General features: G+C 34.9%; 5 protein-coding genes across 8 annotated transcripts; 2 read left to right on the top strand and 3 right to left on the bottom strand.

Moving 5' to 3' along the window:
- The first annotated feature begins 18280 nt into the window (after positions 1 to 18280).
- Positions 18281 to 22157, top strand: LOC100527040 (uncharacterized). 4 transcript variants are annotated; one of them, XM_006577721.4, is made up of 4 exons: positions 18281 to 18384; positions 18478 to 18526; positions 21572 to 21780; positions 21865 to 22119. In XM_006577721.4, exons 3-4 carry the CDS (start codon positions 21592 to 21594, stop codon positions 21958 to 21960), a joined length of 285 nt encoding a protein of 94 aa, XP_006577784.1. In that variant the 5' UTR covers positions 18281 to 18384; positions 18478 to 18526; positions 21572 to 21591; the 3' UTR covers positions 21961 to 22119. The 4 variants fall into 4 exon arrangements, with proteins under 4 accessions (XP_006577784.1, NP_001237728.1, NP_001349740.1 ...); NM_001250799.2 differs by lacking the exon at positions 18478 to 18526 and adding an exon at positions 19661 to 19855 and having other exon boundaries at positions 18325 to 18384; positions 21865 to 22157; NM_001362811.1 differs by having other exon boundaries at positions 18325 to 18384; positions 18478 to 18521; positions 21865 to 22157.
- Positions 22158 to 23312: 1155 nt separating this feature from the next.
- Positions 23313 to 29040, bottom strand: LOC102666862 (protein MAINTENANCE OF MERISTEMS-like). Its single transcript, XM_006579099.1, has 8 exons — positions 29026 to 29040; positions 27334 to 27475; positions 25038 to 25366; positions 24532 to 24924; positions 24293 to 24457; positions 24107 to 24189; positions 23572 to 23971; positions 23313 to 23489 (listed from the first exon to the last, which is right to left on the bottom strand). The coding sequence occupies exons 1-8, from the start codon at positions 29038 to 29040 to the stop codon at positions 23313 to 23315; spliced, it is 1704 nt and encodes a 567-aa protein (XP_006579162.1).
- Positions 29041 to 29490: 450 nt separating this feature from the next.
- LOC100778660 (protein RADIALIS-like 1) lies at positions 29491 to 30971 on the bottom strand. Its single transcript, XM_014775248.3, has 2 exons — positions 30569 to 30971; positions 29491 to 29929 (listed from the first exon to the last, which is right to left on the bottom strand). Exons 1-2 carry the CDS (start codon positions 30820 to 30822, stop codon positions 29905 to 29907), a joined length of 279 nt encoding a protein of 92 aa, XP_014630734.1. The 5' UTR covers positions 30823 to 30971; the 3' UTR covers positions 29491 to 29904.
- A 19073-nt stretch (positions 30972 to 50044) lies between these two features.
- Positions 50045 to 56975, bottom strand: LOC547867 (probable choline kinase 2). The gene is made up of 9 exons (XM_003523895.4): positions 56827 to 56975; positions 54462 to 55730; positions 54105 to 54226; positions 53721 to 53916; positions 52579 to 52696; positions 52441 to 52488; positions 52019 to 52119; positions 51140 to 51272; positions 50045 to 50247 (listed from the first exon to the last, which is right to left on the bottom strand). Exons 2-9 carry the CDS (start codon positions 55650 to 55652, stop codon positions 50147 to 50149), a joined length of 2010 nt encoding a protein of 669 aa, XP_003523943.1. The 5' UTR covers positions 55653 to 55730; positions 56827 to 56975; the 3' UTR covers positions 50045 to 50146.
- Positions 56976 to 66699: 9724 nt separating this feature from the next.
- On the top strand, positions 66700 to 68229 carry LOC102666491 (uncharacterized). The gene is made up of 2 exons (XM_006579098.1): positions 66700 to 67718; positions 68025 to 68229. The coding sequence occupies exons 1-2, from the start codon at positions 66700 to 66702 to the stop codon at positions 68227 to 68229; spliced, it is 1224 nt and encodes a 407-aa protein (XP_006579161.1).
- Positions 68230 to 72089: the final 3860 nt, after the last annotated feature.

Genomic DNA, 72089 nt, shown 5'->3' with positions numbered 1-72089 from the left:
AATAGTTAGACGTTTGCAACTAAACCAACGTATATCTTTGCTTGAATTTATGTTACTTCCCCACCAAAATGAATTCATAATCTTTTGGATTTCATCCTGGAGAGTTGATGGTGGAAGAAGAAAAGCACTCTTGCAGTATGAGGGAATAGCTTGAGCCATTGATTTGATAAGAACCTCCCTGCCAGCTTTTGATAAATGCTTCCCTGACCAATGTTGGATTTTTTTTCCAGATTCTATCCCTCAAGTATCCAAATACTGGTTTTTTTTCTTTCTTCCAATCATGGATGGCATTCCAAGATATTTTCCAGTGCCAAGACATTTTGTAACTCCAAGCTTAGTTGATATTTGACCCTTGAGGTGTGCTTGAGTATTTTTGTTGAAATAAATTTCTGAGTTTTATAAGTTTATTGAAAGCCCCGAAGACTCAAAAGCACCAAGGATATCATGCAAAATGTTTGCTTCTTTTTTTGTTGCCCTGCAAAATAAAAACAATTTTCAGAAAGAAAAAAAAAGTGTGAGGAGAGGAGCTCCCCTATACACTTTGACACCATGAAATCTCTCTTTCTCTTGAATTTCCTAAGTAGTGAAGTAAGGCCCTCCATACATAAAATAAAGAGATAAGGGACACTGGGTCCTCCTGCTTAAGTCTTCTCCCTGGTAAGATAGGTCCAACACCCTCTCCATTAACCAACACATGAAAATCAATCGAATTCACACACATCATCATCCAAGCCACCCATTATAACACCCTGACAAAAATTACAACTCAGGCTGACAGAGAAAAATCTATGTTGTCTTTTGTGCTTGTGTGTATTTAATTGCAATGATTAGATACTTTAATTATTGGTTTTTGTGCTCTATATATATATATATATATATAGTGTAAATAATTTGTTTAGTCTAGCTTGACAATGATATGGAAACTGCCTAAATGAAAATTCCATTTGTAACAAAGTTGTGTTGTACACTAAGTGATAGTGTAATTTAACTCTGTGTGAGAATGATCTATGTGTGAGGTTCATTCTAGTTACACGTAATCCTAAGAAGATTAGCATAGTAATCAAGGCATTTAGGATATAATTTACTAGTTTTGGTATAAAGCGAGAATACTAATTTTTAGCAAAACTCTACTTTAGCCTTTTTAAGTAAATATTTCAAAAGTGAAGCACACCACATTTGGTAGTTGATGTACACGGTTTCCATAGTTGAGCAAGGGTCATGCATGAGTCAAAATTGAGTGGTTAAGATAAGTCAACACCTTAATCCAATGGATCATGCTCTAAGCTTCTTCTACAAGTTCATTTAAACTCCAAAAACTCACAAACTTGGTCATTCTTCCACTTTTTTCATGAGCTGGTCATGAGGGAAGGAGACACCATTTCCATTCTTCTTCCAAGTTTTTCCATGTGTTCTTGAGCTCTTCTTCCATCAAACTTAGGTAAATGACCTTCATTTTCAATTCTAAGCTTGATTTTCACTTTATTTTTTCTTGCTTATTCTCACTTGTAGTTTCAAAATCTTATTTTTGCACTCTTGAAGGTTGGAAAATTGAATCCAAAGTCCCTCATTCTTTCTTCTAAATTTCATGGAGCATCATCAAGGTAGGGGGGTCTCTCCAACTCTTGAATCTTATTCTTGTCTTTAAACTTCCTTGAATATGCTGTCTTGAAAATTTCATATTGCTGCCTTGTTCTGGATCTGTTTGTCGTGCTGTTTTTCTTGAGGTTTTGATGTCAAAAATGAGTTCTCTGGGTGTTAAAACCTAGGGTTAGACTTCAGGTGCATCTAAAAATGAATTTCCTAGAGAAAGTTATGAGAAAAACAAGTTAAGGAGATTTTTAGGAAGCCAAAATTTCAGCACAAAATTGAACAGGTTAGTGCTGTTGTGTGGGCTATTTTTCTTGAATTTTTAACCTCAAAAATGAGTTTTTTTTTAGGGTAACACATAAGGTTTAGGAAAGACCAATTTTTAGAGCACCTAGAAAATCGAATTAAAGTTTAGGAATGAAATTTGGTGAACCTAGACAATAGGGGAATCTTGAATATTAGATGACTTAATACAACCCGCCTTGTCACTGCGATATCACCATTCTAAACCGCGTAAATTTCAATTTTTAAAAGAAAAACTCCATTAATTTGCTTATGAAAAATGAAGGTAAACTTTTTGCGATATACATTCCCTAAACAACACACAATTACTTAAATGAATATATATATATCATTCACAGTATACATCATTCACATAATGAAAACTAAATTAGTTCATACATATAATTAAATTTGTTATTTACATTCTCAATTGAAAAAAAACAAAATTATAGAACCAGCTACGGAGGAGTTGATTAACAAAACACAACTCTCTCCCAAAATAATCTCAACGTCATCGCATCGGCTTGGCAGCTCCAAAAAAGAATCTCACTTCGCGTACCCTACTACTCCCACGAACGAAGGTTCGTGATCATCACATGTACCAACCACACGGTACAAAAATTGCAAGGGTGATTTTATTATAAAAGAAATTAATTCAAAAATCAAATAACCATAATTAGTAAGAAAACATTAACAAATACCATAAGCATACACAAACATCCATTAGTCCAACATACATTCAACAAGTAGTCATCATCCATCCATAATTCCAATCAATCATGCTCAGTATGATGCATGCATGTGACCTCAACTCTCAAATACAATGTAGTACCATTCATCAAGGAAATAGCCTAAGCATGTCCACACGACACTCTCACTTAGGAAAAATAGGCAGTAAGTGTCAAGGTCACCCTGTCGTGCACAGGCAACTCCCCCCCCCCCCAATGGTGATCAGTCTGAGTCTCAAGGGAGTTCCAAACCGAGTGACATGCCCTCAAGTTCAAGTATTTCCCCTCATGAGAAACTACAAGTACTTACTGAAAAAGTTTATATTATTTCCATGCAATATGAAGTATGAAACATAGGCACCATCAATGCACTGACCGTGGATAATTAAAGATTCTAAGTCATCCTCCTCCAGAGATGTTCAAAACTCTTTAACCACTCTATTTCTCCCACCAGGGATATCCAACATGGTCACTACACCCCCCATATACATACACATCACACATCATCACAATGACATTTTCAACAACATCTCATCTCAATGTCATTATCAACATCAACATTATCTCATCTTAATGTCATTCTCAACATCAATATCATCTCATCTTAATGTCATTCACAACATCAACATCATCTCATCTTAATGTCATTCACAACATCAACATCATCTCATCTCAATGACATTATCAACAACGACAACATCATCTCATATCAACATAATTATCAATAACAACATCATTCTATATCAACATTATCATCAACACAAACATCGTCTCATATCAATTAGTATCAATATCATCTTCAATAACAACATCATTCTCTATCAACATTATCATACACATCAACGTCACCTCATATCAATTTATATCATCAATAACAATATCATCAGTAAATCACATTCCGCATATACACACATATATAGTTCATGCTTGAGATTCACACTTCTCAGGTCTTCAGACAACACAGGTCTAATAAAAACAATAATGTCATTTATCAATAATAGACGTATCACATACCATTAGTCAAAAATATTATTTTTCTTGAAAACCAACATGCAACAGGGATAGGAATGCATCCTCATAGTTAGGTTCCCTGACCCTAATTATGGTATCAAAAGTGGTAAATTATAATAAACTCACCTTACCTATCGTGAGTTCTCCATCAATTCCTCTTTGTGTCGCTCAGAGACCTCTCTCGTTCACGTCTGTCAGTCCAAATGCAAGGTTCTATATACCAAATTAAAGAAAATTTAGTATAGATTTCAGAAACAAGGTTAATAACAACATTCAGGGTCAATTACCCCAACATAAAGGGCTAAGGGGGTGTTTCAGATTCTACTAAAAGGAGACATCATTTTGAAATTTCGATCATGCCAATGTGACTGGGGTTCAACGAAGGTCATGAAAATAACATCAATTTTATAAAAGACAACTTTTACAACATCTCATTTTCAAGGGTTTTTCAAAGGAAGTGTAAAAACTCCCTATTACAATACCCAAAATACAAGAGATACTAAGAGGAACTCATACTAACTAAGAGAAAGCTTAGAAGTCAAGATTACCTTAGAGAAGCTACGAAAGAAAGGATTCAGTGGATTCTAAGGATTCTACTCCGATTAAAATATTCCTCTTGGTGTGGTGGTTCGGCGGCAAGCAATGGTAGCTTGTGGTGGCCATCGGTGGTCATGGGTGGTGGAGGAGGAGTTTCTAGGGTGATTTGGACGGAGTTTTGAGAGAGAGAGGCGTGAAATCGTATTTTTCACGCTGAAAAATATATTTATAATCTACAGATCTCGCTTAACGAGCTCTTCTCGCTAAGAGGGAGACCACTTTTGGCGCTAAGCATGACAATTTGCACTGAGCGCAATTCCTCTTGCGCTAAGCGCGACAATTCTCGCCCAGCGCGATTCCTTCTCGGGTTGGAATTGTGCTTAGCACGCTTCTCGCGTTAAGTGAGAGGTCAAAAGTTATGTGAAATCTATGTGTATATATATATATATATATATATATATATATATATATATATATATATATATATATATATATATATATATATATATATATATTGATTACCTTTTCTGTACACGCTCTGGGTTAGGTCTGGGGTGTCCAACCCTTGACAAATTGTTTGTTATATTTTTTGGTTGATTGTATTTTACCGTTATGTTGTCCACGAATAAACGTGTTCTTTTTATTACTTGAGAGATTGAGATTGATTTCTTGAGAGTAGTACGTACGTTTGATCCTCGCCTTTATTTCTTGTTGTGTGAATGTTTGATTATGTTAGTCCTACGCGGCATGAGGCTGCATACACGACATGACAACAAGAGCAAGAGGACTAAAGGAAGAGTAATGAATCGAAGGTTTTATGCCATCTGTGAATGGTGATGTTGCGCTCAGAAAGTGGATGATGGATAGAGATACATTGGTGCATAGTGGGCAGAGAGGTTTACAGGCCCAGGGGAATTAGCGAGTAGTGACTACCCAACATTTGGTGCACTCATTTGGTGCGGTAAGTTCATAGGCCTCACTTTGCTATTCTTGACTGGGTTTGAGACTATACTTTTTTGAGTTGGGAGTTAGGGATTGATGCACATTGTATCTGTATGTGGTGATCTCTCCCGACTATCATCCACATAAAAATGTAAGACCATCATGACCTGGGAGGCTTGGTGGCAGTGGTTGGGCCTTATTGTGAAATATGTGGGATAGTTATGCACTTAGGACACGAGAGTGTTGTTTGCTTAGACAACCTTACACAGTGGTGAAAAGGTTGTATACTATGGTTTTTTTTGTTTTTCGTGGCATTTGAGGAGCGGAGGACTCACCCATACAACCCACAACATTTTAGGAGCAGGTCATGGAGCATCCGCCAAGGATGTTCACGTGGATCAGTAGATACTACTATAGTTATATGGTGGAGGAAGAGGCATGCCTCCGCGCACACTTTGGTTACATCCGACACCAATTTTTGTTGTTAGATGAGCCCCGAATACCACCGATCACCATAGAGGCACACACTATGTGTCACATTCCTTTGGAGCGTACTTCTCGGTGTGGCATTAACCATGTTATCACCTACCACACCTACTTGGGATTTGAGCAACCAAATACCTCACTTTAGTTCGTGCGACACTTCCTTGGGCATGATGCTAGTGGGAGGGCCACTAGATCTCACTTCTATCATAATACAGCCGTTGAAGTCTATGAGGATGTGGGAGATTTTATCGACGATGAGGATCTCATGCCATCCGATATCTCTTTCTATTAGGGCGTCTACGGTGAAGAGATATTCAGAGGAGAGATGGTTTCATCCGATAAGGAATGGGATTCCTCGGGAGATGAGAGTGACCCTTTTAAGGATATGACTTTGCCCTAATTAGTTTGTGGGTTTTGGGTAGTGACAACTTAGAGTGTAGGATTGTTTTCCCTTTTTGATGTATATGTGGGGTGGGAAGATTTCTATACTCAGTGTCATGATATTTTGTTATATTAATCATTTTGGTGATACTGTATAATATTTTCAAGGGTGGCAAACAGTTGTAATTATTTGAATACATCTATGTTTATGTCTTAAGGATCATTAAGGCTCAATATGTATGATTACTTATTTCTTTCAATTTATCATCATTTAATTTGTGCGTGTAAATTCTTTACAAGTTGTACTTTATTGTAGTGTTGTATGAGGGTGAAAGAAAAATGACAATAACTTTTGAAATGGTTTTTAAATAGAGAGCATTTTGACAATACCCTTTATTCATGAGCATTTTAATTATATGTACATGTCTTAATCAAGCGCAATATGCATGTATATACCTAGTTTGGACACAAGTGGGGTTGCATGGAACTCTCACTCCTCCATTTTTCATCTTTTCTTCACTATTTTGGATGCTCCTTTCAACCATGAGTAGTTGAGCTCCCCTTTGTTGGGATTTGATGTAACTAAACCCAAACTTATGTATATCTTTTGAGTTATTATAATAGATGTTTATTATTCACCGTTAAGTGTTTTCTTTTTTGCTTAATGTTTGTTTTAGCTTGATCGTCCATTTGCTTAATTTTATAGTTTAAATGCAATTGAAAAATGTATTTGAACTACGAACAGGAGAAGAACATCAAATGGGGTATTGTTGCAAGGAATAGAGCAAGACCCATTAGTCACCTTTGACTTCTTTTCTTGAAGCAAGTAACTTAACTGGCTAAGCTATGCAAAGGATTAGTAACTTAGTCATGAGACTTTTTTATGAATTGGTGATAACAAATTAATTATAAACATTGATTAATAACTTGTGTATGGTCAAACTCCAACGTTAACAATCATTTTCTAGTAACACCTTTCCGCAATCTAGATCTTTGAGAGTCAAAAAGCCCTTTTAATAGTTTTGTTTCTAAGTTTCCACTTCTATCTTTGTCCTTAATTATTGTTATTTGAAGTTTGCTTTATATTTTGTTTAGCCAGTGAAAAGTGTGAAAATTGTCAATTATTGTACAAGTCCTTTGAAAAATAATACTTGAACTTTTTCATTTTATATTACTTGTATGATTTGGTATACTTGTCAGATTCAGTATACTTGTCAAAGATGTAACAATTGGTAACGTCAATAGTTTATCCTTAATATAATTATTTATTAAGAAATTTAATTATATAAAAATAAGTATTCATGTTAATCTATAAATCAAAATATTAATTAAACATATATTTTATTATATATTTTTAAAATCAAACCATTATTCTCGGAGACAAATTATTTTCTTTTATTTTTTCAATTAAATGTCTTAATAAATTAATATTTTGAAACATATAAACTATATTTTAAACTTATGATAAAAACATTTTATGATACAATATTAATTTTAACTATTCATATTTTAAAAAATACATTGAAATTTAATTAAAAAATAAACAAGAAAATGATAGATTTTATGAGAAAAGAGGTTAAAAGAACCTTTAAAATAATAATTAAAAATCCTAATATTGAACTCATTGAAAAATATTTCTTAAAAAAATTTCATTCAATATAGTTATTTTTTAATTTATCAACAACTATTAATAGAGAAAATTCTCTCTTTTTTAATAAAAAAAATTCTCTTCAATATACACATTTCTCATTTCTAAATTATTTATTAATATATAATTGTTTTATTTTATTCATAAACTTTTCAAATATGATATTAATTACTCACATTTTTTTAAAAAAAAAACTGTTAATACTATTTTTTAACTGTTTTTTTAAATAAGAATCGAGGCACCAAGTGTCTCTTTCTCAAGTAATCTATCTATTTATACAAGCAAGGCCCTGACTACCTTTTCTCTATCCTGTTGACACCTGTCCACTGCCTATTCTCTGTCCTGTTGACACCTGTCCATCTTTATCTATTATACAAGCAAAGCCCATTATGCTTGCTTCTTTGCTCAAAGCAAGACCCTCCGGATCTCTGTCCTGTTGACACCTGTCCAATAAAAAAATAATAAACCCTCCAATTCTTCTTGCTCTCTTCAGTCCACGTTCAAGTCCCTCTTTTATGTTGGATCGAGTGGCCTTAGAATAATTAAGAAGGGGGGGTTGAATTAATTATTCCTAAATCTTTACTAATTAAAAAATTACTCTTCTAAGGATTTTACTAAATTGTTAAGAGAATGAGGAGTAGAAGAGAAACTTAACAGAAAGTAAAAGCGGAAATTAAATGCACAGCGGAAAGTAAAAGAGTAGGGAAGAAGGAAACAAACACACAAGAGTTTTTATACTGGTTCGGCAACAACCCGTGCCTACATCCAGTCCCCAAGTGACCTGCGGTCCTTGAGATTTCTTTCAACCTTGTAAAAATCCTTTTACAAGCAAAGATCCACAAGGGATATACCCTCCCTTGTTCTCTTTGAAATCCTAGTGGATGTACCCTCCACTAGAACTGATCCACAAGAGATGTACCCTCTCTTGTTCTTAGTCAAACCCAAGTAGATGTACCCTCTACTTGTACCACAAAGGATGTACCCTCCAATGTGTTAAGACAAAGATCTCAGGCTGTTAAACCTTTGATACTTTGTGAATGGGGATACAAAATAATTCTCAGGCGGTTAGTCCTTTGAACACTTTTTTATTAGGGAATGGGAAGAATCAAAAGAATTCTCAGACTGTGTCGTTTTGAATTCTTTGACAAGGGAGAAGGGAGACACAAAAGAATTCAGGCAGTTAGTCCTTTGTTCTTTTGGAAAAGGGAGAAGAGAGACACAAAAAAAATTCAGGCGGTTAGTCCTTGGCGAATTCTTTTTGGCAAAGAGAGAAGAGAATGAAAAGATGAATAGCACAAGTTTTCAAGGTTTAGAAAACCAGAAAACTTTTAAAAGCTTTTGGTACAACGAAGAAGAAGAAGTTCAAAGAGATTCAAGGCTTGTAAAGGATTGTATGAATAAGTGTTCAAGATGCTTGAAATGCAAAACAAAGCCTTGCTTTTATAGACTCTTCATGTCTGGTCAAGACAACCATTTAGAAGAGTTATAACTTTTAGGAAAACTTAAAACCAATTTGAAAAAGTCAAAAACCTTTATGAAGAGTTACATCTTTTAATTTATTCAGAAACAGTCACTGGTAATCGATTACCAAATCAGTGTAATCGATTACACAAGGCTTTTATGTGAAAGGATGCGACTCTTCACATTTGAATTTGAATTTCAACGTTCAAAGGGACTGGTAATCGATTACCAAAACATTGTAATCGATTACAACTTTTTGAAATTAATTGGAACGTTGTAAATTCAATTTGAAAACTTTTTCAAAACAATTTTGCTACTAGTAATCGATTACAACAATCTGGTAATCGATTACTAGAGAGTAAAAACTCTTTGGTAAACATGTTTTGAGAAAAATCATGTGCTACTCAATTTTTGAGAAAAACTTTTTATACTTATCTTGATTAAGCCTTCTCTTGATTCTTGAATCTTGAGTCTTGATTCTTGACTCTTAACTTTCTTCTTGAGTCTTGAATTCTTCTTGATTCTTATCTTCAACTCTTGAATTGTTCTTGATTCACTTGAGTTGTTCTTTGATTGATCTTTGAGTCACTTGAGTTGTTCTTTGATTGATCTTTGAGCTTTTTGTCATCACCTTTGTCATCATCTTTTGTTATCATCATTGTTATCATCAAAACACCTTTGAATCACCTTTGATTCACCATGAAGCTTTGCTTCTACATTTTATGCTTGCTTCTTTGCTCAAATAAACCCTCTTTTATGCTTTCAGTCCACGTGTCATGCCCCTTCACTGTCTTCTTTTTTATTATTTTATTTATATTTATTTTGCTCATTTGTGGGAATCCGAATATTGACCAACACGTTGTCACATTATTTTTTAATTGCTCATTTGTACGTGGACAACAACTTCAAGGAATTCATTAAATTATTTTCTTTGACAGCCAAAATTCAGTAAATTATTAAAAGCAAATGTTATCTGATTGCTAAGGAAATTTGTTAAGAAATTAAATGTCACTTTTTTTATTTAAAATATTATTATTATTTTAATTAATATTACTATATTATATGAAATTAAATGTCACTTTTTTATTTAAAATATTATTATTATTATTATTATTAATATTACTATATTATATGATCATTTTTAATATATATATATATATATCTAATATATCTTTTAATAAAAATATATTATTATTTATTATAAAAAGTATAAGGACATTGTATAATATGATATATCCAAAACTAAAAATGAGTCAACACAAACGAAAACTATTAAAAGAAATAAATACATAAAATAATGGAATATGGACAAAAAGAAAAAGAAGAATTTTTATTTTAATACTTTATTTATGTGATGTGATTTTCTAGGAATTGACACCTGTCCATCTTCTCCTTTTTTTCTTCTCCGCTTTTGTTTCTCCTCCTTTATTCTTTTGCATCCATCCCATTTTTGTTTCTCCTCCTTTATTCTTTTGCGTCCGTCCATATTTTGTTTCACGTCAATATTCTATTTTTTTCCCCTTTTTTGTCTAATTTTTTGTGCTTTGATTTTTAGGACAGTCTAACGACGGTGCTGAAGGTTGCGAGGCTTTGCCCATGGAAGAGTTGGGATAGGCTACTAAAGAATAAAGGTATTGAAGAATAAAAGTTCCATTTTTATCTATTTTTTCTCCTTTTTTTGCCTAATTTTTTATGGTTTGATTTTTTGTGGTTTGATTTTTGCAACAGGCTAACGGTGGTGTTGAAGGTTACGGCGCTTTGCCCATGCAAGGGTTGCAACAATAGGACTTGAGGTTACTGTTCTTTTTCGTTTTTTTTAAAGAAAATTATTTCCTGTCATTTTTGCTACAAGAGTTGTTGCTGATTTCTTTTTGTTTCTCTTCTAATTCTTTTTCGTTTTTTAAAATGCAGGTTCGTAGACACAAAAGCTTAAATTTTTTGTGGTGTTCTGCCTTTATTTTGTTTTCTGACTTCTCCCAATACAAAAGTTTAATTTTTTTTGTGTTCTTTTGGCATGTTGTATGCAGAGAAGGTGGAAAAACACATTAAAGTTGCAATTTTTATCTCAAAAACTTCATGGGTTCAGGTTCGTAAACACAAAGGCTTAAATTTTTTTGGGTGTTCTGCCTTTATTTTGTTTTCTACATGAGTACAGGTTCTGTGTTGAACAAAAAATGTGTCATCTTTTTCGTAATTTCCTTTTTTAAAAAAATTTTCTTCTCCCATTTTTGCTACAAGAGTTGTTGTTGATTTCTTTTTGTTTCTCTTCTAATTCTTTTTCGTTTTTTTAAAATGCAGGTTCGTAGACACAAAAGCTTAAATTTTTTGTGGTGTTCTACCTTTATTTTGTTTTCTAACTTCTCCCAATACAAAAGTTTAAATTTTGTTGTGTTCTTTTGGCATGTTGTATGCAGAGAAGGTGGAAAAACACATTAAAGTTGCGATTTTTATCTCAAAAACTTCATGGGTTCAGGTTCGTAAACACAAAAGCTTTAATTTTTTGGGGTGTGCTGCCTTTATTTTGTTTTCTACATGAGTACAGGTTCTATGTTGAAGAACAAATGTGTCATTTTTTTCATAATTTCCTTTTTTCAAAAAATTATCTTCTCCCATTTTTGCTACAAGAGTTGTTGCTGATTTCTTTTTGTTTCTCTTCTAATTCTATTTTGTTTTTTTAAAAAAATTATCTTCTGTCATTTTTGCTACAAAGAGTTGTTGCTGATTTTTTACATCCTCTCCATCTTCCATTTTTGTTCCTCTCCACTCCTCTTCATATTCATATTCCATTTTATTTCTATTTTTGTTTTGATTCCATTTTCGTTTATCTCACTGCCTGTTCATTGTTTTTAATGAATTGCTATTGTATGCAGAGAAGGTGGAAGAAGACACTGAAGCTGCCATTTTTTACTCCAAAAAGCTTCCATTTTTATCTGATTTTTATGTCAAAAGGTTTGTCTCCTTTGTTTCTCTGTCTACATGTTCGTTTTCTTTGTTTCTTTGTTTCTCCATCTTCCTTTTTCGTTCCTCTCCATTCATCTTCCTTCATATTCTGTTTTCTTTGTTTCTTTGTTTCTCCAACTTCCATTTTCGTTCGTCTTCATTCCTCTTCATATTCCGTTTTACTCCTATTTTTGTTTTAGTTCCATTTTTGTTTATCTCACTGCATGTTAATTGTTTTTTATGAATCGTTATTGTATGTAGAGAAGGTGGAAGGAGACACTAAAGCTGCCATTTTTAACTCCAAAAACGTTCGATTTTTATCTGATTTTTATCTCAAACAGGATTCTTTTCTTTGTTTCTCTATCTACAAGTTCATTTTCTTTATTTGTTTTCTTTATATTTCGTTTGACTTTTGTTTTCGTTTTGGTTCCATTTTTGTTTTGGTTCCATTTTTGTTTATCTCATTGCATGTTGATTGTTTTTCATGAATCACTATTGTATGTAGACAAGGTTGAAGAAGACACTATACCTATCATTTTTTACTCCAAATATTACACTAAGTAACATAATATTATCATTATCTTCATATCCTAACGGAATAGTCTCATTAATTTGAAGATCATGACCATTTTCATACTCCAACAAAATATTTAAAATTGATTGGCAAAAATTAATTGGCAAGTACCTATCAATGGAAAGGTTTTTTCCAGATATTACACTAAGTAACATAATATTATCATCATCTTCGTATCCTAATGGAATAGTCTCATTAATTTGAAGATCATGACCATTTTCATACTCCAACAAAATATTTAAAATTGATTGGCAAAAATTAATTGGCAAGTACCTATTAATGGAAAGGGTTTTTTCAATTTTCCTAACGTTTCTGTTTCATTTTTAAATTGGCAGTATCATATTTAAAGCTGATTGCAAGCTCCTTTTACTTCCAAAATCACGAATTTGCTATAAATTAAAATAGAGAAAGGACAAAATGTGATAAACAAAATACTCTTCACTATATGTGTCTTTCCTTCATAAATCGGGTTTATAATAGTGGAATCAATTTTCGTAACTTCGTTATTATCAAAACAAAAAGATCATATCATACTTTTAATGGAAAAAAAATTTCATACGAAAGTGAAATGAATAAAATTACTAATATTAAATAACTCAGTGTAACTAATATAAAAAATTTGTTTTCAATTTACGTTTTCCCCCATACCTTCGCATAGCAAAGAGCCTCTGGGCAATGGGGTACGAAGTTTTTACGTTTTCCAGCAAATTGTAAACAATAAAATGCATTATCTGGAAATCATAATGATTAAATTACAACTTTAAACTGTTAAAACAAAGTAACATAAAAATTTCTCCATCAATCAAAATGGGGTCATCATCACTCTATTTTTATATGCAACTTCTTTTTAGATATTACACTATCAATTTTACCAAATGGACAATATAATATTTAAAGCTGATTGATAAGAAAATCTTGACGGAGGCAAAAGAGATGGAGGAGAGAGAAGAAAGTTCTGGAATTAAGGGGAATTAAATGATGCATTGAAATCCGACAATTAGAAAGCGACACGTGTGGCTTGGTGGTACTGGAAAAAAACATTAGCATGTGAGGAAGGTGTAAGCACTGAGCAAAATAAAAAAATAATAAATAAAATTATACGTGGATTGAAGTGAGAAAAGAAAGATTGGACAGTTTATTATTTTTTATTGGACAAAATTAATTGGCAAAAATTAATTGGCAAGTACCTATTAATGGAAAGGTTTTTTCCAAATACTACACTATCAATTTTACCATATTATTCAAATTAGCTTTAATTTTCTATTTATTTTTGTCGTAATCATTGTCAATTTATTAACATTAACATTTAATTATTAAAGGTTCAATTTTTATCTATTTTTTCCCATTTCTTTTTGTCTAATTTTGATTTTTTTTTTGTTGTCTATATTTTCTTTGTTTCTTTATTTTTTACAGTGCAAAAGCTTAAATGTTTTTAGTTTGCCTCTATTGCATGCACATCTGGTAGAATAACACACTACATGTGCAGTTTTTATCTGGAAACTCCACGAGTGCAGGTTTGATTTTTTGGTTTATGATTAAAATTTTTCATATTCATCAAAAAGTTTTGGCTTTTGTCTTTTTTTGGGTTTTATGATTTTTCCCGCTTCAATCCACGTGTTATGCCAGTGTTTGCTTTTATTTCTTTTCCTCTTCCCATTATTTTTATCTTCCCTCCACGTGTCCTGCCCGGGTTTTTCCATCTCTTCTTTTCCCATTGCCATTCCATCCTCATTCTCACTCCTCATTTTTTCCAAAGAGAGAAAAGGTTGTGACAGACACAAAGAAAGAAGAGAAAGATCAGAAAAAAAAAAAGTGGTAACCTAATTTCATGAGAGAGATAAAGAGGAGACAAGGGAAAATGTAGTTGCAACACTTGGCACCGAGGAGGGATTTTTTTGGGAAATAAATGAATTATTAATTAATTTCAAAAAGGAAATGCTGCTGGAGCTTCTACACCTTGCCTTGCATTTTCTGTTTATATCTGTATCATTGGTTAATTTTTAAAAAATGGTTTTTTACAGCCCAGAATCTTGGGCCTATCTTCTACGCTTTTTAAACATCTAAGGTTGCGATTTTTAAAACCAAATCTATGATTTTTATGTCTGTTTCCACCATTACATTACATTATTATTTATTTGAATTAGTTATTAAAAACCATCTAATTTGGTAAAAAATCTTTGCTTCATACCAAAAAATTAGTCTTCTTGGATTATTTATTTATTTTATTATATATATATAATATATAACATAATTACTTTGTTAACACCTGTCATATTAAATACATGCTGATTATTTTTTGCTCATATATTTGTTTCACTGCATTTTTATAAATATCAATATTGGTTGTGGACATTCAGTAAACAAAAAAAAATAGTCACAATGATTCTGATGACTCTCCACCTCCAATCTTGCCATACTCCATTGACTGCTCCACAATTCTCAAACCTCTCCGTATTTTGCCCCTTACACATTTTCACCAACCATTGTGTCACTTCAACATTTATTCTTCACAGGCCACTTCTTCAACAGATATTCAATGTTCATTCCTTGAACAAAAAATACTAAAACAGCTCAGAGAATGCCTTCAGAGTTATCGACTGACTCAACCAAGACAAGTACCAGTTCTGATTCATCAACAGCTACAAGCAAGGTGCATGTGAAACCAATTACTCGCTTACTTTCTCAAAATATTTTGAACATTGTTCATTCTCTGTTTTCCAGGATTTTTTCCATTTCTGCTCCGTCCACTCTTTCTCTCCTGTGTTTTTTCCATTTCTTATTCTCTTCTATTCCCGTTCTCACTCCATTCACTCTTTCACTCCATTCACATGGATTTTTGTTTTGCTTCCTGTTGGCTTAGCTTTTTGTTTTGTATTTTACTTCCTTTTCATTCTCGGCCCCTTGCATGTAATTGTTTATTTTTTTTTGGTTATTTAAATTTTTTATTTGGTTTTTATGTATATTGCTTTCGACTGAAAGACTGTTCAGCTTGAAAAAATGTGTGCACGGATATATTTTGATCTAGCTATGGAACCAAGCCTTCTTTATTACTTTATGTTTTGAATGCATGCACGGATATATTTTGACTCATTACTATTGTCAATTGTTATAAAGATTGTTTTGTTTATTTTTTACCAGTAGACAACAAATACACAATTTCCTTTGTTATTTGATTGTTAATCTACATTCCAGTCGAAAGATACTTTATTCCAGCATCCTGTTAAGTTTGGCATGAGTATCACCCTAAAAGTTTGATCCAAAAGATTAAAGGCACATTTACAGCAGTAAGAATGCTGCAAAATGAAACCTTTATGTCACAAACAATGTACATACAACTTTTTTTCATTTTAATATGTTGTTGTCATTCTCCACATATTTTAGACGTTCCTATTTCAGTGCCATACTTGATTTTCATTTTTTGCATTTCCTCTCATTGCAGATTCAATATCCAACTCACACTAATCCATTAATCCTACAATTCACTGCAGTATTCCACAATGATATGGTAATGTTACATACTAATTGTTTTTATTCTTCATGTTGTTTCATATTTGCTTTCTTGCTATAATTATTTGCAGGACATTATAGAAGTGCCCACTTTTTACCACCAACAATGGGCACCAGAATACCCTGAGTTTGTCAACTTTAGATATGATGGAACAATATACCAAATCAGGCTAAGGCAGCATCGGGCAAAAGTCTACTTTGCGGAAGGGCTGAAAGAAATCAGAAAAGATTTATCAATTTACGAATCTGTGATCATTAAATTCTTGGCATGCAACAGCAAATCTATGTTTGATCTTTATTTCGTTCCCTCACTGGAATGCCAGACTTGCGGAAGGCCAGAAGTTATGTTAAGACAACATATTTGGACACTTGAAATCTCACAATCAATTCTTGGTGCACCAGGACCACTAGTAACAATGAAAACCTCTTCAATGTTTCTTATTAATTCATGCTTATATATCATGCTATTTTTTTCCCATGCAGAGACTCTCCAATTGTGCCATGACACATGTAAATGCCTGCGGTCAACACATGACCATTCTCAGGAGATTTGGACCTCCATTACAGTGGAATGTTGTGGTGGTTGATGATGGAGTTGGGCGCATATATGTTGTCCAACCATGGTATCAATTCCTTGTAGATAATTATTTCTCCCACGGTGATGAAGTCTCCTTCTATTACAGGACCATTGATAAAATATGGGAAATTGTCATCCACCGGAGAAAGAATTGGGAGTATTAGAGTTAGCTTATGTACTTTGATTTTTCTATCTTTTTGTCTTTTATGAACATTTTGTCAATTACATGGTCTCTTTCTTATTTACTTATTTGACTTTGAACATCAGATATATTATAAATGTTTAATCTTTTTTATTTTGCACATTAGCTTAAATTTTATTTCTCTTTTACACATCAATATTGGTTCATAAAAACATTTTTATTTTGTTTTCTGCCAGAGTTAAACATCCTACGCATGGAGTATATTTTTGATGCAGTTGAGATGTATTCCACATAAATTTTGGCTTTCAAATTTTGTTTTGTCATATGACATTGTTAAGGAATGTATCAGTGAGTTTTGAGTTTTCATGGTTTGAATTTGAATGAAATGAGTCTGTTTTATTTAATCTACTATATTAGTAATTTATAACTGTTGTACTACGAATTTATTGTTTAGTAAACTGAACATTTTTTATGGAGGGATATTGTGTTCTACCCTGCTCATCTTACACATTCCCTGCTATGCTCATCTCATATTTATTTGTTACTTATTCCGGTGCTTATGTTTTACAGACCATGTAATATCCATGCTTTGTTTTTAGATTTACTTGATCAGAAAAAAAACCTTATCCCACCATGCTGTGACCTTTCGATATTTTTGCTTCTAATTATTGAACATTTTAGTTTTTTAAAGTTACTGGGAAAAGTTTTTTGTTTTTTCCTAACCTTTGTGTTTTGCATTTTCGTTTCCCACAAAATTACCCTTCTTCACTAAATAAGAAAGCCAACACTAACATAAGCAATGGATTCTCTCATTCTCATCCTGCATTTGGAAAACAACAGCACAAAGTAAAAAAAAGAAATAAAATATACAAAAAATTAAAGATTAAACAAAAATTGTGGATTTTTAAAGATATAAAAACCAAATATTTATATTTTGCAATAAAGAGATCATAGTTGTGAATTTTAAAAAATAGAATAATCAAATGTTTTAATTATAAAATAAAGAGATCAAATTCTAGATTAAATAAAATTAAAAAAACAAAATTGAATTTAAGTTTAGCAATTTTTAACTATTAAAATGCTATATGTTTAAATTAATTTAAGCTGCATATTTTTTTTACATTCAAATTGTTAGAATAGTTTTTTAACTTTAAATTACAAAGAGCATTAACTTTGTGTCCCGTAATCATATACAAATATTAAAGTTTAATCATAATCTTCTGTAACTCAACAATAAAACTTAAATATTACACTGGAAAACCATTTTGGAATTTTAAAATTTTTTCAACACAATCAACTCTTGATACAAATTATCTTTATATTATATACAAAACAAATAGTATTTATGTCACTTACAATAAAAGTATACAAACAACACCCTGACAAATATTATTTATATCACTTATCGTCAAATGATACAAACAGCACCCTGACAAATAGTATTTATTTCACTAAAATAGGGACCCGTCCATCGCACTGGCACTCCACTAGTATATATAATTTCAATGTCTCCTCCTCTGTGTCTCGCCATCGCAAAGTTTGTGGTTTCAGTCTGAATCAATTTCGAAGTCATCCAACCAGGTACCTTGCGTTTTCTCTCCGTTGTTTATTTCAGCTGCAATTTCGACGCTGCTTACAAATAAATTAATTAATACCCAAAGAAAATTTGTTCAGAGTTGATGAAGAATTGGAAGATGAGAGGAGCATCAATAGAATAGGCATGGTATATATACACTTTGTGTTTTTTATCATTTTTTTGAACTTTGGAATTCTCTTGTTTATTTTCCTATATGAATTTGGTCTGTTATTGAGTTTTTCTATGGAAAACAAAAGCACATGGCTTTTAATCATCGAAATTCCAGGGTTGGGTTTGTTCTTAGCTTCAAATTTCGACCTGTTCTCTGCACAATAGGCATGAGGTTATTCTTCTTGCAGAAAATGTTCGTTTTTAGCATCTATTGAGCTATACAACATGGAACCATGCGCTGTATATTTCTTTGGAAAGTTAACATAGGGATTTTAAGCATGAACATTTTCAGATTTTGGGGTCCTTTGAATTTAATGTCAGTTTTCTTCTGCACTCAAGGTTTGGTTTTGTGTGTGATATGCGTATAAGATTTTTGAGTAATTCAACTGATAGATTGGACTTCTTTATTTCTTCTTTGGGTGCTGTATTGTCTTGGTAGTTCCTCATGCCTTTGACTTTTATGTTTTGTTGTAGGGAAATGTTTAGGACCTCTAATTGAATGAAATTTATTGGAAATCACAAAAATTTGTGGGTCCCACATCCTATTTATTGAATCTCTCTTATGATTTTGTAATTTTCAATTAATTTCATCCAATAAGAGTGTTAAAGTGTGTGTTGTTAACACTCCTCTTTGTCGCATGTAGATTTGATGTTTCGTGACATATTGTTTAAAAATTCCTTTTTTTTTGGAAGAGGCAAATGAAGGATTTAATTGAAGTAAAGACATGAATTTGAACACCATATATGTCCAGACCATGCCAACATATTTACATCAGATGAAACATTAAACACTTCATACCGAATTCTTATGATGTTCTTTGTTGCTTGCTTTATCTTTTATCATTGTTTGTTGCTTGTTTGCTAACTTTGAAACCAAATTCACTTTTCTTGTTTTATTTAATTAAAAATTGAAAAATGCACAAATATTTCAAAGAATTATGTGGCTTTCAATTTCCCATTGCTCCAAATTCCTATGAAAATTTTAATTTTAAATAGCAAAACTTGTAAATTTTTGCAATTTAGTCTTTGTTCTCGACAAAAACTGGCTCCCCAAAGCTTTATTATTAGGTGAAGTTCATGAATAATTTTGTATTTAACATGCCAATATAGCCTAAGAGCTTGAAGGCCCAATCAAAGCATCAGGAAATGAGGTCCTACAATTACAACTCAGTCACGAATGACGGGCCTAAGATTTGGAAGGTACATATTAGAAATGGTACGAAGGCAAATGCTCAATACGAAGAGCAAGCTGCCACAGTATGGCAGGGAAAGGGGTCTGTTGTGTGCAAGACTCCTTATAGGGAGGTAAAGAATAGTGTATGAAGGTTTGGTTTTGCTGTTGGTTATTTTCTTTTGGCTGTAAACTGGGCCGGGGTGGTAGAAAGGATCAAATTCTTGACCACTTGGTCATACATACTTTGATGCCATGTCAAGAATCAATAACTTTTAAATATTCTAATTCATGTTTTATATTTGTTAAAGTATTGTGTATTGTAGCTGTATGTAGAAAGCTGTATTGTGGAGACAATTGTATTGTGTAAGTGTAAACAACTGTCTCCCTCTCTTTGTACCCTATATATATATTTAATAGTAAGCAATGAAAAGTAGATTGGATGTGTGAGAATACACACAAAATTCAAATCTCAAGTATATTTATTCTCTGTTTTGTTTATAAATATTATAATTCAATTTTGTTGATTACTATATTTTTGTTTATTGCTTTTATTAATTGTGTGGCATATCTAATATGTTTTAGTTATGATGATGTGCATAATTGACTTTAGGATAACCATGGTAGGACTTGGGATGAATGTACAAGGGGTTGTAGTATGATTTAGTTTCCACTTTTCCCTTTTCATAAACAGCCTTTTGAAGGCAGACTTTCAAACTGTTAAAGTGTTTTTCATTTTTTTTCTCTCTAACCAAATCACGTTAGAGGGCGAGCCTTGGCGTAGCAGTAATGTTGTGCCTTGTGAGTTGTGACTGGTTGGTCATGGATTTGAATCCGAAAATAGCCTCTTTGTATATGCAAGGGTAAGTGTGCTTACAATGACCCTCCCCATACCATCACAAAGCAACGAGCCTTTTGGCATCAGGGTACATTAGTTTTAACCTATTTATGTTAGTGGTAACTCCTCTAGATATTATTATTAGAATTTAGTTGGTTGCAATGCAAGTTCCCATCTGGGACAATTGTGACAGTATAGATTTTTATTTTAACTCTGAATATGAATAATTTGGGGAGGAAGTATTATTTTATATTGTCGAGATAATTTGAGTAGATGTGTTTTTCATTTTGAAGGCTAGTTTGTGGATTGTTAGCCATGCAGTTTTTCTTTACCTGTTCCCCCTCTAAAAAGATCATTATGTGTTGGTTAGTTAATTTCTATTTGTTTAATACTCCTAAGAAACTTTGAAAGTACTTGGATGCTGTGACATCCTTTTGATTTGAGTACTTCAATTCATTGGGATGAGTTAAAAGATCATTGTCTATAGTGGTTGATCAGATAAGATAAATTTACTTCCTGGGTTGTTGATACATTGGGATGAGTTGGTAGCAGTCTAATTCTAATTGGGTTCGTATGTTTTTCTTTGATGCCGAAGTTCCAAGGTTGATGCTGCTGTGACCTTTTTTTGTTGTTTGGTCTGACTAGTTAGATATTTGTTTCAATTAATTGTTTAAAAAAGTTGTAGTTCATCCGAGTTGAGAGGTTTGGTTTTATTTTGATGTTCCCTTTTCCTGCAGGGCATGACATGTGTAGTTGTTCTTAAATTTTTTAGAGAAAGCTTTCTCTCATATTATGTAGACTATTATTCATTGAATTTCAGATAGTGCACAATTGCCATTTAATTTTTCATTAATTTAAGGTCCTGCTTCACTAGAACAAGTTAAATCAAAATTACTATGGCATTTCAATATTTTGGTTTATGATGATAGCATACTGTGTATGTATGTGATAAATGATAATGATGTTTAACTGAATTTCCTGATAATTGAGTTAGTGGTATAAATTGTTTCAGCCACTGGAGTCTTGGAGAGCATGGACACTCAGAAAAGCCAACCTGAAAAGCAGTCTTCATCCGCTGCAACTGCCCCATCTGTTACTTCATGCCAAAAGAAGAAGAATGAAGAAGCTGCTTTCTTAGACGATTTGAAGGATCACATTGACGAGTTTATTAAGGCTTCTATGGATGAGCACAAAAGTTGTTTCAAGAAAATAATTCAGAAGGTTGGTACCTAAAATTTGTTGAGAAAAATTATTCACATCACCTTCATCATTTGCCGATAAGGCATGGTTTTGGATCAATTTCAGATGTTTGGTATGTCCAAGACTGTTGCAGAAGGTCACTCCAATGCTTCCAAAGAAATTCAAAGTTCTCTGCATCTTCAGACAACTGTACAAGACTAGATTTCTTGCTTTTGAACCACTAAATTTTAACTGAGGCATGTTACCACCCAGATATTTAGTTTTATATTAGGTTGTTTGAAACAAAATTTTGTTTGTGAAAACTCCATTCATGGGTTGTTTTTGCCAGTATGGTTTCTATGCTTAAGTATTGTTGAATTATGGTAGCTTATCCAATTACTAAAGTGAGTCCCAACCACAATATACCCTTTTCCATTCCACCTATGTAGGATGTTGACATTGCATCACAATTTAGGATGTTGACATTGCACCAAAACTTGAAGACATTTATTTTCAAGTCAACATGTCTTGACACTGCACCAAAACTTCAATACAATTTTTCAGTGAGCACATTAGGATGCTCTGCTGCATTGAATAGCACACTAAGAATATTTGTTTACTTGAAACTTTTATTTCACAAATGAAAATGAAGAAACATGCCTCAATGTGTAGGGTGACTCAAACCTCAAAAGGCTTATCTTGCACTAAGCCCTAAGGCCCATAAACACTTTGGATTAAAACCCAAGGTCAAGAGAGAACAAATATGTTAAAGAAAGGAGTGTTGCTAGCTGCACCCAACATTCTAAAAAAATGACAAAATTGCCCTTGCTTGGTTTTCTTCTTATGGATCAAGTTGATCCGTAACTTGATCCAGAAGTGACTTACGGATCAACTTGATCCGTAAGAAGAAAAATAACAATTTATTAACTACATATTTAAAGATATTATTTAAGGTTATTTTATACATATTAATAAAAATCAATAAATACATAAAAGACAATAATAATTTTATTAAATTAATATTATCATCATTAATTTATTTTTTATTTTTATAATTAATCATATCATTATTAATATTATAAAGAATATAAAAAAAATAATTAGTATTATATTAAAAATTAAAATACTAACTACTTTATAATACATTTTTTTACATGATCATTAGTATAAGTGGGAAAATAGTAATTATAAGAGAATTTAAAAATATTAGTATGTTATATAAAATAAGGATCTTAGATAACGAATGATGTCCATTTTTTGTTTAATTTTTTTTTACACCCTTTTCAACTTCTTTATTTCAATTATATTTAAAGTTATATTTTGAATTATTTTTTATTAGTTGGTAAACTAAGTTAAATAGACCATTTATAATAATTTACATATACTATAACCAAGTTAACTAGACCATTTTAATAACATGCGTGTATATAGACACAAATGGAATACACAATCAATGAAAATAAATAAAACTAACATTAGTAATGAAAATAAATAAAACCAACAATACTCATGAAATGAGTTCATGTACAATATTTGTATATACATGGAATATCAATATAAAATATGTACATAAACTACGCCTGATCAGTGCGCCGCCTGCGTCTACACCTAGAGTATACTAGATGGTCCTGTGTCACACTCCTGGCCAATCTGAGGCATTCTTCGATCACCTCATGTGTCGATGAGCTAGGCGTGACCACCCCTAGACTCAGATGGCGCTCCAACCTCTCAACAATGTCATCACAAACTTCCTGTTACATACAAAACAAACTGATTACACAAATTATTATGCAAATATTGAGGTAAATGACGTAAATTATTAGTATTACTTACCACTGCATGTCTAGGCTCCTCCGCAGATGTGGACGATGCTCCTGCCTCTGGCACATGAGGGATATCCGTCTGCGGGGCCCGAGGGACGACTCGGGGTTGCGGGGCGTGACCATGAGGCAGAGGATCTAATGCGTGGCCTGGTGTCATGAAAGGATGAGAGATGCGGAAGAACCAGTCCATGTAGTCACTGGAACACGCCCCTAGCATAACACACACCTCACCTGCTGGTACGATATGATCCTCGTAGTGCATCCACCTGTCGTGTATATCATCATACGAGACCCATGAATCGACAGGAGGAGCAGGAATGGTCTTCGTGTAGCCAAACTGCCGCACGACCCTCTCCGATCGGTAATAAACAGCAATAGGCCCCCAGCGCAAGAGACCGGAATAGCATGATCTGACGTGGAAGTCCCGGACCTCCCGATGCTCCCCATAAGGGATCCAACAGACATCCGAAATCCGGAGTCGGTCCAGGCGCTCCCAGTACGATGGCGTGCGAATTCTCTTCACGGTCTTCTACATCGCAATCCACCTGCACGCACGCGGGGAAGCCTCGTCGTAGTCCTGATCAGCGGTGGACTCCGCGACCGAGGGAAAGTGCTCGTAAATCCAGCACTACAAATGTAACATTAAAATTATAAACATTAATAATGAAAGTGTAACAAAATTTAAAGTTAAACATTGTTGAGCCTGAATGAATGAAAAACATATTTGTTACCTGCAGCAGTGTGATGTAACCGCCAAGTTGTCGACTGTGGCTCAAAGATGCATCGTTCAGCTGGTCATACATATAAACCAGAGCAGCCACTCCCCAAGCGTACCTCTCTGTCATATTGAGATCACGAAGGGCCTCCAAGTAGACAACATGCACATTGGTTGCACTCTTGTTAGCAAACAGAGTGCAACCCAGAAGATGGAGAAGATATGCGCAAGCCGTAGCTCATATATATCACGTACCCATTGTAGGCGTACGTACGGTCCACGACACTGGGCTGTCTCAACCCTGGCAGACTCTGTTGAGACCATCAACAAGTCGACCAACATCTGAACCGCATCGTCCACGTGCAAGGGCTGAAAGGCGTGTAAGTCTCCAATCACGGGCAGATGGAGAAGCAAGGAGACGTCATCCAGCGTGATGGTGAGCTCTCCCACCGGGAGATGGAAACTAGACGTCTCCTGGTGCCACCGCCCCACAAACGCGGACAAAAGTCCCCGATCACCGGTGTCTACCGAACACGCGATCAGAGGACTTAGTCCTGTACCAGCAATAAGTCCCTCAATGGCAGGGACAAGCCTGCCTAAACTGTGGACCTTCCTCCCATGAGAGGATAGCTTCAATTCAGGACGCTCCTAAATTGAAGTATAAAGGAACGCAAAATTCGTTAAAATCATTATTTAAAGGAAAACTAATTTCAATCATAAAGTATAATTTACAAGTAACTAAAAATATATCGTATAAATACCTCTCCCGTCCATACGCTGCAAGCAACATGATCCGCATACAGGGTCAACACGGATGGGTCACTCGGACCACCCAGAAATCCCTGATGCTCATCCTCAGCAGCCTCTGTGCCTGTGTCCGCAGGAATGTCCTCTACAGTAGCTGGTGCCTCCATCGGGTCATCATGAACATCAGGCGCATGGATGATTGGCTCATCGACGTGATCCACAGTCACAGCGACTCGCTGCCTCCGTGCGGATGCAGTAGGCCGTCGACGCTGTGGAGCATCATCAGAATCATCACGATCTCCTCTGCCCACACCTCTGTCAGTGACCTGACCTAAGGCACGACCTAATCCTCAAGTCCTAACCATGATTTGCAAATGAGTACCGCAAAATCCATCACTCATTTCATTTTCTCAAAATTCAAGCATTTGGTTAACTCAATTCAATTACTCTAATGGCCACTTGTTGTTTTATCATATGTTTTACTTATTAGAGAGAAACTTGCTGAGCTTTATGAATCTGACAAACAATGGTCAACATCATCTCAAATGCTTAGTGGTATTGACCTTGATTCAGGAAGGTGTTGTTTTATGGTCAACAACATCTCAAATGTGTGTGGATAAACAAACTAAGCATAAAAAATGGTCAACAACATCTCAAATGTGTGTGGATAAACAAACTAAGCATAAACAATGGTCAACAACATCTCAAATGCTTAGTGGTATTGACCTTGATTCAGGAAGGTGTTGTTTTGTGGTCAAAAGCATCTCAAATGTGTGTAGATAAATAAACTAAGCATAAACAATGGTCAACAACATCTCAAATGCTTAGAGAGAAACTTGTTGAGCTTTATGAATCTGAGAAACAATGATTCATGAAGGAATGATGTGTGTGGATAAACGAAATAGAATCAAACCAGGATTGATGTGTTTGATGTGTGTGGATAAACGAAAATTAGGAATTAATGCTAAGATAGAGTTTGATGTGTGGATAAACGAAATAGAATCAAAATATACCATTTCTCAACACAATATTGTGTTTTGTTCTATTTTTATAATTCACCAAAGCTAGAATAGAACCCATTAGAGGATTGAGTGAAGGAATAAAATAGCTAACTTGAACAAGTGCAGAAGAAGACTTAAATTCTTACTAAAATGTATAAATTTGGATGACTCTAATAGAAGTAACCCACTACTTTAAACTAATTCAATTGCCATAACATGTTCACTTCATTATGATATCAATGTCAATTCCCTCCCTTGTTGGCTACCACAACTAGGACCATACCTTGTTATACTGCTTGTGACAATTCCATCTAAGAACAATATATATTAATATATAGAACAATATTGATGTTCAGTCTGAAATAGAAATAAGAATAGCTAGTAAAAGTTGCAATCATTATAGGATTTGGATTAATTGTTCTCCTAACCCTTATAAAACTTTCTCTCTAAATGTTTTCTATATACACTAATTGATTGTCCTTATAGCATTCTATCTAGAAATAATCCACATTGACCAATATGTTTTTGTTGACCTGTTCTATAAAAAAAGCTAATAATGCTAGTCCTAAATATGTTGTGAACGTTGAAATTGAAGTTAGTAGTGTGACCACCGGATAATGAATGTTTTCTCCTTTTAAGACATGAATAAAATTCATTGTCTTTGTTCAAAGCAAAGGAGGTTGGGTTGCTTTTTGAAGAATGAAATGATTGCAGGCCTTTGAGCTTTAGAGGGAGCAAAAGAAATTCATAGACATTAGGCAGGTGAGTTAGGTGAAGCAATGATTTCCCATTTTCCTTTTTCTCTCAAGGATCAACATTTAATCAAGTTTTAGGGATTTGTCCTAATCATGTTACTTTTGAACTTAATTTGCTGAGGTTGTCTAGGCGTTTTAATCAGTTTTCCGATACCACATTCAGTTCTAAGTGGCAATTACATCAAAGGCAATTACATATTCGCATTAAATCAAATTGAAACAATAGATATTCTCCAAAATGACAATATTTATCAAATATTTAGCATACATTCAGAGGTGATCCTAATAACCAAAATTCCTAATTTCAAAAAAAGCTCACAATGTATTAAATAATTGACAATTTTTCAAATAAAATGAACTGTGAGTATTTTACGGATCAAGTGATCATAAACTACTTAATATGCTTTACGGATCACTTGATCCGTAAGCATCTTCCGGATCAACTTGATTCGGAAAATGCTTATGGATCAAGTGATCCGTAAACAACCCAGCAATTTCCCGACAGCGATTTCCGCCATCACCGGCAAAAACCAAAACGCGAACGACAAACTTACCTCGAAGAAGAAGCAGAAACGCGAAGACCCACACCACAAACGCGAAGACCCACACCTTCCTCCTAAACACGGCAACAATGGCGGCGATGGCGGCGAAGAAGAAGAAAAAGAATGAAGAAGCTGCGTGGGAGGAAGAAGAAAACTGAAGAAGCAGAACCGTTGGAGGAAGAAGAAGAGCATGCGCAGGAGAGAGAGAGGCGAGAGAAGCAAAAAACACTAAGGGACTTAAAGGACTTTTCACAATAATTGCTGGGTGCACCAACAAAACTGCTGGGTGCACCTAGCAGCACTCTAAAGAAAGTGTGATGTTAATATTTTTGGGTTACTATTCTAACTACAAAGTGGACCAAATTTGAATCAAATTAATAATGTTTTGTAGTTGCAATTTTATAGTATGAGAATTATATTGAGTATTTTTATGGCATGGCCCATTCTATCCTTGCTTATTTGTTTTGTGGTTATTAGTTATTTTTTGTCTCCACTTGTGGCTGAACATTTATCCGCGGAAAAAAGAAAAATATTTACCTTAAAAGAGTAAACTTTTTCCTGGGCAATGATAATAAATGGTACAGAGCTCTGTCGCAGAGCTACTACAAGAGACAATAGAAGATAGAGATAATGCTATATTTAGGAGACAATAGAAGATAGAGATAATGCTATATTCAGGAGACAATATAAGATAGAGATAATGCTATAAATTCAGGAGACAAAGAAAAGTCAATTAATAAATTGTACATCAATTTATTCAAAGAAAAGTTAATTAATTTTAATTAATAATATAAAATTTTAAATTTTATTCTAAAAATATCCATAAAAAAATAGTAGTGATAAATATTATATGACACTATGCATTATTCAAAGGGATACAAAAAATCTCACCAAAGTTCCCCCCAAAAAAAAATTCACCAATGAATATGACATGTTAATTGGCCAATAAATACATCCACTTGCATAAAAAATGAGTTCATTTCATTAATAGATTTTACAATAAATTAAGTATATAAAAGAGTTTGTCAATTAATACATCTTAAAGCGTATTTATGTTTTTTTATACTCTTTCCCTTATAAAAAAAATAGAATTTATGCATAAATTAAACAATCTTTTATATAAGAGACAAATGTTTGAGAAGATAAAATGATTTTCATTTCATTTATACAATTTGGATTTATCTTTATTTCATATTTAATATTTTTTTCTTTGTCAACTTTTTGTGAACCACGAGTATTTTTTTATTGGATATAATATTGTTCAACTTATTATTTATGAGTATTTATTTGATATTTGAATTTGAGATAATTGGTTAAGCTATAATAATCCCACACAAGTTATTTACAAATTGTCAATACATACAAATCAATTTCAAGTCGTATTTTCTATATATTTCCTTAATTATTCGACAGAATTTAGGATAGATCTGGTCTTAATATTTACAATCACAAAATTATGAAAATTAAATGCAAGTAATTATAATTAGATGGATAAAAAATCACAAGTAAACTAAAACATACGAATTAAAATGCAATAAAAATTATTTTATCTTGATATGCTACCTCCAACCCTTATTATAAGAAGCAAGTTTTAGTGTAAAAATACATTAAAACTTTTTCTTATAAAAAGGACAAAGAAAGTAATTGTTTGTAGGGTCAAATTTTATTTTTTATTTAAGTAAAATTCACCCACTTATAACTCACATTACTAACAACCATTTGAGTGTATTGAATTAGGATTTTAAAGGATTTTAAATTTTTTAATAATAATGTAACATGTTAAATATTATAATAACTATTATATATAATTATATTATATATAGCAAGAATATTTATTATAATGCTCACCATATTACATACTATATATAATATTATTATGAAAGAATATAAAAGATTTATATATAATATATAATATACGTAAATATATTAATATATTAATTCATACAATATATATAACAATATATATTATAAATTTTTATTCAGCACATTATTTTATATTATAATAATAATATATTGACAGGTAAATTTAAATTATATTATTAATTAAAATCGTTTCTTTCTATATATGTGTGTCAGCAATTGCATTCCTTTATTTTTTTCTATTATTCAATAAAGTTTCCTATGCCTATGTCTATTTCTTTTTCTTGATATCATTTTAGCGATTAAGATTTGATTCCTCTACCTATTTAAATTACTTTTTGTGTAACTGGATAAATTGATACATTATGAGGAAGTCTAGTTCGGTTAAAACTCTGACATTTGAGTTCGATTCCTATTAATGAAAAAAAAAAAAAAAACTGATACACTTTTGTAAATGACAACATAAGCGCATAAAATTGAAACTTTATTAATATGATTGGAACTTAGACAGAGTCGTTGACTCTTTAAGGTTGCTTCAACGACAATACAACATGGAATCATCGGATACGATTCTTATGAATAATATATATTCTAATCCTACTACGTCACTAGCACTACTTATTACGTAGCACTGGCATTATAGAAAAATTGCTAGATGGTGAAAATCAGAAAATTCTTTGTTTGGTGAAAATCAGAAAATTCTTTGTTCTTGATGCCAATTGGTCACTGGAGCTTCATGTTTCTCAGCCTGCAAATTTAAAGCAAGAGACCATAAACAATGTATATATAATTTAACTAATGCAACAGCAACTTCTGCTTTGTGGTTGAAAAATGATTCGTCCAAGAATTTAATGGATGCTTTGTGTAACACATGTAAATATTTAGGGGTCATTTGGAAGAACTCATACAAAGCTTATTTGACTTATGAAAGTGGCTTATGAATTATTACCTTCCCATAAGTTATTTTCAACTTACCTAGGCTTAAGTGTCAAGCTTTTATACACACCTTATTAAGTTGTCCACTCAAAAACATTCTAGGTCTTGTTTTAATAATTTTTTCAATAAACATTTTTATGTGAAGAAAATAAGAAAGTAAAATAAATTGAGTTTCTCTCGTAAATAAAAATCAATTTATGCACTCAACTTTTATAGAAATTTTCTTAACTGGATAATTGAAATGTATAAGTTAATTTTAACTTATGGAAGAAACTAAACTCATTTTATCATAACTTCTTTTTTTATAAATACTCATGGAAAAATTATTCAAATTGGATAAAAAAAAAGATGAAATAGCATTTGTTTAATAGCAGCATGTGGGGGGACATAGTGACATGAATTTTTTAAAGCTAGTTTACTCACAGATAATAAAAGACATAGAATGTCCTACCTTTTCTCTTCTTCAGACCCTCCACTTTGCTTGTATGGGAATGGCACTTTCCCTGATTCAATGTACCTAACATCCCTGAGAAGGAGCTCATAGTGCCTCTTCACTTCCTCTGGAGTCTTCCCTCCTCCAACAGCCTTAGCAACATTGTACCAACGGTCGGGAGTGTCCTTGTCATACACAGCTAGAGCCCTTTCGAAGGCCTTGTTGTCCTTGGTACTCCATGAGCCAGTGGATGACATTGAGCTAGATGCCATTTCTTGAAGACAATGATCAACAAAAAAGTTTAGGTTTGAGGATCACTCAGAGAATGATCTAACTCAAAGGGTGTTAAAAAAAAGCGGAAGAAAGTGAGTCTATTGAATAGGACTCCAAGGAATTGTTGAAGAGTTGATATTGAAGAGAGGAAACAATGTGTGCTCCTTTTATAACAAGAATTGGAGAGTGTGAGGTGGGGAGGAGCCAGTTGGAATGCAAATCTTGCAAAAATGAAGTAGAATTTGAATGATTTGTCTCCTCAGGAACCACATAATAGAACAGGATCAAGAAGTTGAGCAGCATTATGGGAGAATCAGTATCTTCAAACAGTAAAAATAAGTGAGGGAATTGATAGAACTTACCAAATGCACTAGTTTTTTTGTTTTTACTTTTTTTGGCTTCCCCCATTTACTTTTCTTGATATACAAATCTAATCACGTTATTGTACTTTCTTATGTTTCAAGCTTGTGGATATAATTAAGAGCCTTAGAGAAACTCCACACATTGATAATAAACAGTTTTGAGTTGAGAACACTTCCTCAAGTTGATGATATATTAATGTGTTTTGTTTAGCACCTTAGAGATATCACGTGGTTGAGGAAATAGACACGACCAACTAACATGTTAGTATTAAACTGTGAATTTCAGTTGTGGTTCAGATACTAAAAACGTATGTGAGATTGAGAAACCCCCATCAACTAGGTCAGCTAATGGCTAACTTTATTTGATTCTCTTTGCTTGCATGGTCTTTAGTGGGTCCAAGCTCAACCAGGTATCAAAGCATTCAGGAATGCACCACACACCACAATATCTTGTCCAAGCTCCCCCTTTGGTTTTCCATCATTGCAGGTGATCTTAATTGTGAATTTTGTTTGTCCTGAACAATATTCCAACACTCTAGCTGGCCAGTTTCACCCGTACAATGATTATTGTTTGTTCTAAATCAGATGGATAGGTCACGTAGATTACCTACTACACTTTTTTCACCTTTGGGGCCCCTCCCCTCCCCTGACTACTAGGTTTCTGACAGTTTTTTTTAGATAAACTTATCCATTAACACTTATAGAAGAAGAAATGAAGAAGATAAAACGAATTGAACTTCTTCTATAAGTCAAAATTAACTTGTGGACATCAACTTTTGAAGAAGTTCAACAAGAGAACTTTTATAATAGTTAACTTGTGGGAATAACTTCATTTATTTTATATTCTTATTTTCTTCTTTTATTTTGTGTTTGATAACGGTTACTTAGACGGCCCAAAAACAATGTATCGTCTCTTCCATCAATAACAATAATTACATAAGTTTCTGTTTAGTTTATAACCTTGATGATATAACTATAGATGTATGGTTAAGATTGTTTTAAGTACTTCTATATGTATACAGGTGGCTTATTTAGTTACTAGCGAGAGCATGACAGGTGAAAAGAATTAATTTAATTTTTTATCATATAACTACTTATGTACGATTAAAATTGTTTTTTAAGTATAATCTTGACCATCAATTTTAATCTGCCTCTCACTTGGTACACTTCACATATAAATAGTCAAATCCTATATGATTTACTACAGGCTTCAGCGTTTTCCCTCTAATCATTAAATACTAATTATGGTATAGAGGGCGATATCTTTAGCTGCTAAGTTTGGCCATGTTTCATACAAAAAAGGATACTAGTATGGAGTTTGATCCTTTGGCAAAAGTAAACACGTGGGCTGAGTCTAGCTAGCTACTTCATCTGCTTGGCCACATGCAACATTCACAAATTCCATAACAATTAAAGTAATTTAAGTACTATCTGTTTGTTCATGTGCAAGTGACAGAGACTTTCATTAACCCTTTTTCCAAAAGCAGTAATGAATGATTAGACCAGAACTTTGTTCTTGAAAAGGCTTATTGGTATACTGTGATGCAGGACACAATGAACTTTTTTCAGGTCTTTGGACCACTAGTTATAACAAATGACCCTTCTACTGATTGGTATTGAGTCAGAGAAAAGAACCTAAAGATAGGGTTTATGTTTTGGCTCAGAGATGCAGATAATAAAAACTGTTTTTCATATCTAGCAGGTTTCATATCTTGGTTAAGTTGCAACTTGCAAGCAAACCTCATGCCTTCAATTTTTCAACTTTCAACTTAATTGCTGTGTGTGTTTGTTTATTTTTAGAGTTACAAACTAGATTTTCCTAGTTCTTGCGATAGCCTTATGGCAAATGAGTTTGCATGTCTCCTATCTTTCATGTGAGCAACAATAAGATTAGCATTAATTACTTTGTTCCTGTCATAATTGCCGGTCTTCAATTCCATGCCTTCACTTCTTTTTTTGGTTTTGTTTTCAAATTCAATATTCACTTCTATTTTTTTCATTTTGAGAGTTCAACAACGTGATGCTGTCATGTACAAAATATATTATTGCTTCTTATATCTAACTAATTAAATTGTAATATGGTTTGAGAACTCGAACATTCAACATCATTAGCTATTGTGCCATGCATGAAATGGCCTGAGTTATTAGTATGAACATGTTTCTTATGGGTTTAAATTGTTATATTAAATATAAATATACTCCAGTGTATTTCATTAAGAAATTATTATGATTTAATCTAGGGAATGACTAAGTATCTAAATCCATTTTGGAGTACGGCTAAAGCATACCAAAGCATATTTCAAGTCGGTGTAGTGATGCTAGCAACTTGGTTTTAAATTGCCACCACCCTATATGGAACTATTGTTTTTGTATTATCTAGCAAGTAGGCTTCAGTATAGTATATTCTTCCTAAACCGGCCCAAACCAATGCTCAATGATATTTTGGTATTCCCAACTACTAAAAATATTGGTTGTATATATACTTTCATTATTCGCTGTAAATATCATTTGCATGCGGCAAAAATAGCAATCGTTACTCTTTAATTAAAAGAAGAGATTTATGCTACACCCAATAAGGTCCAATACAGTTGGTAAATAATTAGATATCTTAAGCATGCTCATAGGAAAAAAGACATTTACGCTCCGAAGTCTTTTAGATGAAATTTTAAGACGGTCGCAAATATTTCACAAAATAGATATAATGAAAAAGTCAATTTAAGCTAACCCAGTTGATTGCAGCATATGAATTATTGTAAATTTTTTAATATCTAAATTTAATTCGCATGAATTAAAAAAAATATATGATAAAAGACTAAAAATTTACTTAATGTTTTAATGATGTACTTTCTTGGAACAATACAACCAGGTCCAAGCATTCAATTTGAAGTCATGTGCAATCAATATCATTTTTTAATTTGGTAAAAAATAATTCTTAAATTTCAACGGTGTATGTTTGAATCTAAGCACTAGTTACAAGAAATATATAAGACATTTCTGCCGTAAAATAAACAAAGAAATAATTCACTTTTTACACTAATTAATACTACTTTGAAATGAGGTACCGTATGGTTTAGGTATTCATTACATATTTTATAATGGTTCACAAGAAATTGAGTTTAAATTCTTTAAATAAGGTTGAATTTAAGTCTTATAGATGAAAACATGTAATTGAAAGAAAAATCTTATTAAAGATAATTAATTAAATTTTTCAATAAAGATTAATTATTATTGATATATATTTGGCCGTTTACACTCGTACAATGTTAATAAAAAATCATAAGCAAAATCGATAAATATTATGTATGTTAACCAAAAACAATAAAGTGGCAAAGACCTTTATGCTCTCACACCTTACCCTTAGGAATCAAATATCTTCTAACATTATAATGAAAGTCACCACTAACATTATAGGTAAGTTTCCTCTAGCATGCAAGTTTGAAACATTTTTAAGTGAATGCATTGTACACTCTCAAAGTGAAGTTGCACATTGCATCAATCATGGTCAGTGGATCCTGGTCACAATGTGTGGTAATGGGATTAGCTATGATCATTGGTTGAAGATTAACTATACTGGATTCAAGAAATCTGTGAGACAAAAAAAAGAGATGGTCAATGATATGTCTCATCACCAATATATCTACACTAGAATCTTTACCTCACTCAATATATCTCATGTACAATGTTATAACATGTATGTGGATGACTCCATCATATCCAGGAGATTCTTTTCAAAGTGGTCCTTCATTACAAATTGAGAAATTTGGATTCATATTTGCCCTAGAGTCATGGTCGTGGATGATTGGGCCGAATGAGACTAGAGAAGTTTATTGGTTTTGGGTATCAAGATTAATTTGACCTATTAATAATGATACATTAATTGTTATTTTAGATAAAGGAAGAGGAATTTTGACACTAGGAAAAAGGTAGCATATATCTAGTTTGGTCTCAAAAGCCACTACTAGAAAAAAGTTTTCCACTTCGGTTCTTTAACACATTTCATGACGATTCTAAAATCGTCTTTGAAGTCACCATCATGAAAAGTGAACACTTTTCACGACGATTTTAAAATTGTCTTCACGAAGATGTCTATTAATTTATTAAACATAAAGAATGTTAAAAATTTGATATTTCTAAGACGGTTGTTCCAAAAAAACTGTCTTAGAAAGTCCATTTTTTAAGATGGTTGCCAGAAAAACCGTCTTTAGCAATCGTCTTAGAAAACATGTTTTTTTATTGTCATGATATATAGAAACAGAATGATTTATTCAATAATATACAATTATTACATATGACTTTAAAATTTAGATAAGGAAAGTGGGGTAAAAAGAAACCATGTAGACACTTAATTGCCATAATAATTAATAACCCATAATATGACAAATACCAATAGTTATTATGTAAAGCATTTACATAATCAAATGGATACAGATTTATCCTTCAAAGATAATGTAAAGTTTATTCACAAGGTTCTTTAAAGTCATCCACCTAGTCATCTACTCTCACGGACATAAGGTTTGAGATCATCACAAGATCTAAACACAAACATGTAGAGAATGAGTTATCACATTTCTAAATAAAATATGGATAAACAAATACATAAGCAAGATACATTATAAAAATATTTATCAAATAGCTCAACTTAATACAATCCATGTCACTCAACCACTTTATCATTTAAAAATTAATTTTTAATGACCAATCACATTACACATGAATCATGTTGGATCAGTGGCCTCAATAACTTAAGAGAGATAGACTTAGAATGCAGAAGAAGAAGCAGCAACCAATTTAATAATGTTCTTTAAACATGCAAGAAAAAATTGATTGCAATTAAATAAATGAGATAAGGGAAGAGAGAAATACAAACTCGATTTATACTGGTTCGACCACTTTCCGTGCCTACGTTCAGTCCTCAAGCAATCCACTTGAGATTTTCCACTCTCTTTATAAAACTCCTTTTACAAAGTCTGAACCACACAGGGACAACCCATCCCTTGTGTTCAGGAATCCTTACAACTTAAGAGACCATCGGTCCCTTAATCAATCTCTTTGAATAAGAAGAAGAAGAAGAAGAAGAAGAAGAATTCTCTCTTTAAGATAAGGATATTACAATTGAAGATCCTGGATTAACTCTTAATAGATTTGCAAGTGTTTGTCCAAGAGTTGTTGAGAGAGCATTTGACAATGAAGTTCTGTTGGAATATCTCTCTCTTGCTTTTTGAAGTCAGACACTGATCGAGGCCGTACCCGAATCAAATAAACATTAAAAATACAGTATCTAGGAAGTGATCCTAGGTCGTCTCCCAACGAGCAATGGTCAACCAAATGTTCATAACAGATAGTAATAAAACAGTAACGAATTGGGGGGGGGGGGGGTTGCTTGTTTTTGTAATTTAAACAGCGAGCAAATTTTAATTAGAAAATAGCATAATTAAAACATGTTGTTCCCCTTGATTCACAAGCAAGTCTCTTATCCTAGGTTACGAAAATTTATCCTTAATCAGTTCAGCCACTTAATCCAACCTTAAATTAAATTATTAAGCAAAAATTAACATAAGGCTGTCATTATGTGATTAAGCAACACATTCACCAATTAATCATGAACGAAACTGATTATTAAGCATGAACGTAAATTAAGCATAGAGATAATTAATTAAGCACTAAGCATGCATGGATTAATAGCAACAAATACAGAGTAATTGGTGAAGAGGAAAAATTGAGCATAATTCAATAGTAATAATAAAACCTCAAAGAGAGTTGTGCTTGATCCTCAAGAGAAAACAACGCTGGAGACTTAGCTTTCCATTAATCAGTAGAAAACAAAATTGTAGATTGAAGCAGAAATCGAAATTTTATTGCTACGTGAATAGTAAAAACTGGAATTGCAAAACCTAAAATTATTCTTTCTCCCCCAAACGAAAGGACCCTTAAAACTAGAACCTTGGTGCTGTTATATAGGTTCTTAGCCCCAAAGCTTACAAATCTGTTTTAAGTCCAAGCCCATAAATAAATAAAATAAAATCTTGACAAGATAAGATAAGATTTGATAAAATAAAATCTAGTTGAAATAAAATCTAGATAAGATAAGATAAGATAAAATCTCGATGAAATAATATCTAGATGAGATAAAATCTGGATAAGATAAGATTTGATAAAATAAAATTGTCTGCTCTCTTCAAGTCCAAGCCCAATTCCATATTCAGGCCCAATTGTTTATAATTTTCCTGAAATTAAATTAAAAACACAAAATTAGTCTAGTATGCCCAAATAATAAAACTGCATAATTAATTTGACAATTAAGGCTAATCCGTAATTAAAATGGTGACAAAAAGGGTTAAGAAATAGGAGAAAATGATGACACATCAGACACACATATATATAGGCCCTTCGTGCCTTTTCAAAATGGTTTGAAGAGATGTGTCTTTTCAAAAAACTTTTTCTGAATTTTTTCACTGGTAATCGATTACAGGTTTCTGGTAATCGATTACACAATTATATTTTGAAGAGTCATGACTTTTGAATTTGAATTTCAAGAGTTTCGTTGCTGGTAATCGATTACAAACATTTGGTAATTGATTATAGGTTTAAAATTCAAATTCAAAACCCTTTTTAACAACTATTTTTCATAATTGTCTTTTGATAATCGATACACTGCATAGTAATCGATTACCATTGCCTTGGATGTCTTGGAAACACTTTGTTTTGAGGTAAGGCTTGATCTTGAGTTAATCTTGAAGCAATGCTTTGTTTGTTGAAGCAACCTTGTATTAATCTTGAAGCAATGCTTATCCTTTGAAGTAACCTTGTTTGATTCTTCTTTGGCATCATCAAAATCATGTATTCATACTTTCACAAATCACACACTCGATTCAAGACGTAACAATACTCGCCAATTTCATAATAAACAATTCACAAGCGTTATGCAACAATTATACTTAGACTCAAGCCTACATGCAATGTGGTATCATGTCAATGAAAAACAACACCAGGGTGCTTAAGGGTACATAACAAGACATGTCACACAATGGGTATGTCAAGTCACTCTTACTAAGTAAAATCATAAGGTGACCAGTTATGATCACTCTATTTTACGAGAATGCTCCAACTATATGGGATCAACACAGACTTAAAGGAGCACTCAAACCGAGTGTATTCTTTGGCATCATCAAAATCATGTATTCATACTTTCACAAATCACACACTCGATTCAAGACGTAACAATACTCGCCAATTTCATAATAAACAATTCACAAGCGTTATGCAACAATTATACTTAGACTCAAGCCTACATGCAATGCGGTATCATGTCAATGAAAACAACACCAGGGCGCTTAAGGGTATATAACAAGACATGTCACACAATGGGTATGTCAAGTCACTCTTACTAAGTAAAATCATAAGGTGACCAGTTATGATCACTCTATTTTACGAGAATGCTCCAACTATATGGGATCAACACAGACTTAAAGGAGCACTCAAACCGAGTGTATTTACCCTCAAGGCCTAGACTCCAAAGAATCTATTAGGGCCTCACCTTCCTGATTCAGGTCCAACCTCTAAAAAAGCTTTTGCACGCAGACACTGTTCATGAATTATACAATACCCACGACCTGACACTTGTTTTCAAACATGTTTAACACATTGCACTACAATTTAACACTTCAGATTCCTAACTTGGAACCCTACACTTTCCTTTTAACACCTCGTACATTGTGTTATAATTTAACACCTCAGGTTCTTAACTTGGAATCCTACACTTTCCTTTTAACACCTCACGCATAAACACTTTTCTCAAGGTAAACATTAGTCGTGTTATTGTATAATTCACAACTCACAACACAAGTAATTGTCACATCAAGTGTTAACCACACACTTATTCACAACCATATCTCATGTCCACAATTTAACATCTCACAATGTCACAAACCATCATTACATATTCACATGTATCCCATAGATTAATACATGCTCAATTTATCTCTTACATACAATTTCAATCACAATTTCATGATCTCAATATAACAATTATCACACAAGTCTAGTAAATCTTGTCCAAAAAATAAACAAATTATACAAAAATGCTTCTCACAACATGGGGAGTAAAACCCCTCAAGCAATTTCATATGATCATATCAAAATCAAAGGAATCAAAATGATATATTCAAAAACACGAAAACATCAAGAACACTCAATTTTATCAACCAATTTGCATTGGGGCATTAATTGGTCTGTCAAACAGAAAAATCTCATGATTATAATCGTAAAGGCAGAATTACAATACAATAAACATCCCAAAATAAAATCCTAATTTGATCCTCTAAGAATCCTTACACATGTTCATTCTAACCTCAATTGAGATAAACTCATCCCTTACCTCTAAGCGGGCTCACGTGTGTAGTTCGGTAGTGATAGCGACATCTCTATGATTCCCTAAGATTCCTTAAGTTTTTCTTCTGGTTACTCTGCTAGGGTTTCCAAGCATTAGAGAGAATGAGAAGGGATTGAAGCCTCCATTTCACTGTCTCCATTCAAGGGACATTTCTCTTGCCATAGACATTATTTCACAAATCCCAACGGCGAAGATGTGCGAAAATGAGTTTCAAACATGGTGTTCACATTTCACGATGATCCAACAACGGTTAACAAATCTGAGATCATAGTTTTACAGGGACTAGTTTGAGTATATGCAGAAAAAAGAGAGAATTTTGAGAGAGGGAGTAGGGAAAACGAATTTGAGAGAAATATAGAGCTTAGCGACATATCGTAAATGTAAAAACTGACCTAATATGTGTCTATTTATAGTTAGGATACTCTCAACCTATTATTTACTCTATTTTTTTAGTATTTTATAAAAAAAACTCTATTTTACTCTATCAAATAAATAAATAAAATATTTTTTTCTAAGAACATATATTTATTTCATTTATCTTAAAACCATTATTTTAATTAATAAAACTATTTATTCTTATTTATTTAATTACAAAAACCTCATTATTTTCCTAAAACTTTATTTATTTTTAAAAAAAGCTTTTTAAATTTATTTTTCGAAAAATAGGATATTACAATAAACACTAGCACCAGCACCATCCGTATGTCGCCATCTTAAAAGCCAAAAATGGTGTACACCATCCTCTCTAATTATCATGGACCATTCTTTATAAATATTAATTATAAATTATCACCATATTTTTCTATGAGGAAGCACAACAAGCTTTGTAATTCCATCCTTTTTAATCTACACGATATATTTTAAAGGAAAAATTAATTAAAACCAGACTGAAAAATATAATATATCAGACAAACAAAGGACAAGTGAAGTTCTATTAATTAGACAAATATTAGTTCACCTTGTTGCCTATATCCTATCCCCAAAATGAATAAATCTAGTTTTCAGTAGTTTATTTCTCAAATGACTTCTATACATAGTAGATTGTTTGACTATATAATCTGTTAGACTGCATATCTTTGATTATATAACATAGCAACCTTCAATTGTCCCAAAGAATACAAAAGTTATGCATTAAGAATGACAATAATGTCTTATTTCATTTGAATGTTGTTTAAATAAATATACTAACAAAATTAATTGACATTTTTGACCGATTATATAATCCATTTTCTCGCAGCAACTTTAGCATTTTTTTGAATGTTCCACTAATTACCTCTGTTCACCAATTCAAATATTTCTACATATTCCTTTGTCATTTACTAATTTGCTTTACATGTCATATTATAGATGAGATACGCCCATTCATGTGGATGCTACTAGTGGTGGCTTTATTAATCCTTTCCTTTACCCAGAGCTAGAATGGGATTTCAGACTCCCATTGGTGAAGAGCATAAATGTAAGGGGCCACAAAAGTAGGCTTGTTTATGTTGGCATTGACTGCTATGGCCAATTGAAACCCAATATCCAGGAAGCTGGGCAATTGTCTGCTCTCCTCCCAAAGGAGCAAATTGACCTAAATGCTTGTACCTTGGGGAGCAATCAACAATGTGCTAAGAAGTAAAAGCATTGGCAAATGGATCACCTATCAATCGTATAAATGTAAAACATAATTGGGCAAAAGGTGGGAGCTATTTAGTTACCTAAAGGGTTTAAACCGATGTTGACCTTCTCCCTTGAACCTGAGAGGACCCTCTGGATTTTTTTCACACTCTTCCATTCGATTAAAACACTTGGCCAGGTAAGTGCCTCGCTGAGATGCAACCTGTTATGAATTTTCAGAAATTCAATGTCACATCACTAGGAAGCATGCATCTTATAAATACAGTTGTGAATGCCACAAGCAAATTATGGAATGAACCTAGGTTGTAGCAGGAAGAAATTTCATTTGAGAATCCACTTTAGAAAGTGTAGTTTTTGAGTTCTTCAATATTTAGTTCAGTTGATTCTTTTTTATCATCTCCCTTGGCTTCCTTCAATAAATCAACAATGTTGTGCATCTGTTTATTCTTCAGATATAGCTTAACCTGAGGGTATCTTTCACAGATATCTTTCATGACCTCTTGAAATTGTTTGACTGTAAGTATTCCAGAATTGTCTGTCATCCTTCTTAAAGATCGCTACAATATCTTCCTAAAATGGCCAAAATTAATTCACAATTAACAGAGAGAAAGATAACATTTGAATAGAAATGAGTAATTGTCAATTAATACAACCCTCTAGATTGTCCATTAAGAAAATGTGTAATTTGTTTCAATTTCATAGAAGTTAAATATGTCTCTAACGAAAAATAAAACAAAGAAACTGTAAAGGCCAGACTAAAAATTGCATTACTGATTAGTCTATGGATACGAATGTCACCTACTTACACGTGTATGTAGACGCTAGGAAGCAAGATAATTAGATATTATATAATAGAAATATTGTATAAATTACCATGACTTTTCGCTGGTTTATTGTGGCACAGTCACCGAGCGCATAGACATTGTTGCACCCTTAAACTCTCAACCATTCGTCTGTAGCTAGAGCATGCCTGCTAGCCTGTTCAGAAGAGAAAAAGCAGAGTGAATGACAAATGACTGTGATTAGCAGAATGATATATAAAAACCACCATAGAAACATGATATGGAATTTATGAATTAGCACAGATACAATTCTAATTTCTCAATAACACACCTGACCAATTTGTGCCATAAAATCTTTAATAAATGGACGAGTGCCAATACCAGTTGAGTTTGAATTGAATTGATAATGTTAGATAATACCTTGCACAAGCTATGAGTTGGATGACAGATCCAAATAGAAGAAATGTGTAGTTGGAGGCCAAGCCCATGTTTCTCCAGTGCTTCTTGAGGAGCCCATCAAGAATCTCGATCCACTGCTATAGTTAAGTTGTACGTGTTAAAAATAGATACATACATACATTGAGATTGAAGTATATATGAAAAGTTGCAGAGAGACAAAGTAAGAAGCAATATAATATTTAGAATTTGAGAATGGGAGAGTGGAACCTGGATGACATGGTTCCTGAAATTTAATTCCTCTCTCTCTTTTCTGGTTCTGTATTCAACGTATAGTGTGCTAATGAGGTAAGCAGTCCAGCCACCTAGCAAGTCGTAGAAGACTTCTCCAAGAGTGCCAGAAAGTATTCCCAGTTGGGAAAAATGAGTATGGCAACATAAGCAGAACTTGAGCCACCTGACATGTATATATATGAAAATAATTAAACATTAACTAGAAAAGCATGTAAAGATTGAATCAATGCATTAATTGGAGGACACTAGCTACATGAAATGTAGCATAAGCTATTCTAATCACTTCAGAAACCAACCTCGTTGGAAGCACAGTTAAACCAAGCATCATAAATAGAATCACCATTCCGCATAAAAAGGTTTGTCGGCGTGATTAGGGTTTCCTCCCATCAAGACACAAAACTGGATAACCCTCCCTTGCTGCCCTGTGGATCGCCATCGCCCCCTCAAAGTCCACCGCATCCATGTCCAACTCCTAGCCGTCGTTGTCGTAGCGCTCCAATAGAAACTCCATCGTGTCGAATCGGTCCATCATCGCGACCTTGTGAAGAACAGATTTGTCAATTTTGGCTTTCAGAAGCTTCAACGTGTGGAGGCTCCCAACCCTAATTACGAGCGGTATGGCATGAGGGATTCCGTTGTTGCGGTCGGGTCCATGCCAGCTTGGAGCAAATCCGCGACGATGTTGACATTGACACTGTGCAACAATTGGGAATAGAATTACTCAATTGAACCCTCACTCACTCTCTATTCTCAAAGAATAAGAGGAACACTTCTGAACTTTATTCATGAATGAATGAGAATGTACATAAGGGCGTTTATTTATACCCTCTTAATCTGGATTTTCCTAATGACAACTAACTTGCTAATCAAGCCTCTAATTTCACTTATTACAACTTTCCCCCTCTTCAAACATAGGACTTATCCTCAAGGCCTGTTAGCTCTCCAATCAAAATCTGGAAATTAGGGTTGCATACTGTGTAATTCCTTCCAAACTGCATCTTCTGGCTTGGTATGTTGCCATTGAATCAATACCTCTATGACAGCTCTGTTGCCCTTTTTCTTCATTCTTCTATCCAGAACCACTAGTGGTTGTGGTACAAATTCACCCTCCTCATTGTATAGTGGTAGTTCTTGTGATGCTATGTGAGGACCATGATGTTCTTTTAGCAGCGAAACATGAAATACATCATGTATTCTTGTTCCAGCAGGTAACTCAAGTTTGTATGCTACTTTGCCCACTCTTTCTACTACTTTGAAAGGTCCATAGTACCTTGCAGCCAACTTGTGGAATGCTGAATTTGCCAAACTTAGTTGCTTGTATGGTTGTATTTTCAAGTAAACGAAGTCTCCACAGTTGAATTCTTTGTCTACCCTTTTGAGATTAGCATACTTCTTCATCCTCTCCTGAGCCTTTGTTAAATTATCCTGTAGAAGCTTTGTTATTTGTTGTCTGGTTTTTACCGTATAAGCTACTGCTTCTACTAATGATTCTCCTTGTACTGTAATATTTGGCATAGGAGGAGGGTATCCATATAGTGCTTCAAATGGTGTCATCTTAATAGCTATATGAAACTTAGTGTTATACCACAATTCTGCCAAGGCTATATATTTTGTCCATTTCTTAGGTAATTCACCGGTAACACACCTCAAGTATCCTTCTATAGTCTTGTTTAATGCCTCTGTTTGTCCATCAGTTTGAGGGTGGAAGGCTGTGGATTTAAGCAATTTAACTTCATGTTGTTGCATCAACTCAGACCAAAAGGCACTCATAAAGATGTTATCCCTATCAGAAATGATCTCGGATGGCCAACCATGTAATCTTACAATGGTGTCCATAAATACTTCTCTTATTTTAGCTGCTCCAAAAGGGTGAGCTAATGGTATAAAATGAGCATACTTTGTGTATCTATCACAAACCACAAAGATAATTGTCATTCCATTAGATTTAGGGAGCCTCACAATAAAATCCATTGAAATGGACTTCCAGGCTCTATCTAGGACAAATAATGGCTGAAGCAATCCAGTAGGCATTTGTAACAATGGTTTGTTTTTCTGGCAGATATGGCATTCCAGCACCCACTTCCTGACCTCCCTCTGCAATCCCTTCCAATAAAATTGTTCTTTAATCCTCCTATATGTTAGATCGTCCCCTGAATGTCCTCCAGTTACAGTGTTGTGGTAGTGATGCAAGATCCTTTCTTTCATTTGCAGATCTGCTCCAATTACCACTTTTCCTTTTCTTCAAAGAAATGTGCCATCAAATGTGTATTGCTTGTAAGAACCCTGATTTATCCTGATTTGGTCCACTATCTTCTGTAATTTTGTATTAGTTTTCCATGAATCCTTGGCCTCCCTCAGTAACTAAGATGTGACTTGGAAGATTGTTGTTATGCTTCCTTGTTTCTGCCTTGACAGTACATCAGCTACCACGTTTTCTTTTCCATTTTTATACTCAATACTGAAATCCAATCCCATGAGTTTCTCTAATCCCCAATTCTACATCAAGGTTGTTGGAGGTTGCTCAAGAAGGTGCTTTAATGCTTTTTTATCAGTCTTGATTATGAAGTGTTGTCCAAGGAAGTAGTGTTGCCATTTCTTCACAGCAAATAATATAGCATAGAATTCTTTCTCATAGGCTGATAGTAATTGATACTTTGGGCCCATGGCTTTGCTAATGTAGGATATTGGGTGGCCTTTTTAAAGAAGTACAACACCAATACCTACTCTTGAAGCATCTCTTTCAACTGTGAAAGGTTGACCAAATTCTGGTGAAGCTAATATCGGAGCAGATGTCAAGGCCTGTTTCAATTTAGCAAATGTTGATTCAGTGTCTTCTGTCCATCTGAATTCAATGTCCTTCTGCAGTAGTTGTGTAAGTGGATTAGCAAGCTTCCCATAGTTCTGAATAAATATTCTATAGTAGCCTGAGAAACCTAAAAATCCTCTTAATTCTTTTACTGTCTCAGGTCTTGGCCACTGTTGGATTGCCTTAATTTTATCAGGATCTAGATGCACCCCTTTGGCAGAAATCAAATGCCCCAAGTAATTGATTTTGGTCATGCCAAAGCTGCATTTTTTGTAGTTGAGTGCCAAGCTATGTTCTTGTAGTATTTGTAGTGTAGTGTGCAGGCATTGAATGTGTTTTGACCATGTCTTGGTATAGACCAAGATGTCATCAAAGAAAACCAAAATGAACTTCCTATGGTGCTCCCTGAAAATATCATTCATCAGATTTTGAAATGTGGGTGGTCCATTGTTGAGTCCAAAAGGTAACACAACCCACTCATAGTGCCCACTATGGGTTCTAAAGGTAGTTTTATGAATGTCTTCCTCTACCATTTTGACTTGGTTGTATCCACTTCGTGAGTCCATTTTAGAAAAGTAACTCGCACCATTTAATTCATCCAATAGATCTTCTATTAAAGGCATAGGGAACCTGTTCTTTATTGTCAAAGCATTTAATTTTCTGAAATCAGTGCAACATCTCCATGAGCCATCTTTCTTTTTAACCAAAACTAATGGCGACACATAGCAGCTTCCACTTTCTCTGATAACCCAAGTGTTGAGTAAAGCCTTAACTTGTCTTTCTATTTCCTCCTTTTGAGCATGTGGATACCTGTATGGTTTCAAACAGAATGGTTTATCAGTAACCAAGGAGATTTTGTGATCATACCGTCTTTTGGGAGGCAACATTGTGGGCTCATTGAATAGTTGTTGGTATGTCTCTAACAACTAATGCATTTTAGATTCCTGTTCTTGAGTCAACTTGTGATCCTCCAACGATATCTCATTATAGCAAACTGGTCCTGGCAGTGCTACTAACATGGCCTAGCAATGAGCTAGTTTTAATTTACCTTCCAATTCCATGATGTTCTCTGAAATCTGCTCACCTTGTAAGTAGACCAGTTTTCCTTGATGTTGAAACTGCATTGTCAGCTGAGCATAATTCCAATTGATGTCACTTAGTGTCTTGAACCACTGCATACCCAGAATCACCCCAAAAATACTGCTAGGAAACACTAAAAAATCAGCTTGAAAAATATGATCACCAAACTGCCATTTTACCTGAGTACAACTTCTAGTAATAACCATTTGTTTATCAGATGCAATCATAATTGGAAATTTTTTTATGCTTTGAGACTTAAGTCCGAGTGATTTTACCCACTTGGCACTAATGAAGTTGTGTGTACTTCCAGTGTCCATTAAAAAAGGCACTAGTTGTTTCTTAATTAAGCCTGTCATTTGCAGGATGTTCCCCCCAGCTACAACTTGTAATGCATTAAGGGATATATGAACATCTGCATCCCTAATTAAATCCAGACTTTGTTCTACTAATTCAGTTTCCTGCTCCCGTTCATCTTCAGATGTAAATTCAGCAGTCATATTATCTTGTGCACCGAAAATAGCAGTTAGTTTACACTATACTTTACATCGTTGCTTATGATCCCTATCCCATTTTTCACCACAAAATCTACATAGTCCTTTTGCAATTCATTCACTAATTTGCTTCCTAGAGCTGAGATTTGTGGATGATACCTTAGAATTTGTTGGCAGTGTTGAAAATGTAGGATTCTGAGATTGACTTTGTTGTAAGGTGGTGATTGGATAACTTTTAGTTTGGGGAGATGTAGAAGACCAAGATCTTGTATATCTGACTTGAGATTCAGAACTTACGGATTTTGCTGGTGAGAATTTCTTTGCCATTTCTTGAAGGACCCCCTCTTGTAATCTTGCAATTCGTATAGCTTCTTGAATTGTCTTTGGCCTATGAACCCTTACTGATTTCTCAAGCTCAGGGTTTAACCCAGAAAGAAAGAAACTTAATGCTAAATCTTCTGTAATTAATACTCAAGCTAACAATGTGTCAATGTTTTATCGATCAAGGGGCCATCTTGCTTCAATCTTGCAATTTTTGCTATTGGATCATCGAATGCACCCGTGTTGAATCTGCTTCCCGCATCGTGAATGATTTGTTGCCAAGAATTCCCTTTGTTATTGTTGTTCTGCACGCAAAGGCTTTACCACCCATCAATAGTAATAACAAACAACTTCTTTGTTCTTCAGGGGTAGGCGTTTCACTGTGATGATCTTTGTCGTTCGTGATTTTCTTGCCGGCATTCATCGCTGTGATTTCTACTATGAGGCTTTCAATCGATACCTGCACTGTTTCCAATGTTTTATGCATTGATTCTTGACGATCAGAGAGATTCTTTTCATAGAATTCCATGCGAGTCTCGAGTTCCTTCGTGGTCACCATCGTCACCAAGCTAATCTGATACCAATGTAACAATTGGGAATAGAATTATCGAATTGAACCCTCACTCACTCTCTATTCTCAAAGAATAAGAGGAACAATTCAGAACTTTATTCATGAATGAATGAGAATGTACATAAGGGTGTTTATTTATACCCTCTTAATCTGCATTTTTCTAATGACAACTAACTTGCTAATCAAGCCTCTAATTTCACTTATTACACATTGCCTCATTCAACAACAGGTTTGAGAAGCCTCGTGAGCTTCGGTTTCGTGCATGTGGATATGGATTTGGCGAATAGGTTGTGTGATTGGGGAATTTGGGAGACAAGAAACTCAGTGATGTGGGGTCAGGTTTGGAGAAGAGGTGGCAGAGATGTTAGACCATTAGGTTAATATTAAGAATAAGAAGAGAAAGAAGAATAAAGGTTTGGTTAGGTTACAAATAGGTCGGAAAGTGGAGGAAGAAGGTGTGGTGGTACCACTGTTGCTGGTGGCTTGCTGGCATTGGCAAATGGTGAGGATGTTGGAGGAAGGTGCTTACCTTCGTAGAGAGGGAACTTTAAACTTTGATGGTGGTGGCATCGGAGTGAGAGCGCAAGAGTGAGGTATGTGAGCACGAGAAGAAAGGAACGGGCGCGAAGAGGAATGAAAACGACCGAAGTGAAATTGAAAAAATAAAGTCCATTTAAGATAGTTCCTTTGTAAAACTAACATCGAATATCTTATTCAAACATCAATTTTTATTAAAATCATTTTTGAATAGACGTTTCAACATTGATTCCTTTGTAAAAGTTGAAATTATTTATAAAATGATCATTGTAATTTTTAAGACATCAATTTTGTTAGAAGCGTCTTTGATTCTATGTAGAAAAGCATAGAAAGCTTTAAAATCTTAAGGAACAATATGTGGTAAATGTCTAAATGACGTGAACATATATAAACCAAAGTAGTTGTTAGTTATATACAGGAACGTGTGTAGGGTAAAATTTGTTGCTTGAAAGTCTCAAGCCCATTCAGGCACGGGATTACAGGTTTTTTTCTAACAAAAAAAAGTTGTGACATTTCATTTGTAAGTAAAACATGGATACAGGTGAGAATATAATCAAATAATAGTTGTGAGCATAAAATTGTGAAGCTCTTGTTACTTTAGTAGCTTATGAGTTACACGGTTAACTAGTTTCTTATAAAATTCATCTAGAGTTAGAAATATTAGAAAAAATAGTCCTACATTCCGGATAAAATAAGTATTTTTTTTATTGATAGTGGTGTATAATATTTTTAGATTTTAATTTTTTTCACATCAATCGTAACAATTTAATGATATTAGCAATGGTAAAATTGGTACATAATAACAATTATGTAGTTAAATTTAAAATAATTCACAATATTTTATTTTAATTAATAATTAAAGATAAAATTAAGAAATAAATTATTATGTGTATATAATATGTGTATAATATGCGTACATACGTTTATTATATAGGTTTAATAATTTTAATTTAATAATATATATTTTAAAAACAATAATATTATAAAAAGCTAGACGTATATATCTATAACAGTAAAATTAAATTCGTATCAATAATTATGCTCAAATTTTCAAAAAATAGTTACTTTAAATTTATTTTATGAATAGCAATAATAAACGTAATAAATCTATAAATATGCCATTAAATTTAAATAATTCATATTTATTTAATTAATAATTTAAGGTAAAAATTGAAATAAATAAAATTGTGATAAATAATTAAAAATTAAAAACTGGATTGGCAATACAAAGTAGCATTAAGGTTCATATTTAAGTTCCATAAAATATTAGACGGTGGACCCATGTAATGCACGGAAAATTTGAGGTGTAAATATATATATGAAAATAAGTTGGCAACTTCTTTAAAATTACTATATAAAATAAATTGTTTATAACAAATCATAATGTGATAAATTTTATTTTGTAGTATAATATTTTAAATTATATTTTATATTTTAATAAACCTGTATACAACACTATACATTACACCCAGTACTGCCTACTGAGATAAAGAGTTAACAAAGTAAAAAGCAAGAAATTCAAAAAAATGAATAAAATATAATACCAAAACTTAATGCTTGTTTAGTACATTATTTATGTGTAACTATTCTTAACTTTTCTCATTTTGATATTCTTAGTCAAAGAGAAAGCAAAAAATAAGAAAAAAACAAAAAAGAGCTGGCAGAGTTGTTGTCCTAGCTCTTAGACCTGAACAAGCCGAGACCCAAAACTCTCTTCATCTTCCTAAAGATACCAGAGTTCTTCGATTTAGTGGGCACTGCTGAAGCTAGCTCTCCTGCCAATAATTAATGATTCAGACTAATTGCCAATAACAATGACCATCAATCAATACACCAGAGTATTTAGGTCAAAAGATACGCAGATCAAATTTTCTAGTGCTTTTGAACTTGGATTAATGAATTAAGGGTCTGTTTGGATAAACTTATCCAGAAATATTCTAAGAGAAAACGTTAAGAAAAAAGAATTAAATAAACTTCTCTATTTAAATTAACTTATCCACAGACTTATTTGTATAAGCTGTGGCATCTTTTAGAGAAGTTATATGAAAGAACTTCTACAAATTAGATTTATGCATAAATTAATTATAACTTATGAGAAAGTTCATTTCATCTTTTTTTCCTAAAGATAACAGAGTTCTTCGATTTGGTGGGCAATGCTGAAAGCTAGCTCTCCTGCCATAATTAATGATTCAGACTAATTGCCAATAATAATGACCATCAATCAGTATGGCACACGGAATATTTAGGTTAAAAGATACATAAATGAAATTTTCTAGTGCTTTTGAACTTGGATTAATGAATTAAGGGTCTGTTTGGGTAAGTTTAACCAAAAACACTTCTATGAGAAAAAGTTAAGAGAAAAAAATTAAATAAACTTCTCTATTTAAACTAACTTTTGCACAGAATTATTTGTATAAGCTCTCTCGTCTTTAAAGAAGCTATATGAGAAAACTTCTATAAATTAAATTTATGCATAAGCTAATTTTAACTTATGGAAAACCTCATTTCATTTTTTCTTCTTATTATCTTCTCCTAGAATAAGCTTAAGCAGGCTCTAAAACCGATAAAAAGAAAGGCTCTAAATAATGATAAAATACAAAATATAAGGACCATCCATAATGATGAATCGTTAAAGGCACTAAACACAAAACAACTTAAATCAAATACCTGTACCCTCAGGCACATTATAAGGAGAAGGCGCTTCAGAGTTTATTAGAAGATAAGGTTTCCTTGCCCAGTACTCTTGAAATCTCTGTTTAGCATACTCCTTGTAGTCAAAGTCGATAGTGTTTACTTGTGCCTGAACAAATTAATCAGAAGATGAGACAATGAAGAATGAATTTCCTACCCTATTTACTACAGCGTATATTATACAGTATATGTGGGATTTCTAATGGTCCAATATGGAGAAATTATCTTATGCTAATGGCAACAAAATACATAATATGAGCAGCTCAGACGGGAGAATTTAAAAGTTCATAAAAACCCAAATGCAGTATATGTACGGTCCCCTTTATGGAGTGCAACTATTTCTTGTCACCGTGACCTTTAGGATTAGTCTTTCTACACCCACAAGTGCTTCTCTTACAAGAGAAAACACATTTCAGAGAGGCTAAATAATAAAGTTCTTTTTAACTTTTTTCTTAAAACCTCAAATTTGTAAATTTTGTCCCAAAAGAAAATAAAAGCTTTGTTTAAACCAACATGCAAAAGCACTGTGGTAGGAGAGTAGGTGTCTGACCTAACAATAACATTTTCAGGAGAAATATGCTTTATGACACAGCAATAGAAAAATGCAATTGCCATTTGTTTCATCAGTTGTAATAATGAATGATGATGATAATACTACCAACAAAAAGCAATTCACATCTATTATTCATGCCTACCTGGTTGTTCTAAGAAAAGCATTGGTAGAATTCAGCATTACTTATTTTCAGTAGCATGTAATGTTTATTTTTATGGAAATGGTGCACAAAAAACAGTTGGATGGAATTACTTCTCTCTCTAAGGACTCAGCTAAATTATTCCCTGAGAAAGTGAAGATACCGAAATTATTCCCCAAACGCCCCAGAATAGATGATTTGCAAGTGTATACTTCTCAATTTCTTGAAGTAGCTGCTCCACTTCACTGTCACTAGGCTGCTCACCTGCACTCAAGACCCACAATTTCAGGAACACAGCATGATAATTCCAGTCCATAAGGTGATGCATGGTTATTTAAGTGTCAAATACAAGGGCATATTGATGATTCATCTGTACTCTTTGTTTAATTTAAACCATACAACTTGGCTATTCCAATATGAAATAGATCATCAATGTCAGTAAATTGAAAGCAAACACCATTTTTTCTTATAATGTTTTATGGTAGAAGATGAATAATGAATCAATCTTACAATTTAAATGACAAACAAGACAGCCATGAAATACAATCTCTTAACATTATAGAGAGATTTAAAGAAATCCATTACCGGAGGTACTCAGATATGCCTGCACAAATCTTTGACGCTCCTCAAAATCTGTCAAGAGAACCATCCAAATAAAAACTCATTTTTCACAATATGATAAGATGATTGAAAATAAATTCAAAAGTCCACATGGCCACGTACCAGGATATTTATTGTAGTCAAGGATATGAGGCTCTTCTGTATGATAGTTAGCAGCCATCTCACAGAAGTGGTTTGCTATATCAAATGCTACAGGATTATAACTAGCATATTCATAGTCCTGTTGCAAAAGGTAGCATTTTAAATCGTATTTGCTGGTTATGGCCCATTGATCCCTTGGCAAAATAAAACCAAGAGTAAACCAGTTTCTCGTACATTTAGCCATGTTTAAAATATATAAATAAAAACAAAGGAGAAAAGTGATCACATACAGATATATAGCATCATTCACAATCTCACATCATATATGTCATCAACCAAATAGATTCCATAGTCTCCCAAGAAATACAGAAGAGAGCTTAAGCAATAAAGAAACCAATAACATTCAACATTCATCAAGCAATAACTAAGATCGCCTAAAGTCTTAAAGCCACATTTAAGTACTATCCTGTCAAAAATATGACTATGGTATTCTTTTATAGTGATCTTTTTCTTCTTGTTTTGGTCAAGGCTATGGTGACATTTGTTTCAAGGTATGTTGCATTCCTAGCTATATTGTTTCCAGGAATATTATTCATGAGTAAATTCAAAAATACATTTTGGTTGGCTATATTCCTACAAATAATTTCTAAAATTCACAACGATTAGAATAAAAAGTAAAAGTAGAAATAGAAGTTACAACAATTTAAGTAAGAAAATAACTTCACATATTCCTATGAGAAATGAGAATATAACGTTTCAAATTCCCACCACTCACCAGGAACAAAAATGGATAAGGTCTTACTACTTTCTTGGGCACAGACAATATTTGAGATTGAGAATAATATTTTAATGCTCAATAAATATGGGAATGTTACATTCTGAAGTTCACGTTCCCAGAAATAAACTTCATAACTTGTGGTACATTTCAATGAGCAGGGTCCACAAGACATTTTAAAGTGTAACAGAATTTTCTACTACTTAGTGAAAAATCATTTTATCAACGTATACAAAAAGAAAAATTGGCAGCAATTCTTTATGCTATAAGTACAACTAATTATTTCCTCAGAGAAGCACCCATGGAAAATTAAGCACTATATCATTTCCCAACAAAGGAGTTATCAACAAAACCATTATTTTACTAACTACCGCAAAGAGAAACTCACTATGATGGTCACAGAATTTGTCTCTTCATCAAGCATTATGTTACCATATTGTAAATCATTGTGGCAAAATTTTATTTGTTGGTGAGAGCCTGATAGTTCCTTTTCCAAAATAGAGATTTCTTTGTCGATTGTATCCAAATAAAAAGCTTCAACTTCTTTAGGGGACGATAAACGTTTGGCTTCACTAAGCCAATTTCTGAAATAATGTAACAAAAATATTTGAGAAATGATCAAGGAGTAATTAAAACACGGAAGTGTTAAAATAATGTTATTTGAATAAAATTTATAAAAGAGCTGGTTTCTTATTGCCTTCATTTTCCAAATATAAACTCTCCTATACATATTTAATGGAGATGCTGGAACAGGTGTTTAAATAGCACATACCGCAATCTATCCCAAAGATGGACTTTCTTTTCACCAGGCATATCTAGATCATGGAACTCCTTCATTTTGGCTGCTATAAGAGCAGAAATAGATGGATCACGTAGATCAGATGCTGATAATGTCTGAAAAATTCACAATCAAATGTATGAACACGTCAAGTTCTTAACTGCTGTAGAGGTCAATAAAAGAAAGAAAGGAGCCATGCTTAAATTTTACAAACCATTTATATAGTAGGATAAACAATGAAAATTGAATGTAGTTCAAAGTTGTATAGTGCATCCAATATAACAAATTGCTAAAAGGTAGTTGAAGCAGTATCAATATTAAGACAAAATAAAATAAAAAACATCAGATTACCCGTGCATGGATAAACTCTTCAACACGGCCATTCGTAAATCGTCCTAGTAGACGAGGACCTTGCCCATTCTTTGACATGAATTCAAATGTGTGGATCTCATTATCCCTATCAAAGAACACGTCCACACCCTCACCATACATTCTAACAAGAACCTTTCGTGACAATTCCCCTGTCATAGTTGGCCACTTTATCTGGAATACCTCATTCGTCATTGCCCCTTTGAGAGGGATCACCTGCAATGCATTTGCATCAAGTACATCCTCCCATTTACTTGCCAATGATTTCAGTATCTCCTTTGCTTCTTCTGGGAGGCGATCTGCTTTGTTGCTTACAGGGGTTTCAACACCATTTCTTTGGCTGTTTTCAGGCATTTCAACAGCATCTGCTACATCTTCTACAAAACTTTCTGCAGTACCCTGTTCATCCTTTACAAGTTTCTCTGTAGCTTCTGTTTGGTTGTTTAAAGAATTTTCTATAGCATCTGCTGCTTGGTCATGTGGAGGATCTCCTGCACTACGTGCTGATAGGTTTTTTGCAGAATTCTCTGCACCATCTGCAGCTTGGTCATTTGGAGGATCTCCTGCACCAGCTGCTGCATGGTTCTTTGCAGAATTTTCTACACCACCTGCTTGGTAGTTTAACAGATTTTCCTCACTACCTGCTTGTTCACTTTCAGGATTTTGTGCAAGATCTATTAGGTCATTTGAAGGATTTTCGGCACTACCTGCTGCACGGTTCTTTGTGTGATCTTCTGCAACACCTGCTTGGTCGCTTAACAGATTTTCCACACTACCTGCTTGTTCACTTTCAGAATTTTGTGCAAGAAATATTAGGTCATTTAAAGGATTTTCTGCACCACCTGCTGTTCGGTCCTTTGTGGGATCTTCTGCACCACCTGCTTGGTCATTTACCATATTTTCTGCAATACCCACTTGCTCACTTGCAGGAATTTGTTCCACATTTTTTTGGTCACTTGCAGGATTTTCAGCACCTCCAGTTTCAGGAATTTCTGCACCACCTTGTTGATCACTTACAGGATTTTCTGCATCTAGTGCTTTGTACTGTACAAGATTTTCTGAAGTACTACTGGTGTTGTCCTTTATTGGATTTTCTGAAGGACCTGTGGTGCGGTTTTCCTGACATTCTGCTGCACCCTGTGTGCTGTTCACAAGATCTTCAGTTGCACCCATTGCAAAAACTTCCAAAACTTTTAGTACAGCAAAGATTTACTGAAAATATCAACTTTCCTTTATTTGTGAATTCAAGACCTGAAAAAGAATATAAAACAGAATCATTCAACTCATCAAAATGATATCCAAGAAATTCTTGACCACAGCAACAAAATAGCATGATGCAGTTCCCTACTGCTGCCCCTAGTGAATTGATACAATAAGTATTTCATTCAAAAGCAACATCATGGGATGATCGGAGACTGATGTAAATCATAAAATTAAGCCCAAGATTTTTTAGCATTGAAATTGGTAAACAATGAGTAAGTATCTCATTTATTTTCTGATTAGCAAAGATGCCAAAAAGAAGAAAAGTCTAAATTGTTATTTTTTTGGTAGGCAAGGTCTAAAATGGATAATGGCCACTCCCAGTACAAGTCATTCTTAAAAAAAATTACAGATTAGGCAAACAATAAAAAATTGGATAGATAAAAGGCATACAATCACCAACCAAAATCGCTAGAAAACCATACATCAACCTGGTAAGCCATAACAATGTAAAATTAGACAAATTTCATGAAATGCATCAGGATTATTATTTTCTGACCTATTTCTCAGAGCCCAAACAACTTACAGTTTTAAACGTCTCATCCTCCTTTTCACTGATTTCCCTTATTCCACAAACTAGGCTTTCTACTTAGGACCGCATTGATTAATATGCAAAACCATTTTCTAACAACTTTTAATGGATAGAATTGTATTAACAAATTCCACTTCTTATCTTATGTATTCTATCCATTAACTTTCTTCCCAATCAAACGTAAGGCAGATTTCAAACGCCACAAATTGCATCATCCTTCTCAAATCTCACTGAAGAGCGCGATAAACACAGAAACTCACACAAGAACATAATGCTTCACAATTTCCTTAATTCCACAAACTAGGCTTTCTGCTTCGAACCGCATTCATTAAAACGCAACCGGAAAAAATCGATATGTAACTAACCACAATTCAATTGCAACATTACAACTGCGTGCATCAAAACCATTTTTTAACATCAACTTTCTTCCCAACAAAACATAACACAGATTTCAAACGCCACAAAAACAGAGAAACTCTCGTGACAGAGACGGCATTGAAGATAACTAATGAATTCAAAAGAATAATAATAATTGAAGATTATAAAAACACGAACCTCAACAGAATATTCGGGGGAGAACCGCGAGGCAGCGCGCGGAGGTATGGCCGCCGGAGAAGAGGTTGTTTGATGAGAGAGAAAGAGAGAAGATTTCGAGAGAGAGAGAGTGATGGTTGAGAGTTTCGAGGGAAATGCCGAATGCGTTTATATATATATATATATATATATATATATATATATATATATATATGTATGTATGTGTGTGTGTGAGGGAAAGGGTTGTCTAAATTTCTTTTCCACCGCCCATGAACAAAGGTGGTGATGGTGCTGCATGCTATTATGCTAATTGCTACGCATCTAATTTCAATTTGGAGGATTTTTTTAGTTTTTGAAAATAATAAGGTTAAAATTAGACTGCTGCTTTCTAAAATTATGCCAAAAATGTTGTAGTATGTTTTGAAATTATGAAAATTGAAATTGAAATGACTGGCGTTTAGTAGTTTCATAAACTAAATGTCTTGTTCTTAATTTTAAATATTGAGAATATTTTTAAAAAACTATTAAAATTTAATTTAGAGATGACATATGATGAGTTGAAAGGGATGAATGAGTAAAGAAATTAAGTATAAAGATAAAAATGAAATGAGAATAATATGGAAAGTTAAATGATTTTTTTTTATGAAATTGAATTGTGTTGAGTGAGATAACATTCAATGATCAAGCTCTTTCTCTATTATTATTTGAATATTAATTAATAATATACTTAGTAGCTTCTTCCCTTATTGACAAAATGAGTTAACCCACCAACCTAAATGGATTTAAAGTGTCAGTTTGTTTTGTTCTTGCCTGGTTGATCCATTGACCCGTCAAAATTAAAATACTAAGAAAAAATAAATTATAAGTATATTTTAATTAATTTTATCTTTTATTAAATAATAAATACTTACTAAAAAATTGAATGTATCATCTTAAATTTTGAATAATAATTTATTTAGACAAAACTAAACTAATTAAAAATTGATAATTATGTGTAAAATATCAAAATAAATACTAAATTATTTTTTTAATAAAAATGGATTGACAGGTTATATATCAAAATAGGTTGGGTCCAACATGTTTTACCATCCATATCCCTATCGATTATATATCAAGTTTTTTTTTATATAATTTTACTATCCCATCCCCCGGACACAAATATCTCATTTATTATTTTATTTTTATTATTTATTTTCCTTCATTATTATTTTTCTTTTAATTTTTAGTTGCAATAAGTTTCAAACTTACATTTTAAATATTTTTAAATTTTCTTTTATAGATTATATTTGAATTATTGGAAAATAAAATAAAATATAAATTTTTCAAAAAAAAATTCTACAATTATTTTGATTGAGATTTGATGGAAAAATATACTAAAACTAAACTAAATTCAATAATTTTGATTAATTTAATTTCTTTTCTTTCCTAGAAAGTAACCGAACCAATTCGACGTGTCAACACTCCTAATCCTTAACGAACCTAATGTTACATCAGTAGAACCACTTTACATGATACATGCTTTTGAAGAATCTTTTGTCATTTCAAGACACGAATACGGATTATTGATAACAAACGCTATTGCATGCTATACTAGTAGTTAATTGCTAGATGAGAATTACATTCTCTGAAAATATGATTCCATTTTGACTTAATTATTGTAAGTGTTTGTGTTGATTTTCTCTCTCTTCTAGTGAGAAGTCTTTTTAGGGTTCCTTAGAGTTGGTATTGTTGCGTCGATTTGTTTGTTCCTAGGGTTTTCCTCGAGCTTTGAGTCTATGTTTTGTTTATGGCGGGGTCAAATGTTGAGAAGCATCTGCAAGGGCTATCCTTGGAGGAAGAAAAGGACAATGGGGTTAACTTTCAACATTGACGAAGAACATCATCACACTGAAGATGTCCAATTGGGAGATTCATCATAGAAAAACCTATTAGAGCTCATATAATGAAGGAAAGAATGGCTAATCTATGGCGACTGATGAAAGGGGTGATGATCACAAAGTTTGACCAAGGTATCTTCATTTTCCAATTCTATCACAAGCTGGACTTGAAAAGGATTACAAGGATGACCCATGGTATTTCGACAACAACTTTTACGAATAGTAATGATGGGGGTTTGCAGGAAGCAGTGGGGGTGCAAGAAGGAAATGCAAGACCCACAAGGAACAAAAGGTCACCAGCGTATTGGAAAGATTACGTACGTACGTAGTGGGTAGGAGCCATGCAACAGACAAGGAGCGCGTAGCTTTAGCTAGGAAGTTAGTGGGAAATCACGAAATATCTCTCTGTCAGGATATTCCTTGATATTGCATCTTTTCCGTTTTTTATTGTCGGGCTATGTCCCCTAGTTAGCTTATAAATATCGTGTAATAAGCACTTCATGGTAATGAGAAATATTATCTTTAGCCTCTTCTTCTCTTATTCTTTAGGAGGGACTTGGTCCTCGAAATCCAAGTGGTATCATTGGTGCTTTCATCGCAATGGCAGACGAAACTCGCTCCAAAACTTCCTCTGATCGGGTGGAAGTCGCCATTGCTAAACTCACTGCCTCCCATCTTTCCATGAATTCCAAAATAGATGATCTCCTCCATCACATGTCGCAGCTTGAGTCCTCACACAACAACCCCTACACACCATCATCTCCTTCCTTAGGCCCTTCTGTGACATCGTCCCGTGAGCCTACCCACCGTGTCAAGCTAGACATTCCGCGGTTTGACGACTCCAAACCCACTGGGTGGATCTTCAAGATTACTCAATTTTTTGAGTATCATTCTACCCCTGATACGGAACACTTGACTATTGCCTCATTTTACATTGAGGGCCCAGCCCTCACATGGTTTCAGTGGATGCACCACAATGCTCAGCTCTCCTCATGGTCTGCATTTTTGCATGCTCTCCACTTTCGCTTTGCTTCATCCACTTATGAGGATCCTACGAGTTTACTCTGCAAACTCAGCCAACGTTCCTTGGTGAGTGCCTACCTCTCGGAATTTGAGTCTCTGGCCAACCGCATTACTGGTCTTCTGGCACCCTTTGTGCTTAGTTGTTTTATATCGGGGTTGAACCTAGTAATTCAAAGGGAGGTTCAGGTCTGATGCAATCCTACCCCGCAAGGGCTTTGGGTAGAAGACTCCAAGTAGATTGGCTAGAGATCCAAGGGAAGGCCCTAGGGTTCTCATGAGCCTTAGGGTAGATTTTGAGGCCATGGGCTAAGTATGAGCCCGTTTATCTTTGTAAATATTAGAATAGGTATTTCCTTCGTCTGGGCCTTGTATTTTGGCCATTCTAGTAGTATAGGGTTTTAGCCTTGTATTTCGGGACATTTTGAGTAGTCTTTGTAGTAAGGACTTTTTTTTGTATTTTCATGTTTTTTGTCATGGGGGTGAGCTTAGCTATTATAGGGGGTGTGTAGCTAAGCTCTAGCTTCTCATCTCAAGGAGGTGAGCTTAGCTATTAGAGAGGTATGTGTAGCTAAGCTCAAGCTTCTTTAGGAATCTTCTTAAGGAAGCTTCTCAAGGAGGTGAGCTTAGTTATGAGAGGGATGTGTGTAGCTAAGCTCTAGCTTCTCAAGGAAGTTTTCTCAAATAAGCTTCTAAAGGAAGTTTTCTCAAGAAAGCTTCTCAAGGAAGCTACCTAGTCTATAAATAGAAGCATGTGTAACACTTATTGTAACTTTGATGAATGAGAGTCTTGTGAGACATACTTCAAAGTTCCACTTCTCTCCCTCTTTTATTCCTTCAATTTCGTGCTCCCCCCTCTCTCTTTCTCTCCCTCTTTCTTTTCCTCCATTGAAGCATCATTCCAAGCTTCTTATCTAAGGCTCATCTTGGTGGTGAAGCTCCTTCTTCCATGGCTTATTCCCTAGTGGATGATGCCTCCTCTCACCTCTTCTCCTTTGTCTTCCGTTGCATCTCCATGGTGGAAAATCACCATTAAAGGACCTCATTGAAGCTCAAAGATCCAGCCTCCATAGAAGCCCCACAAGCAAGCTTCCATCAAGTGGTAATCAGAGCACAAGAGCTTCAAGTAGGTGCTCCTTAAACCTCCATTAGTTTTTTTGCTTTACCTTCTCTTCCATTGTTGTTTCTTCATTTTTTTCTCCATGTATCTCCTCACATGTCTTGTGATAAATGTTTTTAACATGATTCTTTAGAGTTTCCACCGATTAAACTTGCTATAGAAGCTAGATTTGATTTTCTATGGTTCAAATTTCTTGTTCTTGTTCTTGAACCATGAATTGTGTTGAGTTTAGGTTCCTTTGAGTTTTGTCTTGTTATTTTTTGTGGCTGAAACCTAAACCATAAAATTCTTACAAAAATATTAAAGTAGAAGAAAACCTCAAAAATCTAGAGTGACTTGTTCACCTATTGTAGTTTTGTCATAGAAGTCATGTCTAGTAATGAAACTTGTCACATAAGATTTCTTATGTTGTGCTGAATTTTATTTTCTTGTTTCTTTGTCTAACTCATTTGTTCATGAGTGTATGAAATTATTTTAGCCTATTATTTGATTTGAGTCAAATCTTTCATGTTAATTAGTCCTTAACATGTTCATGCAAAATTCTTAGAGAGTCTTTGATTGTGAACCTTTTCTTGAACTTTTAGGTTTCCTTATGATTGTGCCTATTGTGAATTTGAGTTTTGGTGATTGAATTGCTGGTTGAAATGTTGATCCTAAGTGAATATTGAACTCCTAAAACTGTGTTAAACAATCCTAGTGAGTTCAACATACATAGGAAGGTTGAAAGTAAGCCCAAGGCAATCAACATACCATGCTTAAAAAAAAATCGTTGGTGCTGGCAGCTTGGACATACAAACTTGTAAAAATTACTGAGAATTGGTTACTTCGAATTTTGAGCTGAAATTTTTACTGAATTTTGATAGACATCTGGAAAAAAAGTTATAAAAAAAGAACCAAGTGATTTGGATAAAAGGAAAAAAATACTAAAAATCACACAAGTTGGCAGAAAAATTAGTATCCAAGAAAAAAAAGTGAAAGGGAAGTGTGCTTGTTGTTTTGGATCAAAATTTATTCTATAATTGGTGCCTATGTTATACCAATCTTAGTTCCGAAATTTCAATTGAAAATTACTGTGAAAACAAGTTCCAAAGCTAGAGGTTTGTTGAGTCATTTTTTTATAGTTTTTTTTCTCTACTCTATAGCCATTCTAAGTTTCTCTTTGAGTCCTAGCTTGCTTCTATGTCCTTTTCATTGCTTTAATTGTTGAATAATCCTTGAAAAATTATCTTGTTAAAACTTCATTGGTTTAGATTTCATTTCATTTTTTTTTGTCTTTGGTTATTGCTAGTCTCTTTGTTTCCTTGGTTGTGGGTTGCCATATAGGGAATTGGAAGGAGGATTGGTGTCATCCCTTGAAGAATTTGAGTCAAGAAGAAAGGGGCCAACCACCTTAAGAGCTATTGGACTAAGAAGCACTCCAAATTGAGTGAATCACCAAAGAGAGAACAACCACCAAAATTGAGGACCGTTAATTTTTTAATTTGCAATTTACTTACCTTCATTGCTTTCAAGTTTTGTAACAAAAAGGCCTTTCATTGGAAGTGTGTTAGGAACCTCCAATAGGTTACCAAACTTCCATTTGTGTGTAATAATTTTAGGCAATTTTTCCTTAGGATAGTGAGTGTTTTGTTGGGAACCTTGAATGTGGTCATCCAAACACTCTTAGGATTCGCCTAGTTTACATTTCTTGCTTACTTTCATAGCTTATTTCCTTTACCTTCCATTGTCAAACCGCCTAGATAGCTTTCCTTTTACCAATTAGTTTTTTACCTTATCTTTCACACCTCTTTTAGTGTTTATTTTGGCTAGTTTCAACCATAGTTTCTTTTACCTTTTGTTTTCAAACCTCCAACAAGAAAGAACCACAACTTAGGAACAAACATGAGTCATCATTCATCTAGTGTTAATGTTGAGGGTACTAGTCATAAAGACCAATTATCTAGAATCTTAGATGAGTTGAGTTCCCTCAAGTTATGGAAAGAAAAACAAGAGAGAAAAGAAAAAGGAAAAAAAAAAGAGTGGAAGAAATAAGTCAAGATGAAAGAAAGAAAATAAGAGAGGAAGAAAGAAGAAAAATAATGAAAGAAATGAAAAGAGAAAAACATGCCTCTTATAGTAGTCATAACTCTTACAAGAGTCTAAGTGAAGAACTTCGTGACTATTACGAAGGAAGGCATAGGTCACATCTTAGACCTCACTCCCATAGAAGAGAAAAGGAAAGAAAGCCTCAAGAGGCTAACATTAACCTCTCATACTTCCATGGGAAGGACAATGTAGAGGCTAACTTAGATTGGGAAATAAGGGTAGAGCAACAACTTAAAAACAAGTCTACTTCAAAATCTTATAGCTCTCACTCTTATCCAAAGAAATACCAAGGTCAAGGCATCTTAGGGGTGACACCTTCTAAGCCCAAAGATGATAAGGGGAAGACAATAGAAAAGCAAGCCCCTAAGGCTAGTATGCAAGAGAAAACTAGCTCTATAAAGTGCTTTAAATGTCTTGGAAGAGGACACATTACTTCTCAATGCCCCACCACAAAAACCATGATTATGAGGGGCAAAGACATTTATAGTAGCCAAGATGAGGCTACTACTTCACCTTCCTCTAGTGAAAGTGAAAAAGCAAAAGGAGAAGAATCTAGTGAAGAAATCTACCCCCAAGAAGAAGGACAACCATTAGTGGTTAAAGAGAAGTGTAAGGAGGTAAGTGTCTCCTCCAAGAGTTTAGCTAAGAAGGAAACTCATTTTACAATAAAGACAAACATTAAAGAAACTTTCCCTCTTAGATAGCCTCCACATTTTCTCTTTTGTAAAAAGGCACTTGCTAGCATTGCCACACCTCTTGGGCTTGAGTATATTCCTCAATTAAAGAAGTTGTTGGATGAGGGTTTGGTTCGCAAGAGCATAAATCCTTGTGCTTTGTTGGTGCCCAAAAAAGGTATTATTAGGCACCAAGTCCCTAAAATAGGTGGTATGATGAATGTTTTGAGTGGTGCAACACTCTTTTGTAAAATCACTTATGCACCTAACATCTTCATGATTTGTGTACATAGGGACCCATTAGGTAGGTTTGTTCTTATTTTTAGTTTCAATACAAACTTAGGTACTCATATGGGACACCTTAGGTTTGTCATACTTTTTGGTAGGAATAATCAATATGAAAATACAGAAAAAGGTATGTTTTATTGCGTTACTTTTCTTAATTTTTCAAATAGTGATCAAGGGGTTCCCATGAACCCTAAGAGAATAAAGGTCATTCCTGAGTGGCCCACTCCACCAAGTATAAGAAAAATTTGGGGCTTCCATGACTTAACAAACTTTTACAAAAGGTTTATCCCATATTTTTCTATACTTGTAGCACCACTCATTGAGTTGGTGAGAAACCATGTTCTTTCATGGGAAGATGCCCAGGAAAAGGGTTTTCAGACCTTACCATATTTCAACATACCAAACACCACTAATACATATGTTTTTGTTCTTTTTACAGGTGTTGAGGGAAGGAGCCCAGAGTATGAAGAACCTCGGGATTTAAGGTCAAATCCTTTCCAAGGTAGAGGGAATGATGCAATCCTACCCCGCAAGGGCATTGGGTAGAAGACTCCAAGTAGATTGGCTAGAGATCCAAGGGAAGGCCCTAGGGTTCTCATGAGCCTTAGGGTAGATTTTGAGCCCATGGGCTAAGTATGAGCCCGTTTATCTTTGTAAATATTAGAATAGGTATTTCCTTCGTCTGGGCCTTGTATTTTGACCATTCTAATAGTATAGGGTTTTAGCCTTGTATTTCGGGACATTTTGAGTAGTCTTTGTAGTAAGGACTTTTTTTTGTATTTTCATGTTTTTTGTCATGGGGGTGAGCTTAGCTATTATACGGGTTGTGTAGCTAAGCTCTAGCTTCTCATCTCAAGGAGGTGAGCTTAGCTATTAGAGAGGTATGTGTAGCTAAGCTCAAGCTTCTTTGGGAATCTTCTTAAGGAAGCTTCTCAAGGAGGTGAACTTAGTTATGAGAGGGATGTGTGTAGCTAAGCTCTAGCTTCTCAAGGAAGTTTTCTCAAAGAAGCTTCTAAAGGAAGTTTTCTCAAGAAAGCTTCTCAAGGAAGCTACCTAGTCTATAAATAGAAGCATGCGTAACACTTGTTGTAACTTTGATGAATGAGAGTCCTGTGAGACATACTTCAAAGTTCCACTTCTCTCCCTCTTTTATTCCTTCAATTTCGTGCTCCCCCCTCCCTCTTTCTTTTCCTCCATTGAAGCATCCTTCCAAGCTTCTTATCCAAGGCTCATCTTGGTGGTGAAGCTCCTTCTTCCATGGCTTATTCCCTAGTGGATGGCGCCTCCTCTCACCTCTTCTCCTTTGTCTTCCGCTGCATCTCCATGGTGGAAAATCACCATTAAAGGACCTCATTGAAGCTCAAAGATCCAGCCTCCATAGAAGCCCTACAAGCAAGCTTCCATCAAGGTCCTCCAAACGATTTCATTAGCTCAGGTAGTCACGCATGCTCGTCTTCAGGAGGAAAAGCTCCTCGATGCACGTCGTCCTCCCGCATCTCGCACGCCCTCTTTCTCGAGATTTCTAGACTCTCGTTCTCTTCCCTCCAACCCGCCACCACCTCTTTTACCTACACCACCACGCTCCACCACACCTTCTATACCTTTTAAAAGGCCCACCCCAAAAGAACTTGTCGTCCACAGAGAGAAGGGATTATGCTTTCATTGTGATGAAAAGTTTTCTCGAGGGCACAAGTGTGCTTCCTCGCTATTCCTCTTGGTGACGAAGGACGAGGACAACCCCCTGGATTCCGGCCATCCGCCCTGATGCAATCCTACCCCGCAAGGGCATTGGATAGAAAAATCCAAGTAGATTGGGCCAGAGATGCAAGAGAAGGCCCTAGGGTTCTTATGAGCCTTAGAGTAGATTTCAGGTCCATGGGCTAAGTACGAGCCCACTTATCTTTGTAAATATTAGATTAAGGTGTCATTATTTTTGGGCCTTGTATTTAGGGCTCCATAATGTAGGTAGGGTACCCTAGAAATATAGGATTTTTCAGCCCTTGTATTTTAGGGCACCTAGACTAGTTTTTGTATTAGGGGTAGTTTTGTAATTTCACATGCAATAAGTGGATATTTGATGTGTGTGGTTGGAAATAAATTTAATTGAATTGGTAGAAGCCCAATCCAATTAAATTTTAGAGGGGGAGGTGAGCATTTGCTTACTACACCCCATTGCCACATCATATAGTCACACTTTGTGCATGTCCTTCATGTTTTTCATGCCTCATGACACCTAAGCACACTTAGTGGAGAATCTTGGAATTGATCTTGGATTAGTGGGCTGAACCATAACTAAAATTCACTAATCATAATTAGTGAAATTTTGGCTCCAAAGTTTGGCTCCACAAATTCAATTTCAAATTCAAGTGAAATTCGAATTTCCCTCCAATTTTGTGTGACACTTAGGCTATAAATAGAGGTCATGTGTGTGCATTTTTTTTGAACTTTGATCATTTGAATATTAAACTTCAGATTTCAAAGCTCATTTGGAGCACAAAATTTCGTGCTCTTCTCTCCCTCTCCCTTCATTCATCTCCTTCTTCCTCCAAGCTCTTATCCATGGCCTCCTATGGTGGTGAGCTTCTTCTAGACTCATCTTCTCCTTGAAGTGGCGTCTCCTCTCTCTCTTCCTTTCTCCATTCCGCTGCCATTCATCTTCCAAGAAGCAAAGGAATCCATTGATGAAGAAGATCCTAGGCCTACAAGCTCCAATGGAGCTTGCATCACGCCCCCTACTGTATCTATCCTTGACACCCTACCAGAAACCTCACTGGGCCAACTGAGCCTACACACTTTGTCTAGCCATTTACCACTGGAAAGTCTACATGTGATGGGCCTCATTGCTGACCACCCTGTCAGTATCCTGATAGACGAAGGAAGTACTCATAATTTCCTTCACCATTGCGTTGTCCTGACCCTAGGCTTCTCTCCGACGGAGACCGTTCCTCTCAGGGTTACGGTAGGCAACGACGACGAGCTTCACTGCCATCAGTTGTGTGTCGCGGTTACCGTTCACATTCAGAATCACTCCTTCACTGTTGACTTCCACATCTTGCCTCTCTGTGGAGCAGATGTTGTACTTGGAGTGCAATGGCTTAAGACACTGGGACCGGTTCTCATGGACTACGCTTCGTTCACCATGAAGTTCATCACTGGTGGCCTATTAGTTGAATTACAGGGTGATGGTGAGCGCGACACAAACCTCATTTCACCTTCGCAGCTACGCCGCCTTCCCCATACAAACTCAGCCAGTACTCTCTTCCATATTCGACTTGACCAAAGCACCACCACAAACCTGCCTGTCCCTCACTCATTACCTGCCATTACCAACCTCACCACTAAATACTCCTCCCTATTTCAACCCCTCACCACCCTCCCTCCTTCTCGCCCGACAGACCATAAAATCACCCTCAAACCCAATTCTTCCCCGGTGAACGTGCGACCTTATCGGTATCGCTATTCTCAAAAGCAGGAAATCGAGGAGCAGGTTGCTTCCATGCTTGCTAGCGATCTCATTCGACCAAGTTCGAGCCCCTTTTCTTCACCAGTATTGTTGATTAAAAAGAAAGACGATTCATGGCATTTTTGCATTGACTATAGAGCCCTTAACGCCATCACGGTGCGTGACCGCTTTCCTATTCCAACAGTTGATGAGCTGCTTGATGAACTCAGAGGGGATAGATGGTTTTCCAAGCTCGATCTTATGCAAGGATACCATCAAATACTGATGAACGAAGCAGATATTAGCAAGACCGCATTTAGAACGCACCCTAGTCATTATGAATTCCGTGTGATGCCCTTTGGGATATGCAATGCCCCATCCTCCTTTCAAGCTACAATGAATCAATTGTTTTAACCATATTTACGAAAATATATCATTGTCTTCTTCAATGACATTCTGATATATAGTCGGAGTCTTTCTGATCATCTTCTTCATTTGGAAACTGCTTTTAAGGTTCTCATGGCAGGTGAGTTCTCTCTCAAGCTTTCCAAGTGTACATTCTCCCAACAAAAGCTTGAATACTTAAGACATGTTGTGTCCGTCGAGGGGGTCACACCGGTACCAGAAAAAGTGTAGGCCATACAACGATGGTCATCTCCGCATTCCACACGGGCCCTACGCGGTTTTCTTGGTCTCGCTGGTTTTTATCGCAGGTTCATCAAGGGTTATGCTTCCTTGGCTGCGCCACTCACCAAGCTCTTGTGCCATGATCAGTTTCAATGGTCTTCTGAGGCAACCAAGGCATTTCAGGCCCTCAAGGATGCCATCACTAACTCTCCGATTTTGGCTTTACCTGATTTCTGCGTTCCATTTGTGGTCGAGACGATGCTTCCGGCTCTGGGATGGTGGCAGTTCTGACACAAGGAGGCCATCCCATTTCTTTTTTTTAGCAAACAATTTTGTTCGAAGCTTCTGAACTCGTTCACATATGTTCATGAGCTTGCCGCTATCGTGGCCGCCGTAAAGAAGTGGCACCAGTACTTGCTGGGGCACCACTTCTTTATTTTGACAGACCATCGTAGCTTGCAGGAACTTATGAATCAGGAAATTCAGACTCCCAAATAACATCGTTACTTAGCTCGACTCCTGGGTTTCAACTACACCATTCAGTATCGCGCGGGTCGAACAAGCGTAGTGGCTGATGCCCTCTCCCGTTCAATGGAAGACCAGCCTGCCTCCCTCTATGTCATATCTATGCCTCAGTTCCTCTTCCTCAAGGACCTTCGTAAGGAGTTATTATCCTTACAGGGATTTACTGAGTTACGTGACAAGATCCAGCGTGACCCTGCAACTTATACGGAGTATACTTTAACTCCTGACTTTATTCTTCACAAAGGACGCATATGGCTACCCTCTAATTCTTCTTTCATTAAACCATTGCTCGAGGAATTTCACCAATCTCTGACTGGAGGGCATATGGGGATTCAGAAGACACTCCATCGTTTGTAAGACAATTTCACTTGGCCAACTATTCTCAAGGACACACGTGCCTTCGTTGCTAGTTGTGTGACCTGCCAACACACCAAACCCGATAACCAGAAGCCAACGGGTCTCCTTTGCCCTCTCCCGGTGCCGGCGCAACTGTGGGAAGATTTGTCAATGGATTTTATTGTCGACCTTCCAGCATACCGCGGACACACATGCATTTTGTAGTGGTTGATTATTTTTCAAAGGGTCTGCATTTGGGAATGCTACCCACCCACCATACTGCTCATGCAATGGTTGTTCTCTTCATGGAAATAGTTGGCAAGCTCCATGGAATGCCATGGAGTATCGTCTCAGACCGCGGCCTTCTGTTCATTAGTAAGTTTTGGCGTGAGCTGTTTTCCTTGAGTGGCACGAAGCTTCGCCTGAGCTCAGCTTATCACCCCCAATCTGATGGCCAAACGGAGGTCGCAAATCGTATTGTCAAATAGTACTTAAGGGCCTTTCTCCATCACAAACCTGCAGCCTAGGGACGTTACTTGTTGTGGGCTGAGTGGTCGTACAACACGTCGTACCACTCATCCACGGGTATGACACCATTTGAGATCACCTTTGGTCGCAAGCCTCCCACATTCCCGCAATATGTCACGGGCACTTCCAAAATAGATGCATTCGATGACATTCTTGGTCAATGAGAAGCTATGTTTGTGTTACTACGCTGCAAATTGTTAAAAGCTCAGTCTCGCATAAAAGCAGTCACGGACACCCACCGTCGTGATTAAGAGTTTCATGTGGGTGATTGGGTCTTGGTGAAGCTCCGCCCACATCGTTAAACATCGGCTACCGGCACAGCATATTCCAAACTAGCCAAGCGTTATTATGGTCCTTTCCAGGTTACCGAACGCATGGGCAAGGTTGCTTATAGGCTGCAGTTGCCGAAGCACTTGCGCATTCATCTTGTTTTCCATTGTTCTCTACTTAAACCTTATGTTGCTTCCACTACTTAGCCACCCACGACTGACCTTCCACCACTGGCACTTGACAATCATCCCCTCCTCACTCCTTTGGCCATTATGGCATCCAAGTTCATTCCTTCGGAGTCCGGTCCAAAACGCATGGTGTTAGTTCAGTGGAAGGGCCTGCCCCCTGAAGAAACGTCTTGGGAAGACTGGTCGGCTTTCAAGACTACTCACCACATTGAGGACAAGGTGTTGCTTGATGGGGATGGGAGTGTTATGGATAGTAATGATGGGGGTCTACAGGAAGCAGTGTGGGTGCAAGAAGGAAATGCAAGACCCACAAGGAACAAAAGGTCACCAGCATATTGGAAAGATTACGTACGTACATAGTGGGTAGGAGCCATGCAGCTGACAAGGAGCGTGTAGCTTTGGCTAGGAAGTTAGTGGGAAATCAGGGAATATCTCTCTGTAAGGATATTCCCTGATATTGCATCTTTTCCATTTTTCCTTGTCGGGCTATGTCCCCTAGTTAGCTTATAAATATCATGTAATAAGCGCTTCATGGTAATGAGAAATATTATCTTCAGCCTCTTCTTCTCTTATTCTTTGGGAGGGACTTGGTCCTCGAAATCCAAGGGGTATCAACAACCTATTGGCATTGGGAAGGATTCAGCTAGGAGACGTGCCCAACCAAGTGAAAGTTTTAAGTTGGAATTGTCGAGACCTGGTTAACCTTCGGGTAGTTCCAGTGCTCAAGGACATTCTTGGAGTCCACAAACCTGGCACTTTATTTTTGTCTAAAACTTTAGTTCATTCCAATAGAGTAGAGGAGATTAGAGTAGCGTTGGGTTTTCAGAAAGTGTTTGTGGTTGATAAGGATGGTAGGAGTGGAGGGCTAGCTTTGTTTTAGCGGGATCCTAAGAGAGGGGAAGTGCAGAATTTTTCAAAGAATTTTATCAGTTTGAAGATTAAAGAGATGAGGTTGGTAGCTGGGTTATAACTTGCTTCTATGGTATTCTAGATAGAACTAAGTGCAGAGAGTATTGGGATTTGCTTTGACCCTTGGTGGTGTGCGTTCGGCTTCCGGCAAGTGCACCGGATCACACAAGTAGTATAAAACGGTAAGAACTGAGTATCGAACACTCGGGGAACTTGTGTTATTTGGTAAGCTATTTCAGCAAATAGGCGTCTAGTGTGTAAAAGTAAGTGTGAATATGAACAAGTGTATAAACTATTTGTGCAAAAAGAAAGAAAATCATGCAAGAGAAATAATGTGTAAAAACAAGTAGAGAACACGTTGGTCTTCCTAATAGGTGCCTGATGCTAAAAAGATATTCTCTATCTAACAATACTCATGTGTTCTTATGGTGTCTCCTGAGATACTAAACCTCGATTCCTCATGATAGTTTAGCCTAATCCTGATCAAGCATCGTCCGCAGATTCCTCTTGTAAGACTAAACTCAACTAGGATCGCATTAAGACACACATACTCAACTAACTTATTGCACCCCGATTCCTCATGAAAGCATGACAACTCAACCCTGCACTATCAAGGACTTTAGAGTCAGACCAGTTTCCACTGTTGAATGACCCTAACAAAGCATACATCTATGTGATCAAGGTAAAGGCATATTGGAATGAAAAGCAGATAACACAGAGAACACACAAAACATCATTAAATAGATAGAAATATATTTACATCAGGTACCTACAGGGAAGATCCAATAGAGGATTTAACTTTCCATACCAGGATGCCTTCTTAACAACAAAGAAAAGAGCAGGATGAAAGATTGCAAAAATACAAGTGGAGAGGATGTCTCCTTCACCTCTAGGATCTCACAATCACTCACAAACTCATCTCAAGCTTTCAAACCGGCTCCTGCTTCAAGCTCTGGTCTCTGCAGATCTTCACATAGCAAAATCTCTCAAAACTCTCTGGAACTTGGACATTTCTCTCTCTAGAAACCCTACACATGCAAAGCTCTGAATCCCAGTCCAAACTCCCTTCACAAAATCTTATTTCAGGCTTAAATAGGTGGCCTTGTTCATGTTCGTGCGCTTAGCGCACGTATGGACCGTTTAGCGTACGTTAGTGAGTTTTGGCTTAGTGCGCCGTTCTCGCTTAGCGGATGAACTGAAGCAGTGCGCTTAGAGAGATGAAGCGGTGCGCTTAGCGAACCTGTACAACTCATCTTCTTCTGGATTCTTCCTCGTGCTTAGCCCAGGAGTGTTGCGCTTAGCAGATGCTCGCTAAGCCAGTAGATTGGCTTAGCGAGAAGGTGAAAACAACCTTTTCCAAAGCTTGCCTAATTAACCTAAGATTGAGAGAAAATG

Source organism: Glycine max, chromosome 4, assembly GCF_000004515.6.
Source record: "Glycine max cultivar Williams 82 chromosome 4, Glycine_max_v4.0, whole genome shotgun sequence".
NCBI lineage: Eukaryota > Viridiplantae > Streptophyta > Magnoliopsida > Fabales > Fabaceae > Glycine > Glycine max.
The sequence above is the reverse complement of the archived record's forward strand: the minus strand, read 5'-3'. Positions and strand labels throughout refer to the sequence as shown.

Excerpts from the sequence above, each read along its gene's own strand:
- LOC100527040 (NM_001362812.1), top strand. The coding sequence starts at position 21,592 with ATGGACACTCAGAAAAGCCAACCTGAAAAGCAGTCTTCATCCGCTGCA. Across the intron at positions 21,781-21,864 it reads TCAAGAAAATAATTCAGAAG|ATGTTTGGTATGTCCAAGAC; the intron begins GTTGGTACCTAA and ends GATCAATTTCAG.
- LOC102666862 (XM_006579099.1), bottom strand. Across the intron at positions 24,925-25,037 it reads GCAGCGTATGGACGGGAGAG|GAGCGTCCTGAATTGAAGCT; the intron begins GTATTTATACGA and ends ACTTCAATTTAG. Across the intron at positions 23,972-24,106 it reads GCTTCCCCGCGTGCGTGCAG|ATCATGCTATTCCGGTCTCT; the intron begins GTGGATTGCGAT and ends CTTCCACGTCAG.
- LOC100778660 (XM_014775248.3), bottom strand. The coding sequence starts at position 30,822 with ATGGCATCTAGCTCAATGTCATCCACTGGCTCATGGAGTACCAAGGAC. Across the intron at positions 29,930-30,568 it reads GGGTCTGAAGAAGAGAAAAG|GCTGAGAAACATGAAGCTCC; the intron begins GTAGGACATTCT and ends TTAAATTTGCAG.
- LOC547867 (XM_003523895.4), bottom strand. The coding sequence starts at position 55,652 with ATGGGTGCAACTGAAGATCTTGTGAACAGCACACAGGGTGCAGCAGAA. Across the intron at positions 51,273-52,018 it reads GCGTTTGGGGAATAATTTCG|GCACAAGTAAACACTATCGA; the intron begins GTATCTTCACTT and ends TAATTTGTTCAG. Across the intron at positions 50,248-51,139 it reads TAATGTGCCTGAGGGTACAG|GAGAGCTAGCTTCAGCAGTG; the intron begins GTATTTGATTTA and ends AATTATTGGCAG.
- LOC102666491 (XM_006579098.1), top strand. The coding sequence starts at position 66,700 with ATGGGCCTCATTGCTGACCACCCTGTCAGTATCCTGATAGACGAAGGA. Across the intron at positions 67,719-68,024 it reads CAAGCTACAATGAATCAATT|GTTCATCAAGGGTTATGCTT; the intron begins GTTTTAACCATA and ends TTTTTATCGCAG.